At 51.7% G+C, this 68,758-nt stretch overlaps 3 protein-coding genes across 6 annotated transcripts; all 3 read left to right on the forward strand.

The window, feature by feature from the left end:
- The first annotated feature begins 3,396 nt into the window (after positions 1-3,396).
- On the forward strand, positions 3,397-9,471 carry LOC110285561 (coiled-coil and HOOK domain protein 88B). Its single transcript, XM_085833981.1, has 15 exons — positions 3,397-3,456; positions 3,755-3,909; positions 4,049-4,160; positions 4,238-4,307; positions 4,387-4,445; positions 4,534-4,617; positions 5,319-5,462; positions 5,579-5,727; positions 5,836-5,917; positions 6,055-6,213; positions 6,682-6,828; positions 6,990-7,101; positions 7,255-7,391; positions 7,474-8,616; positions 9,276-9,471. The coding sequence occupies exons 1-15, from the start codon at positions 3,397-3,399 to the stop codon at positions 9,321-9,323; spliced, it is 2,661 nt and encodes an 886-aa protein (XP_085690107.1). The 3' UTR covers positions 9,324-9,471.
- Positions 9,472-10,446: 975 nt separating this feature from the next.
- LOC147000197 (coiled-coil domain-containing protein 88B-like) lies at positions 10,447-17,131 on the forward strand. 2 transcript variants are annotated; one of them, XM_085833993.1, is made up of 14 exons: positions 10,447-10,627; positions 11,013-11,140; positions 11,211-11,328; positions 11,580-11,675; positions 11,753-11,893; positions 12,346-12,602; positions 12,893-13,036; positions 13,209-13,395; positions 13,498-13,643; positions 13,843-13,941; positions 14,134-14,158; positions 14,808-15,014; positions 15,154-15,222; positions 16,641-17,131. In XM_085833993.1, exons 1-14 carry the CDS (start codon positions 10,559-10,561, stop codon positions 17,073-17,075), a joined length of 2,121 nt encoding a protein of 706 aa, XP_085690119.1. In that variant the 5' UTR covers positions 10,447-10,558; the 3' UTR covers positions 17,076-17,131. The 2 variants fall into 2 exon arrangements, with proteins under 2 accessions (XP_085690119.1, XP_085690120.1); XM_085833994.1 differs by having other exon boundaries at positions 14,134-14,300; positions 16,641-16,819.
- Positions 17,132-21,047: 3,916 nt separating this feature from the next.
- On the forward strand, positions 21,048-45,847 carry Rps6ka4 (ribosomal protein S6 kinase A4). 3 transcript variants are annotated; one of them, XM_085833813.1, is made up of 17 exons: positions 21,048-21,200; positions 21,288-21,359; positions 22,015-22,233; positions 22,326-22,441; positions 23,512-23,619; positions 23,838-23,918; positions 23,991-24,094; positions 24,197-24,347; positions 26,419-26,583; positions 29,260-29,388; positions 29,559-29,692; positions 29,782-29,875; positions 30,194-30,367; positions 30,457-30,651; positions 30,896-31,055; positions 31,176-31,339; positions 44,648-45,847. In XM_085833813.1, the coding sequence occupies exons 1-17, from the start codon at positions 21,146-21,148 to the stop codon at positions 44,654-44,656; spliced, it is 2,130 nt and encodes a 709-aa protein (XP_085689939.1). In that variant the 5' UTR covers positions 21,048-21,145; the 3' UTR covers positions 44,657-45,847. The 3 variants fall into 3 exon arrangements, with proteins under 3 accessions (XP_085689939.1, XP_021007048.1, XP_029328656.1); XM_021151389.2 differs by lacking the exon at positions 44,648-45,847 and adding an exon at positions 31,515-32,472 and having other exon boundaries at positions 21,050-21,200; XM_029472796.2 differs by lacking the exon at positions 44,648-45,847 and adding an exon at positions 31,515-32,472 and having other exon boundaries at positions 21,137-21,200; positions 21,288-21,313.
- Positions 45,848-68,758: the final 22,911 nt, after the last annotated feature.

The following is a 68,758-nucleotide window of genomic DNA, read 5'->3' on the forward strand; positions in this document are numbered from 1 at the left end:
AATTATTGTCTCAGGGTTTATTGCTGTAATAAAATACCACTACCAAAAAAAGCAAACATGGGGAAGAAAGGACTTATTTCATCTTACAGTTTGTAGTTCATCATCCAGGGAAGTCAGGGCAGGAACTCAAGGCAGACACCTGAAGGCAGAAACTGAAGCAGAAGCCATGGAGAAACACTGCTGACTGGCTTATATGTTCAGCCTGCTTTCTTAGGCCACAGAAGCCCAGGGGTGGCAGTGATGTTTACCCACAGGCCAGTCTGGTGGGGACATTTTCTCAACTGAGGTTCTCTCTTTCAAAACGACTCTAGTTGGTGTCATATTGACATAAAAGCAGCCAGCATAATCATGCATATGTATATGAAAATGTTTAAAGGATGACTCAAGCCAAGGGAGGGACCCCTGACTGCCGCCCTGCAGGACTCCCACTCTATCTAATAGCTCCCTGGACTTGCAGGATGTCTGTGCCAAGCGAAGGATGCCCTTCCCTGACTCAGCGGTCTGTAGACAAGTGGAGGTGCAGCCAGGCTTGTCTAGGTAGAGGAAGTAAAAGCAATCAGGATATGGTCTCTGCTTCAGGGCTCAGGAAGGGTGTGGCACAGAATTGAGCAAGACAGGGGCCTCCTTCTGCCACGGTGGAGGTGAGCCCCAGTTACCATGTCAGGCCAGGATAGCAGTGCTTCCAGGAATCCCTGGACTGAAATTGTTGGAGGAGGCGAGTGGGCACAAGACTCAGGAGGCCTGGAGCCGACACCCCCTGGGTATTGCTAGGAAGGCCCAGGGCACAGCTGCGTCATTTGAACCCCACCTTGTGAGCTGCTCACCACTTCTTGACCTGATTTCCTTCTTTCCCAGATGTTGCTCTCCCGCTGCTGGCCAGCCCCAGCTCGCCTTAAGTAGATGTCCCTTGCTCCTTATCCTCTGGCCTTGCTGCCCTCTGCTACTAACTTCATAGCTCTTTGACCTTAGGCAAGTTTCTTAACATCCCTATGCCTCAAGTGTTTTTCTCTATAAGATGAGAAATACTCCATAGATTGTATTTTGCAGAAGAGACCAGCTCACATTACCTAGAACCATGCACGTATTAACCATGCCAAGGTCGTGTGAAGCCTGTGCGTGGTCTACTCTCTATTACTTCTATTACTTTCCTTTTTGGTTACATTTGTGCATGGGGCCCAATGCCACCGTGAGTGTGTGAACACCAGAGGGCAGCTTGCAGTTGCAGTTGTTTCTCCCCTTCTACCGTGTGGGTTCTGCTGAGTGAACTCAATTGTCAGCCTTTGAGGCCTTAGATGTAGCTGCGACAGGCCTTGAAGTTTTGATCCTCCTGCTTCAGCCTCCTGAGTGCTGGGATTACAGACATGTGCTGCCACAGCTCCATTGCTGTTATTACCTCAAACTACATCAGTTTTAAGATGTCATTTAAGTATGATAAAAAAAGGCCACTAAAGAAAGGTTAACTGTGTCTGAGGCACTTCATTGCTAGGACCTTTATATTAAATTTCCCAGAAGATCTGCTTCCTGCTTAGATTCAGGTTCACATCATATATAATTTACACACACACACATACACACACATACACAAACACACACACAAACACACACACATACACACATGCACACACATACACATACACACATACACAAATACACATACACCGACATACACACACAAACACACACACGTACACACACATGCACACACATACACACACATACACATATACACACATACACAAACACACACATACACAAATATACACACAAACACATACATACATGCACACACACACACACACACACACACACAGACGATGGTAGGATCAAAAGGAATTGCTGAGTTCCATGGCAGAATTCCCGCACAGAGGCGACTCCTGAGATAGCTTCTGTTGTGAGTCCTTGTGTCTGTTTTCGGCAGCCTCCCACTCTGGGACATCCCTCCTTCAAACAGCTTCCACCACCAGCTTGGGGACCTGAAAACCAGGGTCAGGTCCCTCCCTCTGGTGCTCCCACCATTTGGGCTATGGTTCAGAGTGCTCCCTGAAAGACCTCAGAGTCCTCCTCTAAGCTCCTCGAGTCTTTCTCAGATGTTGCTGCTGGGGCTTTGGAATTTGCTTATGCCAGCAATGACAGCTGTATCAGGGCTGGAGCCAGCTGAAGGGCAACAGCACCTTGTCACCTGACTTCAGAAGTGATGACCAAGACAGACAAGAAGATAAACATAAGTAGTTCCTGATCTATGCTTCTAGCTGCTGATTCCTTGGCTATCCTTCCCTCTCAGCAGGCTGCCTCCTGCCTCCTCTGGGAAGCCTTCCCTGACTGCCCTGTGAAAGCACTTAGTAGGACTACAGTGTCTTACTTCATGTGACTATTCTCTCTCTCTCTCTCTCTCTCTCTCTCTCTCTCTCTCTCTCTCTCTCTCTCTCTCTCTGGCTGGCTTTGAACTCAGAGATCCACCTATCTCTTTCTCCTGAGTGCTGGGATTAAAGATGTGTGCCACCATACCTGGCCAGCATCATCATTATTTTGGGAGACAGTCTCACTAAATTGGTTTAGCTGGTCTAGCATCCACTCTAGGTAATCCAGGATGGCCTTGAATTCCTGATTCTCCTGTCTCTACCCTTCAAGGGCTGGAATTACAGGCATGTATCTCTGCTCCTGGTTTATAAGGTACTAGGGATTGAACCCAGGGCCTTGTATATGTTAAGCAGGCCCTCTATGGACTGAGCCACATTCCCGGGTATTGTGTGCTTCCTTTTAAGGAGTTTACAGACGGGAAACTGAGTCTGGCAACTGCGGTTGTTACTGGCCTTCCTCCATTTTTCAGTGTAGTATTTACAAAGTCCAGAAGGGTCAGCGTCTACTCTCTCCTGGGCTTCAGAGGAGCTGGCTGGGCCATGTAGCACCTGCAGCAGGCTTCAATAGCTGACAGATTGGCATGAGACTGAAGAAGGAGATACCAACAAATGAAGAACAAATTCAAGGCCATCCTGGACTACCTATAGTGAATGCTAGACCAGCCTATTGACTCCAAGGCAAGGCCAGAGCTCTTTTAGTGACGACAGAGTGCCAGGCTGAGGTCACTCTCTCTTGCCCACGAGAGAAAAGGTCTTCCCATTATTCCCATGGAGTCAGGAACCCTGTAGGCCTCCCCTCAGCTACCTTACAGCTTTGTAGCTAGTCTTACCTTATCTGAGACCCAGGGAAGATGTGTGTGTGTGTGTGTTTGCGTGTATGTGCTGAGACACGATTCGCAGCCCTGCAGAACCCCGGAAGAAGGAAGCTGTACAGGGTCTGTGGCTGGGCCTCTGGGATCCCCCAGTCGGGGACTTCCTCTTCCTCTCAGAGCAGGTGTAGCTGCCACAGCGTGACAGGGACTACACCCTGACCCCCAACATGGAGGGGGCCAAGGGGCCCAGGCTCAGAGGCTTCCTGAGTGGGAGTCTGGCCACCTGGGTGAGGGTCAGGTGGGAAAGGAAGAGAGTGTGGGGCAGACTGAGGGCTGGCGGAGGAGGGGCTGGGTGTATAGCATCAGCAGGCAGAGGAGGGGGAGGGGGAGCGGGTCTGGGAACTGGGGCAGGAGGCATTCAGGGGCACTGGTGAAGTGTGTGTGTGTGTGTGTGGGTGGGTGGGTGGTGATAGTGGGAATCGTAGAGTGTTTTGGGACAGATCAGGGACTCAGGATGAGTTTACTAGTTGGAGGTGGTGGTGGGGAGTTTCTACCTGTTTAGCTGACTTCTATTTGTTTCCACAGGCACTGGGACTGGCTGGGCTGGTGGGGGAGGCAGAAGAATCATCGGGGGGAACAGAGGAGGAGGAGGAGGAAGAGGAAGAGGGGGCTCTTTGTACAGAGAAGAGATTCCTGCGGCTGATCGATGGAGCCTTACTCCTTCGGGTGCTGGGCATCATGTAAGTGACATGGGGAAGTTGAGTTGGGGGGGGGGGCTGTGAACAGTGGGAGGAGCCTGAGGGTGGAGGGCAAGGCCTGTCTGGGTTGTGGGGAGGTCCTCAAGCCAACCTCTCACCCATGTTCCCTGGGCGATCATAGTGCTCCCAGTTCTCGAGGAGGACTTCGGATGGCCAGGGGCCGTGATGGTCCTGCAGCCTGTCGGATGTGGAACCTCTGTCATCTATGGGGGCGACTGAGGGATTTCTACCAGGTAAAGCATTGGGAAGACCAGACAGGAGGCCCAGCAGCCCCTGTGAAGGTGTCTTTCTTAGTGTTGGCCTATTCTAGGAAGAGCTACAGCTGCTGATCCTGTCACCACCTCCAGACCTCCAGACAATGGGGTGTGACCCCTTCTCAGGTGCTGCTTCCTCCCCACCCTCTGTCCTCTGTCCCTGCCCCATGTCCCTCTTTAACCCTTTGTGGCTTGTGCCCAGCAGAAGAGTCAGTGGATGAGCTGGAAAGCATCCTTCGGCTGTTGCTGGGGGCCTCAGTGCAGGTGAAGAGGGGATGGGAGAAGAGAATGGAGTTCTGACAGGAGGCGGGGCCTCTGTGTGCCAGCTTTGGGCCTTCTCTGTCCACCACAGTGTGAACACCGGGAGCTCTTCATCCGTCACATCCGGGGCCTCAGCCTTGACGTCCAGAGCGAGCTGGCTGGTGCAATCCAGGAGGTACTGACGGCAGCGATACAGTCCAAGGGCTTGATTGGGTTCATTTTCTCTGCCAGCTGAAGAATTAAATGGCAGGGAAAAATCTGAAGCGCAGCAGGTGGCAGCAGAGAGAGCTCTTGCACAGCAGACAGAAACAGCAGTTAGGAGAGGCGGTTAAGGAGGGTGAGCAAGCACACATGCCGCAGACACACAGAGAACAAGGCTCTGCTTTGCATAAGCAGGGCTCGGGAAGCCAAAAACAAACAAACAAACAAAACAAAAAACAAAAACAAAAACAGCCCCTCCCTCCAAACCAAACAAACCCGGTCTCCTCTGGAGGCCTGTGTTTTTAAAGACTCTGAGAAGTTGAGTTGGGGGCGGGGGCTCTTCCTCACCCTATTTTCTCTGGTCAGAGACTGTTGTGTGACATGTCCTCATCAGGCCTTGAACTTGTTGAGCCAGTACGTCAGCAGGGGTCCACTAGTGGGTGGCAAAAGCTGCCAGGCTTTTGTCTTAAGTCAGCAGGTTGAGGAGGAAGCTGGCCATCTTGGAAGAGCTTTGCCACCTCTTCCATGTCATGGCCACTCTTCCTGTCTGTCTGTCTACCAGGAATTATGTCTAACTCTTGATCTCTAGGTACTGTGGTGGGTGGCACAGGGGATTGTTGCTACCCCTGAAGCCACCTTCACCTCCTTTTGATGTATTGCTCTCTGTGCCCTCAGGCGACCCAACCTGGTGCTGGTGTGGTACTGGCTCTGGCTGGACCAGAATCCGGAGAGCTCGTGGCTGAGGAGCTAGAGATGCAGTTACGGAGCCTGACAGGGATAATGTCCAGGCTGGCGCGGGAGCGCGATCTGGGGGCACAGGTAGGGGACAGGCAGGGGCGAGAGGGCTGTCATAACCCAGAACGATCTTGTTGGGATCGGAGGCCCGATGTGCAAGGTTTGGGAAGATGCTTCTTTGACCTTTGACTTCCTGCTAGCGGTTGGCTGAACTGCTGCTAGAGCGGGAGCCAGCCCACTTGCTGCTGCCAGAGGCTCCTGCTAATGCGTCTGCGGAGGGGGTCTCGCACCATCTGGCTCTGCAGCTGACCAATGCCAAGGCCCAGCTGAGACGCCTGAGGCAGGAGGTGTGAGTGTCTGAAGGCTGGGGAAGGGGTCAGTGGGATCTGGATGAGTCCCCAGCCCCCAGGTGTGACTCTGCAGCTGGCAGACACCCCCCATCATCCCATCCCTCCAGGGAGGAGAAGGCTGAGCAGCTGCTGGACTCCCAGGCCGAGGTGCAGGGCTTGGAGGCTGAAATTCGAAGGCTCCGGCAGGAGGTGCGGTCCAACGTCTTCCCCCACACACACCACCCTCCGCCATTGTCCCCTCTTCATTGTGGTCCTATTGCTTCTTGCGATTCCTCACCCCTCTGTCCCGTGGCTCGCTAATCCTAGTTCCACACCATATGGCCCAGACCCAGGCGCTGTCCGCACAAGCCAAGCGCGCAGAGCTCTACCGCGAGGAGGCAGAGGCACTGAGGGAGCGGGCCGGCCGCCTGCCACGCCTGCAGGAAGAACTGCGGCGCTGTCGCGAGAAGCTTCAAGCTGCAGAGGTCTTCAAGGGTCAGCTGGAGGTGAGGTGGGGGCGGGGCTGGAGGCGGAGTATTTGGTGGGTGTGGTCTGGAGGCGGGGCGTGTAGGAGGGGTCTGGCCAAGAGAAGAGTGGGTCTAGCCTTGCCTGGGAAATCGTGATAGCTGGGTGAAGCGGGTGAGGATACAGCAGGTGAAGTCTGGGACAAGCTCTTTAGGATGGGCGGATGTAAGGGAGAAGAGGAGAAGACTTGAAGAGACGGATGGGGCCATGGGTACAATAGGGAAGTCAGCAGTGAGACCCCACCAAGTAGCTGTACCGATGAGTGGGGTCTAGAGAGATATGGCCTTGGAAGGCTTCTCCTTGGGGTACCTGGGGAGACCTTGAAGAGAGTTGCAGTGGGAGGTAGAGAAAGAGGCAGGGTGTGAAGCTGTCCCAGGGGAAGGAATCTGGAACTGCCAGGCTCTGAGCATAAAGATTTTCATCAAGGATCCTCCTGGCTTTCCCACCAGGAGGAGCGGGTCCTTTCCGAGGCCTTGGAGGCCTCGAAGGTCTTGCTGGAGGAACAGCTGGAGGTTGCCCGAGAGCGCTCAGCCAGGCTGCATGAGACCCAGAGGGAGAACCTCCTGCTGCGCACGCGGTTGGGCGAGGCCCATGCGGTGAGCTAGGCTGACCTGTCCATCGTCGTCCCTGGTTCTCCATGACTCTAATGATGCCCAAGGTTTCTCTAAGTGATTCCTGTAGTATGTTGGGATATTCAGACTTGCACATTTGGCCTGGACCCGATGAACAAGGTACTGACCTATTTTTCCACACCCAGGACCTGGACTCTCTGCGGCATCAGCTGGAGCAGCTGGTAGACGAGAACGTGGAGCTGGAGCTGGAACTTCAGAGGAGTCTGGAGCCGCCGCCCCCAGGCTCCCCTGGGGAGGGTGAGTTAGGCCTAGGGTAAGGGCAAGGATGGGGGTGAAGGCAGGCTCTCTGAGTGGGGAGGACTTGTTTTCAAGTCCTTACTAAGTCTCTTGAGAGGTGTTGGGGTGGGAGTCAGAGAGGGCGGACAGAGTTTGACTTGGTCATGTCTCCAGCCTCCCTACCCGGAACAGCACCCTCACTGCAAGATGAGGTGAGGGAAGCAGAGGCCGGGAGGCTAAGGGCAGTGGAACGGGAGAACCGGGAGCTTCGAGGCCAACTACAGAAGCTTCGGGCACAGCTTGGCAGCCAGGTTGGTCCCTCCGGTATCCTGATCCTCACTGCTTCCCACCCACAGCCTTCTAATAACCCCGTTCTCTCTCATATGTCCTCAGCACCCTCTGCTGGAGGAGCAGAGGGAGGAGAACTCCAGGGATCCAGCAACTCCCCCGGCCCTCGATCCCGGCCCCCAAAGCCCCGCTTGCCAGATAGGAGGCGAAGGCTCTGAATCTTTGGACCTGCCTTCTCCAGCATCATACTCTGACATCACAAGGTCACCCGAGTGTTCTCAGGCACCTGATTTACACCCAGAGTTGGAGAGACCTTTCCAGATGGTATCTCAGGATCCCCAGACCTCAGACCAAGCTCCCCAAGAATCAGACCCTACTGTGGAGACACATCAGTCCCTGGAGAAGTCTGGTCATAGAGTCTCTCTCCAGAGTCCCATTGTCTGGGACCCACCACAGGGTCCAGAGATCAGAATTGAAGTGCAGGAGTTGCTAGGAGAGACTGGAAGCAGGGAGGCTCTCCAAGGGGAGTTGGTACACAAGGCCCAGGTCCTAAAACAAGAAAGCCCCAAATGCAGGCCCAGATCTGCTGAGCTCACCCCCCGGGAGCCTCTGAAGGACCAGAAGCCCCTGGATCGGGAACTAGAACTATCCAAGCAACAGACAGAGACAGGAGGGCATGAACAGAGGCCCAAGGGGTTGGAGAGTAAACTGGGCCCTCAGAAACCACAGCAGACATCAGAAGGGGCGCCTGATGCCTGGTCCAGGGAGGAGCCAGCCCCGGGGGAGACCCTGGTCAGTGCTATCCCAGAGGAGCAGGCCCTCAGAGATGAGGTAGCACAACTAAGGAGAGAGGTTGCAGGCCTTGAGGTTAAACTGCAAGCCCAAGCCCAAAGACTGGAGGCCCGAAGTGCAGAGGCTCTCTGCCTCTCTGAGGAGCTGGCCCAAGCTCGCAGAACAGAGGCGGAGGCCCATCAGGAGGCAGAGGCCCGGGCCCGGGAGCAGGCCCGTCTGCGTGAAGCAGTGGATACAGCTAGCCTGGAGCTGGAGGCTGCATCTCGTGAGAGGGAGGCCCTGGCAGAGGCACTAGCAGCAGTTGGCAGGGAGCGAAGGCAGTGGGAACGTGACGGGCCCAGGCTGCGGGCTCAAGTTGAGGCTGCCGAGCAGCAGGTGCAGGCTCTGGAGAGCCAGGTCCGCTGTCATCTGGAGGAAGCTGAGAGGGAACATGTGGAGAAGCAAGCCCTTCGGGAGGTATGTGGGGTACAGCAGTGGGTCGGAAAATGAGGGCCTGGGACAGCTGCTGGGTTGTAATGGTGTGGGTTTCTTCACTGCACTGAGATGGGACAGAAGATAGAAAATCCAGCCCACTCCTGCTGTTGCAGGACACCTGATAGCCAGTCCTTGGTGGGGTTGGCAACAGGAAGGATTCACACTGCCAATTCTCTCATCTATCCTGCACTCCTGTTGTAGACTCTGTCCCTTTGCCCTGGCCCCTTCTTCCTGTATAAAACAGATACTGAGTCTTGCAGCACTCAGAGTCTATTAGCAGACCAGGATAATTGTGGAAAGTGCCTGACTCATACATGGCCAAGGCCTGCTGTAAGTGACCAAACAATAGCTCTCCAGGAGCCGGGGCTGGAGTCCATTCTGCAGTGAGCTTGCCTGGCACACACAGAGCATGCGCCATACCCAACCCCTATAAACTAGACATATGCTTTTCATTCCGGCACTCAGGATGCGGAGGCAGGAGGATTAGAAGTTCAAGGGCATTGTTTAGTTTGCTTTTCTATTGGAACTCAGAGCAGGAACCTGGAGACAGGAACTCACTGAGTGAAACAGAGGCCATGAAAGGGCTCTGCTTACTGACTCCTCACCATAGCTTATTCTCCTTCTTTTTTATACCTGTGCAGGGATGGTACCACCCACAGTGGGCTGGGTTCTCCTGCATTAATCATTAACCAAGAAAATGCCCCACAGACTTGCCTATTGACAGTGTGATGGAGGCACTTTCCCAGTTTCCTGTTCCCAGATGACTGCTTCTGTCAAGTTTACAGCACAGAGATCCTTGGCTGTATAATGAATTGGAGGGTATCCTGGGCTACATGAAACTGCCTAGAGAGAAAATGAAAAGAAAACATTCAGTAAAGATGAAGTGTGCCAGGTAGTGGTGGCACACGCCTTTAATTCCAGCCCTTGGGAGGCAGAGGCAGGCTGACCTCTGTGAGTTCAAGGTTAGCCTGGTCTACAAAGTGAGTTCTAGGACATCCAGGGCTGAACATAGAAACCCTGGATGTGGCATTGAAGGAGCTGCCTAGCAGAGCAGAGAAGGGATCCCGAGGCTTTTAAGTGGGCACAGAGGGTTCCCAGGCTTCGTGGATGGGCGCTTAGTAGGGCTATGGCTAGAACAGGGAGCAGGGAGCAGGCAGGGCCGCAGGTCTCCTCTTGGAACTGGACTATGGTTCTCATAGCTCTAAAAGCCCTAGTGGCCAGCTGGGCAGCAGAGCCTTATGGGAATTGTAGTTCTTTTCTTCCTCTTCCTCCTTTTCTTTCCCTTCTTTCTCCTCCTCTTCTTGATTTTTTTGAGACAAGGTTTCACAGTGTAGCCCTGCCTATCCGAACTTGCTCTGTAGACCAGGCTGGCCTTGAACCTGGCTCTGTCTCCCAAGTTTTGGGATTAAAAGTATGTGCTACCACTGCTAGCTGAATTTTAGTTTTTTTGTTTGTTTGTTTGTTTGTTTTGTTGTTTTTTCTTTGTTTTGTTTTGTTTTTTGTTGTTGTTGTTTGAGAGAATTCTAGTTTTTTAACCAGAGACTGTACCCACATCTGTTGGGAACTGCAGTGCACAGGGCAAGCTGTGGAGGGCCGTTGCTTAGGATGATGGCTCAACAGTCTTAGTTTTCAGAGGCAGGGTGTGGCTGGTGATTGGGCAGTGTCATCTTTATGTAGCTTTATCTTTCCAGGGTCCCCAGGAGTCAGAATGGTTTGGCCTTCCTCCCCTTTGCAGCTCACAGGTCAGAATTGGCCTTCCACCCCTGCCCTGGAATGGTGTGGCCCAACTGCCAAATGCCATACACCAACCTTTGCAGCCCTGCACCATGGTTAGGCCTGAGACTTCTGAGTTCCCGTTCTGATAGCTCTTGGTAGCCATACCTCTGTGGTGCTCTGCAGACCTGCCTCCACTGAGCCCCCGCACATGGCTGGAAAAGCAGCTGGCAGGGCTCATCACCCTCATGGGTACATTCGAAACCATGGGCTCAAAGAGGTGAAGCTGTTTGCATAGTGTGCATCTCTGACTCAGGTTTAGGCCCCCACCTCCACTCCTTTCATATCCATCCTACAAAGCTGTTGGCACGCCGCCTCCAGGTCTCTTAGACAAGGTCTCATATTGAGCTTAGGCCTCCTTATGAAGCCCAGGCTGGCCTTCTTTGCAGCCATCTTCCAATCTTAGCTTCTTGAGTGCTGGTGTTACAGATGTGAACCACGTATGCATTAAAGATAGGAACACGGAGACATTTGCCAGGGTAACTGGACGAGGCAGAGAGCAGGATAATCCCTTCTTGGCCCTGTCTCTAGCCTTCCTCTGTGTCTGGGAAGAGGAGTGCTCCCATCTTCAACCCACCTGCTCAGCCTGCTCCGCTTACCCACAGGAGCTAGAGAAGGCTGTGGTACGGGGCCAGGAACTGGGGGACCGGCTGGAGCATCTGCAGGAGGAGCTACAACAGGCAGCTTTGGAGCGTCAGAAGTTCCTTCAAGAACAGGAGAACCAGCACCAGAGGTGAGCACGGTGGCTGGAGGCAGAGATGGACAGAGAAGGAAGGACTGGGTGTTAAGGCTTCTCCTGGTAGGTACCAGCATCTGGAGCAGCGTCTGGAAGCTGAGCTGCAGGCAGCGTCTACCAGTAAGGAGGAGGCACTGATGGAGCTCAAGGCTAGAGCCCTGCAGCTGGAGGAGGAGCTGATTCAGGTAAAGCTGCCCTGGGGACTGAGGTGCTGCCCCCTTGCCCCAGCCTGGGGGTAGGCTGTCAGGGCTTCGGTCTTTCCTCTGGGTTGATGGATGGCTGCTCACCTCCTACCCTGGTGGGGCTGCTGCTTCTATTCCTTAAGTGAATGGGACCTCTTCTTGGGGTGACTGCTCTGCCTTTTGGTTTGGGCTCCAACACTTCCCTGTGTGTGTGAGGCACCTACGATTTGTGTCCCGGAACCTTGTCCCTGCAGCTGCGCCAGTACCCGGTGGATCTGGCAACTGGGGCGCGAGCTGGGCCTCGGACTGTGGAGACCCAGAACGGACGGCTCATCGAGGTGGAGCGAAATGTGAGTGACAGGCCGCGGGTTGCCCAGGGGATGGCAGGACTAGCGGCTTAGACACTGGTGATCTCCATTTCTGACAGAACGCCACACTGGTGGCTGAGAAGGCGGCTCTGCAGGGGCAGCTGCAGCACCTGGAGGGGCAGCTGGGGAGCCTGCAGGGACGTGCACAGGAGCTCCTGCTACAGAGTCAGCGGGCACAGGAGCACAGCAGTCGCCTGCAGGTGGGTGGCAGCCACCTTGTCCCCTGACTGTTAGTGTCGTTTCATGCCCTTTCCCCGGACTCCAGCCAATGGTCTCATCTGCTTCCACAGTGCTTTCTTCCTGACCTCGGCCATCGCAGGCTGTACCTTCCCCCTTTCCTTGCCTTCAGAATCCACGGCTGCACCCACTCCCGTTCCTCATCACCTTAGCATCTCAGCCTCCTCCCCCACACTAGCTGTTAGTCCTCACCCCTTCCCTGTCCTTTACCCATGTGTCCCATCCCTGGTTTGGGTCTCTTGCATGGCCCCACCACCATGATGCCCCTCTACTGCTTTTAACCTTTGCCTGTTCTTCAGCTGTGCTCAGCTTCCTCCATAGCTGTCCTCTGCCCCCTACGGTCTCGGGCCATGCCCCGCATTCCTTGTGGGCTGGGTGCCCCACTGCACTGGTCCTCCCCACCTTCTCACCTTAGGCTGAAAAGTCAATGATGGAGATGCAGGGTCAGGAGCTGCATAGGAAGCTGGGGGTGCTAGAAGAGGAGGTGCGGGCAGCAAGACAGGCCCAGGAGGAGACCCGAGGGCAGCAGCAGGCTCTGCTTCGGGACCATGAGGCCTTGGTGCAGCTGCAGCGACGGCAGGAGACGGAGCTGGAGGGACTGTTGGTGAGGCACCGAGATCTCAAGGCCAATATGCGAGCATTGGAGCTGGCCCACCGTGAACTTCAGGGCCGGTGAGTCTCCCCAAATGCCCCACTTCTCTCCCCGGCATGCTTACTTGCCCGTCTTCCTCAGCAGGTCTGACCCAAGGGGATATTCCATACTCCGAGTATCTATCCTATTGCTCCTCTCTTGGGGGTCTGGGGTCCTCAACTTTGAGGCTGTAAATGGTGTTCTGCCTTGGGGCTTTGCTGGGATGTGGTGTTTATGCTTAGGAGGTGTCAGACTTTCAGTTCCCCACAATGCAGTGCCTACTTGTCAAGGCTGCAGCCCTTGCAGTCCTTTGATCCCCTTGTTCATACAGGCATGAGCAGTTGCAGGCCCAACGGGCCAATGTGGAAGCACAAGAGGTAGCCCTACTGGCAGAGCGTGAGCGCCTGATGCAGGATGGACATCGGCAGCGGGGCCTGGAGGAGGAGCTGCGGAGACTTCAGAATGAGCACGACAGGTACTGGCCCTGGTGCAGCCCTGACCCCCCACCCCCACCCCCAGGTCAGCATTCCCACAGGTGAAGCGGGTTAGGGTGGGTTCGTCACTGCCCCTGAATGTCCTGCATCTCCTCCTCTCTGTGGGTGTGGCCTTCCTGGCTTCTGGGTGAGCAGTTGTCTTTGCCTCCAAAGAGCTCAGATGCTACTGGCTGAGGTGTCCCGGGAGCGAGGGGAGCTCCAAGGTGAACGCGGGGAGCTGCGGAGCCGCCTGGCGAGGCTGGAGCTGGAGCGCGCACAACTTGAGATCCAGAGCCAGCAGCTGCGTGAGTCCAACCAGCAGTTGGACCTGAGTGCCTGTCGTCTGACCACACAGTGTGAGGTGTGGCACAGTGTTGTGGGCAGCCTGGGGCAGCCAAGGGAGGCAAGCCAAGCTGGACAGTCTCGAGTCGGGTATTCATCCGGCCCTTGCTGCTGCCCGCAGCTTCTAACCCAGCTTCGCAGCGCGCAGGAGGAGGAGAACAGGCAGCTGTTAGCCGAGGTCCAGGCCCTAAGCCGGGAGAACAGGGAGCTGCTGGAGCGCAGCCTGGAGAGCCGCGACCATCTGCATCGAGAGCAGCGAGAGTACCTGTGAGCATGCTCAGGGACAAGTTCCTCGGGGAGCCCCAGTTCTCCCCACCTCCCACCCCACCCCCACTACGCCCCCAGGTCCAAGAGAAAAGTCCCATAGAGTAGTCTTACCTGCAATGGGGTGGCCCCCGAGTTACACCTGCTTCTTCCAGGGCTTTGCCAGGATTTCTCTGAACTCATTCTCTCTTCTTCCTATCAGGGACCAGCTTAATGCCTTGCGCCGGGAGAAACAGAAGCTGGTGGAGAAAATCATGGACCAGTACCGTGTGCTAGAACCTGGGCCCCTACCCCGTACCAAGTGAGGCCCCACCTTCTGGAAATGGGATCCTGCTAACCTTTGCCCTGTTCCACCCTCTGACCCCTCAGCTCCCCAAAAGCCAGGCTGGGGTGCAGGTCTTAGTAAGGGTTTGCCTGACCCTTTTCATTCCCTGATATGATTCTTCTCTCCTTCCCTTCTTCCTTATCCCTTCTTATGCCCTCTTGCCCCCAGGAAGGGCAGCTGGCTGGCAGACAAGGTGAAGAGGCTCATTCGGCCCCGGCGGGAGGGGGCCCTCCACGGGGGGCCACGCCTGGGGGCCGATGGGGCTGGCAGCACGGAAAGCTTGGGGGGCCCCCTGGAGACGGAGCTCCCTGAGGGCAGGGAGGCAGATGGGACAGGTGGGTCTGAGGGTCTGGTGACCAGGATGTCCCTATTCCATGTCTCCCACCTTGGCATCTGCTGTACTGTCTGGCGTGCACTTGTGCTTCCCTGCCACCTGCCTCCACCTGTCTTGATGCTGATGGCTGCTCTCTGCTCCAGGACTGCAGAGTCCCTTGCCTGGGCTCCTCTTTTCTGCCTGTATTGCCATCTCCCCATTTCTACACAACCCACAGTAACACCTAAGACCTCAGAGCAGCAAGGCACCTTAGAGAAAGATTATTTATGCTTGATGGTGGTACAGAAGGAAACTGAGGGCCAGGGAGCATGGGGGTGCCTTGCCCAAGGCTCCATAGTAAATTTGTGTGCGCCAGCAGTACATTGGCCAGGCCCATGGGCCAGATCTCTTCCCGCTTACGCTCTGCTCTTCTTTCTACCCTGTGTAACCTCACCCACTGGCTCTTTGCTTGCCTGGCCCCTTCCTATACTTGGGTGACCCTTCTCCCCCACACATGTGCCTCTCACAGGGTCCTCGTCACCAGCACCCATGCGCCGCGCCCAGAGCTCTCTCTGCTTGGGAGATGAGACCCTGGCAGGTGGGCAGCGGCGAAGACTCAGCTCCCGGTTCCCTGGGGGGCGAAGCTCTGCGTCATTTAGTCCAGGGGACACCCCAAGGCAGCGGTTCAGACAGCGAAGACCTGGCCCCCTGGGGGCACCCAGTGCCCACAGCAAAGGTGAGATATAGAGTCCCTGAATCTAAGTTCCCATTATCGGGTGGACTCAGCATTTGGGAGAGTCATTCCTCTTAGTCTCTATATGCCTTGCCCATCACTGCCTGGCACTGTGGCCCAGTGGCTGCCTTTCGATCCCTAGGATCTGGTGTGGAATGGGATGGCTCCATTAAGACCCTCTCGGAGCATGAAGCAGATGACACTGGAGAGGGTAAGTGGGGGTTGTGTGCCCCATCTGGGGTCCCCAGCAAGTCTCACTTACCAGTTCTCTCTTCTGATGAGGAAGGGTTCTTTACCAAACACCAGCTGGTATGCTCCTGGGGAGATGGCAGGGAACATTCTGGTGTAGGGAGGCAGACAGCAAATACTGCCTGAAAATAATCACTGTCTGCAACAGCCAGGACTGACAGTAGTACAATTTGAACAGGGCATGGGTGGTACATGCTGGTCATCCCAGAAGCGGGGAGGCTGAGATAGAAGGATGACAAATTCAAGACCAGCCTAGACTTGGTGGCAAGACCCTGTCTTAAGGGGAAAAAAGGAAACGCAATGTGAGCTACGTGTGTATTCTTTTTTCTTTTTAGTAATCCTGTCAGAAACATAAAGAGAGATAGGTACAGCGATTTTAATGACATGACTCATTTAGCTCTGTCTTCCTAAATGATTACTGCTTTCAATGTGTAGTCAGTGCAAAAAACTACAAATGAGATTTTCTTTTTAAATTTATTTTTTTGAGGCAGAGAGTCTCACTGTGCAGTCTGGTTGACTTAGAACTTACTATGTAGACTAGGCCAGCCTCAAACTAACAAAGATCTGCCTGCCTCTGCCTCACGAATGCTGGGATTAAAGACACGACTCACATTCCCAGTTCTAGGATTGAAGCTACGCCTGACTTATTCCTTCTTTCCTTTCCTTTCCTTTCCTTTCCTTTCCTTTCCTTTCCTTTCCTTTCCTTTCCTTTCCTTTCCTTTCCTTTCCTTCCCTTCCCTTCCCTTCCCTTCCCTTCCCTTCCCTTCCCTTCCCTTCCCTTCCCTTCCCTTCCCTTCCCTTCCCTTCCCTTCCCTTCCCTTCCCTTCCCTTCCCTTCCCTTCCCTTCCCTTCCCTTTCCTTTCCTTTCCTTCCCTCTTTCTTTCTTTTTTGAGACAGGGTCTTGTTATATAGTCTATAATAGCCTAGCTCACAGTGTAGCCCAGGCTGGACTATTTGTGGCAATCCTCCTGCCTCAACCTTCTTAGTCCTGGGATAATAGTTTGTGTGCCATCACACTCATTATTTTTTCATACTAAGTTTTTAAAGTCTAGCAAGCACTTCACACACAAGCATATAGCAGTTTGGGCTAGCAGAGGCTCAGCCCCAGCCTGATAGGAGGCTATAATGCTGGGAAAGAAGTAAGTGTGTGCGTGTGCGTGTGCGTGTGTGTGTGTGGTTTTTTTGAAAGGCCACACTGGGATTTGAGTGGGGGCACTGTTTAAGGACAGGCTTCAAAGAGGAACCTCAAGCTGAGCCGAAGGACAGCTTGGAGGCAGGCTAGAACAGGGAGGTGGGGACAGAAGGTTTGTGGTCCCATGGGCTGCCTTGACTGCTGGCCATCTTTCTGGGAGGAAACTTGATCCCAATCTTTCTCTCCAGCCCTCCAGGAGCAGAAACCGGAGAAACAGTTCCTTACCCCTTCCCTCAGCCAGTGATTCTGTGGGGACAGACGGCTTAGACGTGCAGCCTTCTTCCCATTGTAGGGTCAGTGGGGCTCCCAGGCAGCCCAAGAGCCGGGGAACCAGGGGGCCCCAAGAAGACCCCTTGGACAAAGAGGCCTGGGCTCTCAGATCCCCCACAGCCTATATTGGGGCTCTGAGAAGGAGCTGGGATGAGGCTGTGGATAGGGGAGATGACTGGTCTGAACAGGGAGCTCCTGGCCAGGGCTCTTGCTCTGAAGTACAGCCATCACTGAGGAGACGATCCCTGGGAGACTCCCCAGCTGAAGACGGCTGGCAAGAGTGGGCAAGAAAACCCTCTGCCAGGTCTAGATGGGGAGCTAAGGCCCATTCCCTGGGAACAGGCCTGGGCTGATATCTGAGCATTGTCTGGGACACGAGGGAAAGAAGAATAAAGCTGAAACCCCTTGAAACTGGGTTCTGTGTCTGCTGGCTGCTTGTGGGAGACTGGAGGTGCTGGGGACGTCCATCGCTGTGGGCTTCTGTAGCCAGGGAGCCATGCCTGGACCAGGCAGCAAAAGGAATCATAGTGTGGCCATTTGGCCTTGTGAAAACCTGCATGAGCTGGCCAGGTAACCAGCCAATGGGGGCAGGGCCTGCGTAGGCATTTAACAGCGGATGAGATCTGGGGTCTGGGATATGAGAACAGTGAACTTAGTTGGCCTGACCCTGCCTCTCAGGGCACTTTTCTCTCTCCACATCTCCCAACCTCCTCATCTTCCCCCACCCAACCGTTTTGGAGTTGAGCCCTACCTCAGGGAGCTCACAGTCTGGTTTCTATAAGAGGTGGTATGGCACATCTCTGAGCTGAGTCTCCAGGATGATAAAGGGGAACTGATACAGCTTTAGTTGTCAATTTGACACCTGGGAAGAGGAAACCTAACAGAGAAATTGTCACCATCTGATTGGCATACGGGAGTGTCTACAGAGGTATTCTCTTGATTGATGTAGGATGGCTCAGGCCACTGTGATGCTACGTCCCTAGGCAGGTGATCCTGGGCTGTATAAAAAAAGCTAGCAGAGAGCCTGGAGATATGGCTCAATAGTTGAGAGCACTCACTGCTCTTCTGCAAGGCCCACATTGGGCAGCTCACAGCTTTCTGTAACTCCAGCTCTAGGGAATGCCTCTGGCTTCCATGATCACCAGTTAAAAATAATAAAAATCTTGAAAGAAAAAAAGAAAGAAAGAGAGAGAGAGAGAGAGAGAGAGAGAGAGAGAGAGAGAGAGAGAGAGAGAAAGAAAGAAAGAAAGAAAGAAAGAAAGAAAGAAAGAAAGAAAGAAAGAAAGAAAAAAGAAAGAAAGAAAAGGCAGCCAAGCAAGGCAGAGGAAGCAAGTGAACAAGCAGTGTCCCTCCACAGTCTCCACTCCAGTTCCTGCTGGGACAATTCTGTAATTTTGGTTTCTTTGAAAACCACAGAAATATTATGCGAATGTATTTGTGCGATATGGGGCAGAGAGTTCCTGAGACTGTGTGACTTTTGGAATTCTGGAGTTCTCAAAGGGTATATAAACAAACACTAGGAGAGGCTACGTGGGTTGAGAGGCTACGTGGGTTGTTAAGTCGTGTGCACAAAGAAGAAACAAGAAGAAATTAGATAACCTGATGGTGAAGATCAAACTTGCACCAAGGAACTGGACACCCCTAGTCAGCAGGAAGTCTAACAATAATGTCTCCCTCCTTTCTCTCCTTGGCTTTCTTCAGGGATCTCTTTCCTTTTCCCTCTATCCTTTTTTCTCTCTTACCCTGTGTTAGGAAATTGAAAGGGTGGGAGAAAAGGGGTGAAGAAGAGTGGAAGAAAAACCCCACAAAGTAGCAAAAGACAGCTACAAGTTCCTACCTCCATGTTCTTGCCTTGGCTTGGCTTGCCAGCTAAAACTCTTTTCCCCACAAGTTACTTTTTGCCAGAGTATTTTGTTTTAAATCATAGCCACAGAGAAGCAAACTACTATAGAAGGTGATGGACCATGTGGCTTTCATGCCATCGCGTGCTCAGAGCTTAAGGAACTGTTCTGGGAACTTGGAAGACCACAGTGAGAGCAGTGCAGACCATGGCTTGTGAAGTTTCAGAGTTTGTCAGGGTTATCCATATGATGTATTTGAAATAAGAATCAGTAGAAGTGATCTGGGCTGTGGTGGCGCACACCTTTGATTCCAGCACCCAGGAGGCAGAGGCAAAGTCTTGTGGGAAATGTTTCTCAGGGTCACCACACAGACGCTGTGGCCAAGTGGGGGCCAAGGCTGCATCTTAAGCTGTCAATCAAACTTGGCAAACAATGTGTAAGAGGCTCCCAAATGGTTCTGGTTTCAAAGGCCTGGAAGGGTCATGGAGAACAGCTGAGGCTTGGTACTATATAGCAAGGTCAGAGTCCCAGAAGGGGGCCAGGAGGTCTGTGGTGAAGGTCCAGTTTCAGTCGCAGTGGGGAACTCAGGATCTGGGAGATGCCAGGGATGTGGGACAAATGCTAAGGACAGCAGCAGTTGTGGAAAGGAGTTGACTCAAGCCTTCAAGACAAGCCATGTGTTCTGTGGATGGCAGGCTAGCAGAGCAGAGCAGCTTCAGTGATTTGAGGCCAGAAGAGCATTCGTGAGCCCCACATGCTGGGTACTGACTCTGCTATCACTACCACATGGTGGCTCAAAAACCATCTATAATGGAATCTGATGACCTCTTCTGGGGTGTCTGAAGATACCTACAGTGTACTCATATAAATAAAATAAAGAAATCTTAAAGTATGTCAGTATTTTAGACTTTACAGTAGCCCACATTTAAGAGACTAGATTTTTAAAAAAAGATAATATAGACTATCCAGTTATTGGTTTTTTTGTTTGTTTTTTGTTTGTTTTGTTTTTTGAGACAGGGTTTCTCTGTGTAGCCCTGGCTGTCCTGGAACTCACTCTGTAGACCAGGCTGGCCTCGAACTCAGAGATCCACCTGCTTCTGCCTCCCGAGTGCTGGGATTAAAGGTGTGTGCTACCTATTTAAAATATTGGGATGCTAGCATGAGACCTTAAGGACAAATAAGAAAGGAACGGCTATGCTTTAACAGAGACAAGCTGATGGGGTGAAATGTCATAGTTCTTTTGTCAAACTAGACACCTAGGAAGAGGGAACCTCACAGCTGAGAGACTGCTTCCAGCAGATGGGCCAATGGGCATATTTGTGGAGGCATTTTCTTGATTGCAAATTGATTATAGGAAGGCCTAAGTCACTGTGGGTGATACATCCCTAGCTAGATGGGCTTGGGTTATGTAATAAAGCTAGCTGAAAAAAAAAATCAAGGCATGAAAGTCAGTAAGCAGTGCTCCTCATAAGCAGTGCTCCTCATAAGCAGTGCTCCTCATAAGCAGTGCTCCTCCATGGTCTCTGCTTCAGTTCTGATCTCCAGGTTCCAGCCTTGAGTTCCTGCCTTGACTTCCCTCAGTTATGGATTGTAACCTGCAAACCAAATAACCGCCCCTTCCCCAAGCTGCTTTAAGTCAGAACGTTTTATCACAGCAACAAAGAAGCAAACGAATACAGGGACAATTAGGCTGGGTGGCAGGATGTGAGTCAGGGCACCCGAGGCTGCCCCAGGGAGGGTGGGGCTCCCTGGGAAAGGTGGAGTGGGGTCCTTGAGCAATCAGCCCTGCAGGCTCCCTCTTTAATTCTTTTTGAAATTACATTTATTTTATATTATGCCATATGTTTGCACTGTATGTAGGTGCAGGCACTTAGATCTTAGGGTAGCTTGTGGAAGTCGGTTCTTTCTTTTTACCATGTGGGAGGGAACTAGGCATCCAAGTCAGATGGTCTCCTTTGGGGCAAAAGCAACTTTACCCATGTAAAGTGACTTCCTGTTTCTGAAGTGTGCTCTCAGGATGCCCATTGCAGGCCCAGCATCAAGAGCCTAGGGCTCCTGTGTCCAGGGAATATAAAGATCTCCACTGTATTTGCTGAGCTTAACGAGTGTAACGAGTGGTCCTAAAGAAGGAAGTGGGCTGTGATTTGTGTCAGTTGGCTAAGAGGAGCAGAAGAGGCAAGGCTGCCACGTGGGAGGGAGGGCTCCATCAGCCCTGGTGGGCAGCCCTCCTCAAATCCTGGGACACAGACCTCTAGTGTCCTCCATATCCTGCTGGACAGACACCTGGCTAGGAGGCTTACTCCAGCTGCAGCCACAGGTCACCTAAAGGCCCTGCAGGGCTCTCACTGGTCCCGGGGCCGGGAGACCCTGCCACCGTCTGAGGCTTCCCACCCACAGCCCCGCTCCGTCACGTTCCAGCCGCCTGACTCAGGCCGCACGGGGCGGGCTGGGAGCCGGGAGGCGGTGCCGGCGCCCGCTCGGCCCCAGAGGCGGCACCAGGAAGCACCCGCCCCGGCCGGAGCCGCCATGTAACCGGCGCCGCCCGTAGCCCCAGCAGCGCGGGCCCCAGCGACCGGCCCGCCATGGGAGACGAGGATGAGGACGAGGGCTGCGCCGTGGAGCTGCAGATCACCGAAGGTGGGTGCCGGATCCCGAGGCGACTCTCCGGGACGGGTGGCAAGAGTCAGCGACCCTCTGGGCTCACTCGCCCCCCTGTGTCCGCAGCCAACCTCACCGGGCATGAGGAGAAGGTGAGCGTGGAGAACTTCGCGCTGCTCAAGGTGCTGGGCACGGGAGGTGAGAAACCTCTTTCACTGGCATGGTGCTTTGGGCCTTCTGCCCGCCCACTCGCCTGGACCTGGGCCTGGGCCTGGTTGCTGGGGAGGTCCCCCCACCCTTTCCCGGCATAGCTCCCCTTGCCCGCCCCGCCCTACCGTACCAGGGTTCCGTGCCTACTTGCAGGGCGTCCACGTTGACAGGACTCTTCTCTGCAAAGTCCTGTGCGAGCGTGCCCCCTGCCGCGATTTCCTAGCCTCTTTGGGGTTTTGACTCCCTCCCAAGAGCTTTGCACAGCTTCTCCCCCCATCTTCCCTTGCGAGCCCCACTCTTGTATTTTGCAAATTCCCCAGTCCGGGTTTGCACATCCCTCCGCTGACTGGGAGCGCGCCTTTGCCTCCGGTGCCAGCGTTTTCATCTTTTCTCAGCTCTCTTGATCATCCCAGGTTTGCACGTGCCCCGCCCCTTCCCCGCCCCGCAGGCCTTCTGGAGTTGCAAGCTCCCCAGGCTAGTTTGCACTGCACATTGCTTTTCAGGCTTAACCGAGCACCCTCCAGGGAGGGCTCACCTTCTCCTTAGAAGGCTCTGTCAGCCTTTTGCACCCCTCTTCCCACCAGTCTGCACCGCCCTCGCACTTACAGCCCACCTTCCAACCGCTTGCTTGCTGCTCCCACAGCCTATGGGAAGGTGTTCCTGGTGCGGAAGGCGGGTGGGCACGACGCGGGCAAGCTCTATGCCATGAAGGTGCTACGCAAGGCGGCGTTGGTGCAGCGCGCGAAGACACAGGAGCATACCCGCACCGAACGCTCGGTGCTGGAGCTGGTGCGCCAAGCACCCTTCCTGGTCACACTGCACTACGCCTTCCAGACGGATGCCAAGCTGCACCTCATCCTGGGTGAGGGCCTGTCATATCTCAGCTTTGGAGGGGGACGGGAGTTAGGTTAGGCTACCTTGTAGGGAAACATCTCAACTTCTCCTCACTCCCAGACTACGTGAGCGGTGGTGAGATGTTCACTCACCTCTACCAGCGCCAGTACTTCAAGGAGGCTGAGGTGCGAGTGTATGGGGGAGAGATTGTGCTGGCCCTGGAACACCTGCACAAGGTAAGAGACGCCCTGCCTTTTGGCTGCTCTCCGGGGACTGCCCTGAACCTAATGAGGGGCTTCCTGTTTCAGGGGTGACCTGGGTGGGGACCTTGAAAGAACTGCTTGAGATAGCACTACCTGGAAGGGTCTTCTGCTCCAGAACCTTCTGGAAGGGGCTTTCCTCCAACAGGAACCTAGGCTAACCTTCATCGGACTTCCTTAAGTGGTGACCTCAGACCTCAGTCCTCAAGGCCTCTGAAATGGGACTTTTTGTTCACACTCTTGGGCGCCTTGGGGCCTGTGCACAGGACTTCTCAATGCAGGGTGCCTTTGGTGGCCCTTCTTGAGTCCCTTCTTACTTGCTTTTATTTTGTGCATGTGTGGTGTGTGCATGTGCATATGTGCCAGAGCACATGTGTGGGTCAGATTCTGTGACATTAACGATATCCTTCCACCTTTGCATGGGTTCTGAGATCCATCTCATATTGTCCGCACTCTCTCTGCTGAGCCCTCTCCATGGTCCCCTGTTTAACTCTTCCTGTAGCCATCTCATGTGCCCAAGCTGGCCTTCAGATCCCTGTGTAGTCAAGATGACCTTGAACTTCGAATCCTGCAGCCCTTGTCTCTTTGAGAGTTCAGGCTTGTCGATCGATCACTCCTGGTTTCATGGGGTGCTGGGGACCCAGCCCAGGGCCCCATGCTACGTGCTCTTCTAACCAGTCCCACCCAGCCTTGGTCCTTATTTTTTCTCTTTGATCTCTTCCTTTTCTTCTTTGTTTGTTGTTTTGTTTTGAGGGTCTTGCTCAGTAACCCAGCTCTCCTGCTAATCGCTGACTAGCCTTGGCTGGCTGCCTTAGCCTCCTGGGCACTAGAAGGATGGGCATGAGTTTACATGCCTGGATCCAGTGGCTTTTCTTATCTAATAACTAGCTCTGCCCAGCTTCATCCTGCCCTGGAGATCTCCCTGCAGGTGAAAGATCTTCAGGGAATCTCTTTATCCTACGTGGGGACCAACAGGGACCCACAGGGCTGTGGCTGTGTAGTGTGTCTCTCAGGGTGGCACTCATCGTCCCATCTGCTCCTGACAGCTGGGTATCATCTACCGGGACCTGAAGCTGGAGAACGTCTTACTTGACTCGGAAGGTCACATCGTCCTTACAGACTTTGGGCTGAGCAAGGAGTTCCTGACGGAGGAGGTGAGTGAGTGGCACTCCCAGCCAGGCCTTGGACCTGCTCCCTCGGTGTCAGCCCCCTGGGAGGGGGCTGCAGAGTGGTCGGGTACCAAGGTTCCCATTGTTTTCCCAGAATCTTCTAATTTGAGCAAGTTCTGCTCTAAGCCTTTATGGCCCTTGGGGTAGGGGTGAAGCTAAGGTATACAAATAAGGTATACAAATGGGTCCTCTTGGCTTCTCAGAAAGAGCGGACCTTCTCCTTCTGTGGCACAATCGAGTACATGGCTCCCGAAATCATCCGAAGCAAGGCTGGACATGGCAAGGTGGGTTGTCAGGGTGAAGGTGGCAGGGGTGGGGCGAGTGCACAAGGCCTTCACTCTGGCCCTGCCCCATAGGCTGTGGACTGGTGGAGCCTGGGTATCCTGCTCTTCGAGCTGCTGACAGGGGCCTCACCCTTCACACTGGAGGGAGAGAGGAACACTCAGGCTGAGGTGTCCCGGTGAGTTGTACAGGTCATGGAGGGTAGCTGAGGGCTATACGGCCTTCCTGGGCTGGGCTGGGAGGGGGCTTGCTGCCCCTGACACCCCACCCATCCTCCCAGACGGATCTTGAAGTGCTCCCCTCCCTTCCCCCTCCGGATTGGGCCTGTGGCACAGGACCTGCTACAGCGGCTGCTGTGCAAGGACCCTAAGAAGAGGTTGGGCGCAGGTCCCCAGGGTGCGCAGGAAGTCAAGAGTCACCCCTTCTTCCAGGTGAGGCTTTAATGTATGACCTCATAGATCCTTCACCTCTGAAGGCCGGGCTGCAGCATGGGGAGCACAAGCGTATTCCATCTTTTCTGATGTTACACACAATAAGAGGTCAAAGGGTAGAATGTGCAGACCTTACTGTCCTCAGGGCACTCACTGGGCAGCTCCCTGGGAATGTGTGAACTAGCACGGAGCCTTCACATGTGACCTCACTGAGTGGGTTTTCCTAGCTGTTGTCTTCTTCTGTTTATATATAGTCATCAGATTTGGCATCTATCTGACATGCAGCAAGAGCATCCATCCATTTGTGGGTATCTATCCCCTGTGGGCAGACACAGGTCCCTCCTGCCTCCATGCTGGGACCCGAGCCTTGGAGGGTCTCCAGGGCTGCTCTCAGAGCAGTCTTCCTCTCCTGGGCCAGCACGGCTCCAGGTAGAGGCATGGGCAAGACTAGAACCCAGAATGGAGCTGACCAGGGTCCACTCCCTTCAGTGAATTTCTGGAACACCTCCCTCCCCCATCTCAGACTGCTGGGAGGGTGCTCACCTGTCTATCATCCTGCAGAAGTCCCAAGGTCTCTGAGGCTTGGCACTTGACATGGTGTCCTCTCCCTTCTGCCCTTTCTTTGGACAAAGATCTTTGGAGGCTACTGCACATACACACTTACCTGACATTACACACATACAAACACACATGCATATATATGTGCACATACAATGGGGTGGTGGTGAGGAGAAGAAATCCAGACTAGGTTGTGTTTAAGAATCCAAGCTCATTCATTCTGTCTGTCTCTCTCTCTGTTCTTCCATATTAAGATATGGCATCCATTTTCAGGGTTGCTTTGTGACTCCAAAGGGATGACTATGTAGCCTGCTTTCCAGGACGGAAGTGGGAGGAGGAAGGGCAGGGTTTGCAAGTTTCTCACCTTCCCTTCAAGGTGCTTTCCTAGGCTCCACCTGACAGTATTTCCTTGCAAGCTATTGGGCACAACCAGCTACAAAGAAGTGTCTGTAAGATGGTGCATCTTGGTTGTATTGGAATTGTGATGCTAAAAAGACAGGAAAGTGGATGCTGGCAGAAGCTTAGTTCTGCCACCTTAGCTTAAACATGTCAAAGAGCAGGTGCTCATTCCCAAAAGGGAGGACAACTTGTAGGGGTGGGTTTTCTCCTTCCACTCTGTGACTGTGAGGCTTGGGGGGGGGAGTGCCCCCATGCAGGGAGCTGTCTCACCTGCGTGTTTAGTCTCTTTGTTGTTATGAGTATTAATTCTCCAGTCCAAGTGCCACATGGTAATTATACATAGGTTGCAGAATGGCTAAGAAAGGGTTAGAGAGGCTTCCCTGCTGAGGTTGTCCTGAAGAGACTGAGCAGATGCAGGGCCAGGCAACAGCTGTTTCCGGGCCCAGGGCCCAGGCTGAAGCGGGCTGAATGTCATTGAAGAAGAAGCTAATGGGGCGCTTGGGTGAGAGTCCTCTGCTGTGGCAATTTGCCTGGATGAGGTTGTCACCTGTGACCCAGTGACTAGTTAGCAGGGCAGCCACAGTTTGATCCTAGGATCCTTCTTTTCACAGTCCCAGGGGTAGGACTTCCTTTAGATGTGATATGCTCAGTGTCTGATTTTTCTGACATCCACCAGGGTCTCAAACTCCCTATGTGTTTCTGACTCTCCTGCCTCCACCTCCCCAGTTTTAGGATTATAGGCATGCTCAGTTTATGCATTCTGAGGATCAGACCAGGATTCTGTGCACATCTAGGGAGGCACACTACCGCCTGAGCTTCGCCCTCACTCAGGGCTTGCTACATTTCCAGGTGTCCTTATTTATTAGATACAAATATTTATCAGCTTGTGCCTCTGGCTGTGCTGGCAGATGGCAGTTGTTTACTTGTATAAAGGAGATGTAACGTTCATTCTTTCTCAGCAGTTAGATTCAAAATGGAGTAACGCACACCAAGGCTGTGTGATTATCAAGTAGTCATTCAAGGTTAGGCACAGGCTGAAAGGTTCTGTTCTATCCACAGAGGAAGCAGAGTGGTCACCTTGTTCTCACCTCTCACCCTTACCCTCTGTTCCCAGGGTCTGGATTGGGTGGCTCTGGCTGCCAGAAAGATCCCAGCCCCATTCCGGCCCCAGATCCGCTCAGAGCTGGACGTGGGGAATTTTGCGGAGGAATTCACCCGGCTGGAGCCCGTCTACTCCCCTGCAGGCAGCCCTCCACCTGGGGACCCTCGGATCTTTCAGGTGAGTGGGACCCCACATGGCCCCAGATGGCATAGATGCAGGACACTGTTACTTGCTTCAGTCCTGCTGGCAAGGTCACTCACTGCACAGACCCTGGGTTACTCTGAGGACACATCTCCCCGGACTGTTCCACTTCCCAGGGGTGCCTGGTGTTGTCAGTTATAGAAGTCACCATAGCTGTTTTTGATGGCTTTGTATTTCATACTAATATCTGCTCACTCTTTTCAAACTTTTATTCATTTATGATTGACTTACTCACTCATAGGGATTTTGTCTGCTTGTATGTTTATGCACCACGAGTATGCCTGGTGTTCAAGGAGGTCAGAAGAGGGTGTCAGATCCCTTGGGACTGCATTGCAGACAGTTGTGAGCTACCAGGTTGGTACTGGGAATCAAACCCAGGTCATCTGGAAGAGCAGAGCTCTTAACTGCTGAGCCATCTTTCCAGCCCCCGTTTCCCTTTATATACTAGGGATGAAACATAGGGCCTTGCTCTGCCATTGAGCCATGCTACTATCTCCTTTTTCATTTTGAGATATGGCCTTGATGAGTTGCCTAGGCTGGCCTTGAACTTGCTACCTTACTGCTTAGTCTCCTAAGTAGCTGAAGTCCAGGTCAGTGCCTCCAGGCCTGGATTTTCATTTCCTTTCCATTCCACCATTTCTGTGTTATCTAAAAATATTACTTTAGGGTCTAGAGAGATTGCTCAACAGTTAAGAGCACTGGCTGCTCTTGCAGGTGACAGGAGTTCAATTCCCAGCACCCACAACCATCTGTGAGTGTAGTTCTAGGGGATCTGGCGCCCTCTTCTGGCCTCAGAGGGCCCTGCAATTCAAATGTGGTGAATGGGCATGCATGCAGGCAAAACACCCACACATATAGAATAAATAAACTGAAAAAATATTGCTTTAAATTATTAAAGGGCAGCCGGGCGTGGTGGTGCACGCCTTTAATCCCAGCACTCGGGAGGCAGAGGCAGGCGGATTTCTGAGTTCGAGGCCAGCCTGGTCTACAGAGTGAGCTCCAGGACAGCCAAGGCTACACAGAGAAACCCTGTCTCAAAAAAAAAAAAAAAAACCAAAAAAAAATTATTAAAGGGTTGATGATGTAGGTCAGTTGGCAGAGAGCTTGCTCTGCGTATGTGAAGCTTGGGTTTAGTCCCAGCACTGCATAAGCCGGGCTGTTGCTCAGGAAGCAGAGGCAAGAGGATCAGGAGTTCAGGGCCATCCTTAGCTACATACGGAGTTTTGAGGCCAGCCTGAGATATATGAGACTCAGTCTCAAAAATTATTAATAATTTTCAAAATTGCTAAGTGGACAAGATGCTATGGTTGTACCATAGCCCAGCACACTTGCATAGAAACCCAGGGCAGAGTGGCAAGGCTTGCCTTAGCTTGGCATCCAGGGCCTGGGGTGATGTGATCCTCTGTCAGCTGCTTACCATTCTCCTACCTGATGTTCCACACAGTACCACTGCACGTTCTAGAGGCTCCCAAGCACACCTCTATTTTGCCTGCTCCAGAGCAGTCAACCGGCAAGCTCCGCATAGGTTCAGACCACTTGGCTCTCTGGGATTTCCTTTCCTGTGCACTGCCCTTGAGCCTACGTACCTACTGCTGAGCAATTTGACAATGACTGGTCTGGAAGTCCCTAAGGAATGGGATTAATCCCTGTGTCTTTCAGGCTTAGGGCTCAGGTCCAGCCTGTAGAACATAGTTTAAACATATTAAATAAAACTAGAACACTATTGAATATGATGGATCCAGCCAGTTGTGATGGTATTACACTGGTCATCCTGAGGGCTAAGGTGCAGACTCTGGGTGAGACTCTGTTGAGCGCCCATAACTGGGTCTGGGCACTGGGAATGAACCAGAGACCTTAACAGGACAAAGCACTACCCACATGGAGTCTGGTTTAAAGAAACCAGTTGTGCGGCATGGTAATGGACACCTGTAATCCCAGCACTGTGAGACTGAGGCAGGAGGACAGATTCAGCCTGGGCTACATAGTGAGTACCAGGCCAACTGAGGCTACATAGAATGACCTGTCTCCAAACAAAGTGAGGACTGAGTAGTGCTGACACTGATCTTTAATCCCAGCACTCAGGAGGCACAACCAGTGGGATCACTGTGAATTCAGACCAGCCTGGTCTACACAGTAAGACCCTGCCACAATACAAATTAACAACCCCAGACAACAACAACTGGAACAAAACAGTAACAGCAGGACTCTGAAATTGCTAGGACACGGGTCTGTATGAAAAGCAAAGGCCGCCTTTCCATTCTCTTGTCTTTCCTTGGTACCTCTTCCTCTCACTGAGGAGTCCAGGGTCTGGCTTGAAAGGATAGAGAGTAGGCTCCCCCCACCCCCTTAGCCGATGAATTATCTTAAGCTAAGTGTGTATGACAACAGGAGCAGCCCTTGTGTACAGTCCTGGGCCACTAGTCTGTGCTAGGTACATTGTGGGTAGAAAAGCTGGTCACTGTGATAAGACAAGTGTGTGTGTGTGTCGATTGCACACTTGGAGGGTAGGCATGGCTCCAAGTAATCATGGGATAAGATGTGTCCACACAGGCTGTGTGCGCTCAGATGTAAGAGTGCCCTCACTGCCCCTCTGTGGATGAACTCAGCTGCCCCCAACCCCACACTCATCCAACCCCACACTCATCTTTGCAGGGATACTCCTTCGTGGCTCCGTCCATCCTCTTTGACCACAACAATGCAGTGATGGCTGATGTACTGCAGGCACCCGGTGCCGGATACAGGCCCGGCAGGGCAGCAGTTGCCAGGAGTGCCATGATGCAGGTGGGCTGGCCTGGGGTGGAGGTGGTATTGGCTTTGTCCTCTGGGGTGAGGGGACTCTGGCCCAGTTCCACCGGTTGCTGGTGGTATGATTTGGATGTAGGCAGGCCGTCGGCCATGACAGGGCCACTCATATCCAGCGTAAGACTCTAACGGGCACCCTTTATCTCCAGGACTCGCCTTTCTTCCAGCAGTACGAGCTGGACCTTCGGGAGCCAGCGCTGGGGCAGGGCAGCTTCTCTGTGTGTCGGAGATGTCGGCAGCGCCAGAGTGGCCAGGAGTTTGCTGTCAAGATCCTCAGCCGCAGGTGGGAGCCGGCTGTGGGCAGAGCCCTCCAGAGAGGGCTAGGGATAAGGGCCCAGTAGGCCACTGTAACCCCTCCGGCCTTGTCCCCAGGCTGGAGGAGAACACTCAGCGAGAGGTGGCTGCCCTTCGCCTGTGCCAGTCACACCCCAACGTGGTGACTCTGCATGAGGTGCTTCACGACCAGGTGACCAATGCTTGTTAGGGACAGCCTGTGTGGAGTGGGGGGTGGTAGAGAAGAGAGAGAGAGAGCCCAGAAGTGGGATCTGAGGGGTATAAGGCCTGAGGACTGAGGGACACTGCTAAGGATGGAGCCGGAAAGGAATGTGAGGAGGATGCTCAGGAAGGGGGCGGAGTTTATGGGATGGGTGTGGTTAAATTTGGATAAAGAATGGGGTCCTGAAAAGCTGTTTGTTTGAGGTGGGGGTGGGGAGTCCAGGAATATGGGGCTCCCGCGGTACCCGAGCAGGCAGGTGGTGGTAGTGACCTGCCTTGCATCCCGCAGCTACACACTTACCTGGTCCTGGAGTTGCTGCGAGGCGGGGAGCTACTGGAACACATCCGCAAGAAGCGGCTCTTTAGCGAGTCAGAGGCCAGCCAGATCCTTCGGAGCCTGGTTTCGGCCGTGAGCTTCATGCACGAGGAGGCAGGCGTGGTGCACCGCGACCTGAAACCCGAGGTGGGTGCGGGACCAGGGCCGTGGAGCAGGACTGCCTGGCACCTATGCTGGGCCCTGCCCCTGACTGTCGCCCGCTCCCCTCCCGGTAGAACATCTTGTACGCGGACGACACTCCCGGGGCCCCGGTGAAGATCATCGACTTCGGGTTCGCGCGACTGCGGCCCCAGAGCCCGGCGGAGCCCATGCAGACTCCTTGCTTCACACTGCAGTACGCTGCACCCGAGCTGCTGGCACAGCAGGGCTACGACGAGTCCTGCGATCTATGGAGCCTGGGTGTCATTCTGGTAAGGTTCTCGGAGGAGCTGGGGTTAATTTTCCTGATGGTTAGCCGGAGGCAGGGGACCAGGTCTGTTAGTGGGGGTAGCATGTCTTTGAGGCCAGAATGCAATGGGTTTCTGCGAACCTGGGATTGAGGGTCCATCACTTTTGAGTCCCTGTAGTGGAGAGGGTGGTGGAGCTGTGAGCGGGTGAGGATGCAGCCTGCCCCCTTGCAGCCTGGGCCGGTCTCACTCCTTTATCTCCTCCTAGTACATGATGCTGTCTGGCCAGGTTCCCTTCCAAGGGGCCTCCGGCCAGGGTGGACAGAGTCAGGCAGCTGAGATCATGTGCAAGATCCGTGAAGGGCGCTTCTCCCTGGATGGGGAAGCCTGGCAAGGTGTGTCGGAGGAAGCCAAGGAGCTGGTCCGAGGTGCGGAGCTGGAGGACTTGGGGCATGGTTAGGGAGGGAAGGTTATGAGATCCTCGGATCAGGGACAGGTGCGGGAGCAGAGTGAGTCTCCTTTCCAGCATGCCCCTGCCTTACCACCAGGGCTACTGACAGTCGACCCCGCCAAGCGGCTGAAGCTGGAGGGGCTGCGTAGCAGCTCGTGGCTTCAGGACGGCAGCGCGCGCTCCTCGCCCCCGCTCCGCACGCCGGATGTGCTGGAGTCCTCTGGGCCAGCAGTGCGTTCAGGGCTCAATGCCACTTTCATGGTAAGAGGCGGGCCGCTGGTAGGCGGAACCCGCCTTTGATGGGTTAGGGGGTCTTGACCTCTGGGGGCTGGAGGCCCGGGGCTTGTCGATCTGGGCACTGTAGGATGCGCGCCGAGGCGAGGACTAGCAAACCCAAATCAGGCGGGGTGGGGACATTCATTCTCTCCTTTCCCAGGCGTTCAACCGAGGCAAGCGCGAGGGCTTCTTTCTCAAGAGTGTAGAGAATGCGCCTCTGGCCAAGAGGCGCAAGCAGAAGCTCCGGAGCGCGGCCGCCTCCCGCCGCGGCTCCCCAGTGCCTGCCTCCTCCGGTCGCCTACCAGCCTCTGCCGCTAAGGGGACAACTCGCCGAGCCAACGGCCCCTTGTCCCCTTCCTAGCTCCCGCCACTGTGACCCCCTTACCTTTAGGAGCTCCGATCCGGGAGCCTGGTGCTGCCACCAGACTTTTGCCAGCGGCTCCCATTCTGATCCCTAGGAATTGCCCTCCCCTCCACACCCACTTCCAGACAGAGCAGAAGTATTTTTATAAGCAGAGATTTTTTTAAAGTGTCTTACTAGATAAGAGTTGGGGACACCGAGAAGCAACTGTTGTGAGCAAAGTGGATCTTGGGGCTCCCTCGCCTGATCCCAATGCTGCCCCATCAGGAAGAGAGAAGGTCCTTTCCAGGGGCAACTCTGCTAAGAAAGGGCATCCTATCCTGTTCCTAAGTACCCAGTTGCCATGGAGAAGAAATCAGGAGCCTGTATACTGTGCTTCCCTGGGACTTTGCCCCTAGGAGGGGACACCCATCAATGTCACTTTATGGACCGTGTGCAATGATGTCCACCAAAGACCTGTGTTGGGAATGAGAGAGAGAGAGAGAGAGAGAGAGAGAGAGAGAGAGACCCTGAGGGACCTCTAGAGCATTTCTGAGATACATCACTTTTGTCAACAGCTTCTCCCCTAGTGGGGCTAAGGAAGAAGGCAGGTGCTCCCCAAGGGGAGCCCCTTTCTCACTCACCCATTCCTCATGGGCACAGCTGCTTCTGGCTGCAGGTGTAGCCATAGGGTTCTGGGCTAGGCATCCACAGTCACTGCCTCAGCCCCTCTAGGCTGTGCCTTTGACTTTAAAATAAAACTCCACCCAGTGCTGCATGTGGATCTGTGGTTTGTGTTCATGGAGAGGGTGTCTGGAACCAGAGTTGGAGGGACAGGTAGACCTTTGAGAGGGTGTCAAGAAGACAGTCACTTAGCTGTATGTTGGTGTGAACCTGTGTATGCAGGTATGCATGCATGCGTGTTTGTGTGTGTGTGTGTGTGTAGCCCTGAGGTCCTCATGGCTCATCTTTCCTCCGTTGCTCTCCACCTTTAATTAATTAATTAATTAATTAATTAATTCCAAAACAGGGTTTTCTCTGTGTAGGCCTGGCTGTCCTAGAACTTACTCTGTAGAGCAGCCTGGCCTTGAACTCACAGATTTAGCGATCTACTCGTCTCTGCCTCCCAAGTGCTGGGACTAAAAGCAAGTGTACCCTCCCACCACCCCCAGCTAATTAATTTTTAAACAGGGTCTCTACACAGCATTCGTTGGCTGTCCTAGAACTCAGTATGTAGATCAGGTTGGCCTCAAACTCATAGAGCTAGATCTGCCTCCATTTCCCAAATGCTGACATTAAAGGTGTGTACCACCTTGGTGAGCTCCCATCTTTATTTTTTGAGACTGTGCTTCTCACTGAACCCGAGCTGACCTACTGCACAGGCTCCCATGCCATGCCTGGCTTTTTATGTGGGATTTGGGATTCCAACTCATGTCCTCCTACTGCAGGCACTGTGTAGACCCACTTAGCTCCCCAGCTCCATCATTTTGGGTCATTTGCATATGTATGCCTGTTGACATTAACGTGAGTGCACATATGTTCCAGTGTACTTGTGCATTTGTGCAGAAACCCAAGAGATGTTGGGAGTCTTCCTCAGTCTTACTCACTGAATCCAGGTATTGCAGAGGGGGCTGGTTTAGCCTTGCTCCAGAGACCCCTACTTAGCCTTCTGGGCCACCGTGGCCATCCCACATTTATGTGGGTTCTGGGGATTGTAATTTACCCAGCTAAGCTCCAACCCTTCCCCCTAGTTCCAGCCTCCACCCTGTCATTCTGCTTTTGCTTTTTGAGACCCACTAGCTCAGGCTGTTCCAGAGCTCACTGTGCAGCTGAGGATGATCTGGACCTGGAATGCCGTACTCTCCTGCTTCCACTTCTTGACCATGTTCACCACCGTGCTCCACCTGGTGCTCCGTGCATGTTGGGAAAGCGCTCAGCCATCTTCTGGGCTTTTAAAAAAAATCCTTTTTCCCCCTTATTTTTACTAATTGTAGGCTGTTTCAACGCGCATGTCTGCTCTGCCGTCTGAAATCAGCAGCGGGGGGCCAGAGCCCCCGGAACTGCAGTCATAAAACAGTTGTGAGCCACCATGTGGGTGCTGGGAATCAAACCCAGGTCCTTTGGAAGAGCAGTGGGTGCTCTTAACCTCAGAGCCATGCCTCCATCCCTGCTCTTGGGTTTTTGACACAAGTTAAACTCATCTCATGTATGGCTCTCAGAAGCTCTGGCCAGGTTTGTGACTAGTAGATAACTCAACTTTAACTCACTTAAGCAAAAATACAAGCCCATTTTAAAAGGCTCTTGAAACTATGAACTCGACTCAACTTCTGGCCAGGCCTGGTATGGGTAAAGCCAGCGATCCCCAGTGCTCCCTCTTTACTCAGCCTCCAGCAGTATTTGGGCCTGGAGAACTCCTTAAAGCAGTGGGTTTTTTTTTTGTTTTGTTTTGTTTTTTGTTTTTTGTTTTTTTTTTAAAGATTTATTTATTTATTTTGTGTATACGATGTGGGTGCTGGGACTTGAACTCAGGACCTCTGGAAGAGTAATCAGTGCCCTTAACCGCTGAGCCATCTCTCCAGCTCTAAAGCAGTGGTTCTTAGCCTTTCTAAGGCTGTGACCCTTTAATACAGTTCCTCATGTTGGGGTGACCTCCAACCATGAAGTTATTTTTGTTGCTACTTCCTAACTGTAATGTTGCTACTGTTAGAAATCATAATGTAAGTGTCTGCGCTTTCTGATGACCTTAGGTGACCCCTGTGAACGGGTCATTCAATACCCACAAAGGGGTCATGACCCACAGATTGGGAACTGCTCCCTTAAGGCAAGATGCGGGCCTAGCAAGCTATGGCTACGGACTGAAATCAGGTGATGGACTCTTAGAAAGTCTGGAGCTGTATTCTAGTGGGTGTTGTTAAGTCATGTGGCCATCCCGAGCTCATCATTTTAGTCAAGAGTGCCATTTGCTGACTGGCTTATGGCTGTGGCATAGATGGTTAGCTATGGACCTGGACTTGGTCTTTCAAGGCTCCTTGGATGGAGAGTAGGAGACTTAGAACAGTTTCTTCAGTGACTCATCAGTGGTGAGAGCAGCCTCCTCTCAGTGCAGTGGTACTCATTTCTGGGGCAGCTATGGTCTGAGCTCGCTTGCTGGTGCTTCCTGGGCTGTGCTGTGGGACTGTGAGGCAGACCCTCCTGCTAAGTTTATCTCTTGGAGGTGGTGGTACTTGGATGTCTGGAAATGGGAGTGGGGTTCCTGGAGTTTCCAGTGTCAGGGTAAAGCTCAGCAGGTCTTGAAGACAGGGCTGCTGGTATGGGCGGTTGGCATCCTCAGGGAACGCACCTCTGGGTGCTGTGGGCTGCTCGGCTATGTCTCCTCCCAGTGTTCTGGAAGGGTAGGGAGAGGCCCTGGCAAGGTTCCTCAGAGATGAACTCTCTATAATTCTGTCTCTTATGTTCTTGGTTGTTGATTCTGTGACATGAGCGAATCACCCAATAGTCCAGGCTTCCCTGTCCATCATAAACAGTAGCTGTGGAATCAGCAGGTATCAGTGGGTTCTTCCAGTGTGCAGGGCCCTTCTCATTTAAGATAGAGGAATGGGGCTGGGTGTGGTTGCCCATGCCTTTAATCCTGGGACCCAGGAGGGAGAAGAGGCAGATAGATCTCTGTGACGTTGAGGCCAGTAAGTTCCATGACAGCCAAGGCTATGTGGAAAGACATGGTCTCAAAAGAGGTGTGTGTGTGTGTTTGTAGGGCTGGTATATAGTTGTTAGAATGCTAGAACTGCATAAAACAGACGTGGTAGCACACTCATAATCCCTGCACTTAGGAGGTGAACCGGAGGCAAGGAGGATCAGGAGTTCAAGGTCATCCTTGGCTACACAGCAAGTTCAGGGTGATCCTGGGCTTTAAAAACAAAGTTAGGAACCTGACTCACATTGTTAGACACTGGCATCAAGTATTGCCATAAGAAAAAGCACTCTGCAGGGGTGGGAGAGGCAGCTCAGTGGTTGCAATTGTGGGTTGCTCTACCAGAAGACTTGGGTTTGATCCCCACATGATGGCTAACACTGCTCTGTAACTCCGGTAATTCCAGGGGGTCTGATGCCCTCTTCTGGCTTCCTGGGCCCTAGGGGTGCACATGGTGAACAGACATCCATGCAGGCAAAGCAGTCACCCACTTGAAAATAAAAATAAAGAAGTCTAAAAATGTCTGCAGGCAAGGGTGGCTGCTAGACCCAACAACGTGGGATCCATCCCTGGGACCCACATGCTGGAGGGAGAAAACCAACTCACTCAGGTTGTCCTCTGGTCTTCCTGAGTGTGTACCGTGATATTTTTGTGCATGCACACAAATTCTTGTGTAGTTCCAGGTTACTCAGCCAGACAGTAAAACTTCATAGCAAATTGAATATTGCTTGAAGGAAAACTCAGAAAATACAGGAAAGGAGAAAGTGAGGGGTTACTTAGTATGACTCTCCACAGATAATCTTCCTAAGTGTATGCACACACAGACAAATAGGCATGGACAGACAGACAGACAGACAGACACACACACACACAATGTTTTTGAGACAGGGTCTCTCCATGTAGTCCTGGCTGTCCTGGAATTCACTATGTAGACCAGGCTGGCCTCTGCCTCCCGAGTGCTGGGATTAAAGGTGTGCGCCACCACTGCCTGTCTTCTTTGTCATTTTAGATTTTTCTTAATATTTGAAGCACTGCTATATTTTCCTTTTGCTTTTGAGGAAAGGGTTCTGGGTAGCCCAGGTTGGCCTATAATACCATATGTACCCAACGATAACCTTCAATTCTTGCTTCTCCTGCTTCTATCTCTTAAGTACCGTGGATACAGGTATGTGTGATGCCAGGGACACTTCATGCGTGCTAGGCAAGCATCCTACTGAGTCACAACCACAGCCCCCACCCCTTTTTTTCTTTATGGATCTGAATTGAATTTTAATGGGAATGACATCAGTATGTAGCTAGGTCTCAGACTCGGAGGCTGGTAGTGACCATTTCCATCCCTGCATATATTTTGGAATTGCTTTGTGTTGCCACAGGCATTCCTTCCCACCATTTATTTAGATCATTTCTAATTTTGGCTGCCAGGACACTTTTCTGTTCCCTGTTGTTCTGAGCTGGGCTGCACAGGGTGCTTGTCCAGCATGCAAGGGGCCTGAGCTTGATTCCGAGTCCTGCATAAGATGGGCTTGGGGAACCTTGTGTGACTGCAGAGGTGAGCTGCCTGTAAGGGCCTGGAGTGGCTGCAGCAGGACACACCCAGGGCCCAACGGGAGCCCAGAGTGCTGAAAGAAGGCAGCTATGTGTGGTGGGGCGGGGAGCAGGGATGTAGGCAGTGTGGGGAGCCCCACGGCAGGTAGGCCACAGGTTCCTGGCTGGCACTATGATAAACATCCTCTCAGTTCTGTTACAACAGGGAAGGAGAAGGCCATGTAGGGCTTGACTCTTCATGATGGTTGTAGATGCCAGGCTGCAGTTCTAGACTTCTCTCCCTGCCTCCCAGGCAGACCACCCTCATCTACTGTGAAACTGGGGCAGTGGGGAAGGGGCTGGGATGAAGGGGGGCTCCACCTTGGGCCACAGGGTGCTGTTGACACTTCTTAGTCCCAGCCCCTCAAGCCCATCTGTTCCTTTCATGATACTTGATGCAGGGGACACTTGGGTGAGCTTCCAGAGGTCCTCCTGTTGCCAGCCCTTGGCACCCGTTCCTTCTGGAGTCTGGCCTGCTGTGATACAGGCCAGGAACTCTGTGCAGTTAGGACCTTCCAGGTGTCCACAATCTGTCTCTTTTATCTTGTATTCATGTCTTCTGTGAGCAAAAGTCAAGGCCCCTAGGCGTTTATGTCTGACATGTGGTCCTCCCAAGATTCCTTTCTCCCTCGGTGAAGGCGCTGAGTTGGTGTTTGGTGAGCGAGTAGCTTGGTGCATTGTGAGAGGAGCGCTGCTGAGGCGCCTTTCCTGGGCTAGACCCCAGCTGTCCCCAGCCTGGTCTCTCCAGTAGACAGCTCAGGTGCTTTTGAAGTGGGCCAGTAGGGCCTCATGCCTGAGCAGATGCTGCTGAGGCATTCTGAATGGCTTGGGGAATGACACATTTCCTCTTTCACATGGATCAGGAGGTGACTGTAGCTCTCAGACTGAGTTCTGTCTGAAGACCTTCCCGAGCAGGAGAGGGAGGTAGGATGTCAGAGTCCCTCTGCTGACAGCCAACAATCAGTATCTAGTTTTCAGAGCACAGCCCTGGGAGCCTTCAATGCTACTCAGCTGTGTTTCCTGTGGCTAACCTCTCTGAGCCTCCAGACCTTATTGGATAAATTCAAACAGTGGAGCTGGCCACCACAGGGTAAGACCTACAGCAGACAGGTCACAGATGTGGTAGCTGGGTTAGACAGCAGAGGCATTAGGACAGGGTGGGAGACAGCAGACGCTGTCTTCTCAGATAGTGGACATTTTACAGGGGAGGGTGGCCACTAGGTCTGAGCTCATACAGCCTACTGTGATAGTACTCCATCAGGGACAGTGTGAGAAACACTCAATCAAAAGTACTTGGGGGAGGACAGAAAATTTCATCCTACAACTTGCTGTCTATCACCGAGGAAGCCAGGGCAGGAACAGGGGCGAGGCTGAGGAGGGACTCTGTTTGCTGGCTTGCTGTGGCGTTGGCCAGGGCCCTGGGGTCCTCCTTCTCACTTGTGCCTTCCCTCCATGCCTTCTTACTCCTCCTGAGGCCCTACTGACTGTGAGGAGGCCCCAGAGCCACTGATCAAGACGTCACCAAGGAGTAGAGTCCACTGTGAAAGGCCTGTTGGATGCTGGGCCCCTGGGGTGTGAGCTGTGACTCTACCCTTAACCAGCATTCCTGGCATCTGTTGGGGCAGAGAATAGCCCCAGCAACCCCTAGACTTTTACTTTGTAACCCAGGATGACCTAGAACTCACTAGCAGCCCAGGCTAGCTTGGATCTCACAGCATTTCTCTCGCTTCAGTCTCTCCAGTGCTGGGATTCGATGCACGAGCTAAAACTCCCAGTCCCCAGAGTTTTACACACCACAGGATCCAGCTTTATGGCAGGATTTCAGACATCTACCCTCTTGCCCCAATCATTGGAGAGCCAGCCATTTACAGGGTGGAGAATGGACCAGGTCTCTCAGCTTCTGAGTCAGTAGTGGCCACAGGCATCCAGCTGGCTGCTCTGGACCGATGTCCCTGAAGGGCTGTCAGCAACAGTCCTGGACAGGCTTTGTCGATGCCGGGCTGCAGCTCCAAACTCCTCATCTCCTCAGGTCTTCATCCCACCTCACTCCAGAACAGAGGTTGAATGTTCTTTCTGCCTCTGTAGAGCCAAGTTAGGGGAAATGTCTGGAGTTGTATGAAAGAGAGGAATCACTCTCCAGGTACAGTGACTTTGGGGGAACCTGGCCATCGAGCCCAACTGTCAATGTGTCAGCTTGGGTGTCACACAGATCTGAATTCAAAGGTTGCCATTAGACACCCAAGGTGACTCCAGTTAAGGAATGGAGCAGCTACTATCTGAAAACAAGGCTCAGAAAGGCTGCACACAATGTCCAGAGTCACACAGCAGCAGCAGCAGTAGCAGTAGTAGCAGCAGCAGTTTAGGCTACAAGCCCCTTCACACCCCTGGCTTAATCCCGCCTCTCAGAGTCAGTTACCCCTGCCTTCCAGAGGTTTCTGCGGCCGTTTACTTTCCTTTATTACACAGTTCGGCTCGGCTGCACTGTGGGCCTGGTTATTGCTCTGACTCGGTGTAGCCTGAAGCAGTGGAGACTTGCTGGCTTGGCTGGCTGTCTAGTTGAAGAACATCCCATCAGTCAGCATGTGACATTGCCTCGTCGCTCATCTTAGCTCAGCCTTCCATTCTGATCAGCAACTCAGGATCTCAATGTGAAGATTGTGTCCCCGAGCAACTGGGAACTGGGTGGTGGGGAAAAAAATGCTTCAGAGAGAAAGAGCAAATGCTACAAAGAAGAGATGGACAAGGAACAAGGAGCGGAAGATTCTGAGGAGGATCAGAGCGTCCCGGTGGGTACCAGCTGAGCATGTGTGCCCAAGGAGGAAGGTGTAAGGAACTGGCTGAAGAGCATAATCAGCTTTTCCCTTTTAGCTTTTGAAGTGGTCTCATTATGTAACCCTGCCTAGCCTGAACTCACTATGTAGACTAGTTGTCCTTGAACTCACAAAGACGCTCACCTCTTCACCTTTGCCTCTACCACACTGGCTTGAGAGTCTGGCACCTCACCCCACAACAGATTAAGTAACCCAAGCTAAACAGAAAGTAAAAAGCTGCCAGGCAGTGGTGGCGCACGCCTTTAATCCCAGCACTCAGGAGGCAGAGGCAGGCAGATTTCTGAATTTGAGGCCAGCCTGGTCTACAAAGTGAGTTCCAGGACAGCCAGGGCTACACAGAGAAACCCTGTCTCAAAACAAACAAACAAACAAACAAACAAACAAACAAACAAAACCACAACAACAAAAAGAAAGTAAAGAGGAGAATGGGAAATCAAAGTGGTCCCTTCAAAAATCACTTCCTTATGCCGACAAGGTGGTCTGGTGGGTAAAGGCTGCTAAGCCTGACGACCTGAACCCTGGGATCAACATGGGAGGACAGGACCCTGGAAACTCCAGTGCAGGCAAGCACACAACAAAGGAAGGATGGAATTTCCGTCTTTCATTCTAAGGCAGGAGCACACAATGCAAACAAGAAGTGGAAACTGGACAGACAGCTAAGGCAGGATCCACAGAAGCAGCATCTAGAACCCTCCTTAGTGATCGGGCCAGGAATGCTCCCAGAGAGTTCCAGGTCCTCAACCCTCCTCAAAGTCGCCACTCCTGCATGGGCCGAGCTGCAGGGCGTGGCCTGGAACTCCAGCAGACAATAAAACAACTGCAGAATCAAATCCTGAGATTTCCATAGTGAAAATGGGCTAAAATGGGCTAGAGCTCCCCCTCCCCTGTTTCAGCTTACCTCCAAATGATTTTAGGGTTACCTCTTCAGAGATGGGCTGACACAGCAAAAGCCTAGGACATGTCTGGCTTGGGCGGAGACAGAGCATTCCAAGCTACCTAAAACATCGTTAGTCCAGTTGGGCCAGTCAATCACCCATCCCACTCAAAGGCAGGCAGGCTAAGAGATGGGTGGAATAATTATCCCATTAATGAGATCCGTGCTTTCCTTTCCTAGAATCCTTGCCTTCTGTTGTGGTCCCTACTAGGGCCAGGAAGTTCAGCTGGGTCTGTCCTCCTTTCTGAGTCCTGATTCAGAAAGGTGTAAGGTTCCCTTTTGCTGTCTCTTTCTTTAGATACCTCTAGAACATAAATGTGCAATCTCTGGTACTTGGGCTCTCTCTCTCTTTCTTTAAATTCCCTCCCTGCCCCACTGCTAGCTGCTTGTCTACCTCAAAACAGCGCTTAACTCAAGTAGCATGGATTTTTCCTCCTCCTCCTCTTCTTCTTCTTCCTCCTCCTCCCCCCCTCTTCCTCTTCCCCCTCCTCTTCCTCCTCTTCCTCTTCTTCTTCCTCTTCCTCCTCTTCCTCCTCTTCCTCCTCTTCCTCCTCTTCCTCCTCTTCCTCCTCTTCCTCCTCTTCCTCCTCTTCCTCCTCTTCCTCCTCTTCCTCCTCCAGGCAGCCACTGAGATTTCCACCACGCCTGCTCTGGGGTGTTTCTTTTTTTTTTTTTTAAAAGATTTATTTATTTATTATATATAAGTACACTGTAGCTGTCTTCAGACACTCCAGAAGATGGCGCCAGATCTCGTTACGGATGGTTGTGAGCCACCATGTGGTTGCTGGGATTTGAACTCTGGACCTTCGGAAGAGCAGACGGGTGCTCTTACCCACTGAGCCATCTCACCAGCCCTGGTGTTTCTTTTTAAATTGTTCCTTTTAAATAAACTTTGGCTTTGTTTGACTTTCAATTTTTTCCTGCCTTTTAATTCTCTAATTAGGAGAGAAAACACACCCATTCCTGCATACCTAGATGATATCACACTGGGAGAGAGAAGGGTGGAAATACTGATCTATCACCTCTGGTTCCATGAAGTTATTTTTTTTAATTGATTCATTGATTTATTGATCTGGGGGTCTCATTATGTAGTACAGGCAAGTCTTGAACTCCTGGACTCAAACCAGCCTTCGGTCTCGGCCTCCCAAGTAACCAGGGCTACACATGAGCCCAGCTTTACACAGAGCCCAGCTTTACAATTTTTGGCAAACTAAGGCAGAGAGAATTATTTCATTATTGTGTTGACAGCAGCCTGTGTTGCCAGGTGTGGTGGCACACACCTCGAATCCCAGCACTCAGGACACAGAGGCTGGCAGATCTCTGTGAGTCTGAGGCCAACCTGGTCTACAGAGTGAGTTTCAGGTCAGCCAGGACTACACAGAAAAACCTTATCTCAAAAGGAAGAAGAAGAAGAAAGAAAGAAAAAAGCAAGCAAGCAAGCAAGCAGCCTGTATGGTAACCTTGGCAGTTATCATTTTGTCCTGATTTCCCAGAATGCTTTGCTTGAGAAAGACAAGGAATAAATGAGGCCACTTTGATGTTAGCTTGCTTGGGCCCCAGCACAGGGCATAAGTGTGAAACAAGTCTGTACTTTTTTATACCCTCTCAGTGGTGCAAGATGGTGGCGAACTTGTTGCAGCAAGTCCCAAGAAGGAGGCAAGTCTTTTGAGCTTTCTGGACAGTATCCAGGCTGCATCCTTTTCTTGCAGAGGGCCCACATTATCGGTGAGAAGCTTCCTGTAGCTCTCAGGCCTGCCCTTCATTCAGCATTCAGAAGTAGGTGTGTGGAGGGGTGGGAGGGAGTGGAGGGGGTAGGGGGTAGGAGGGAGTTGCTCTTGCCAGGGCCAATAGCCACACCCTTGGTCTTAGCTACAGAAAGCCTAGAGAGCTGAACCGTAAACTCTTACAACGCCCCCCTCCCCCGCTCAGAAGAGGCCAATGTGACTTAAGCAGAGGGCTGGGATGTGATAGAGGTGGTGGGGGTAGCTGGCAAGATTCCTGCAGAAGCCGAGTCAGCAGGAAGGTGGGAGCGAGGGCTGTGTGTTGGGGGATTATCTCGTTTCTTTCCCTCCACTGCCTGGCATGGGAGCTTGGAATCAGGAGGTGACTTAAAAGATGGGAACCTCCCGTGAATGATGACAGGGAGAGAAGGGACCAGATACACTGATGGGAGCCATGCTCCTGCCTCAACCCTCCACCAGGACTTTTGGGACTTATTTTTTAAAAATTGTGTGTGTTCATTGTGTCTGTGGTGGTTGGAAGGTGGGTGCCATCCTCTGAGATGGTCAGAGGATCATGGGCCTCCCAGCATGGGTGCTGGGGTCAGAACTGAGGTCCTCAGCAAAAGCACTAGCCAGTGCGCAGGTGCGCGCGCGTTTAGGAGTTGCGCCATCTCTACAGCCCCTGCAGTTCCTTTTTTAAGGCAGAAAAGGTAACCCCCTTCCTGCTCCAGCCACTTTCCTTTTGGCTGTCTAATTTGTCCGTGGTGCAGGTTTTTATCAGACAGTCACTGTCTTGGGAGCTTGTCTCTAGTCACAAATGAAGAAGAGTCTGACACTGGGGTCTCTGAGGTGTAGCATCTCCTGTTTGCTGATTGAAAAAGTGATCATACCAAGTGGAGTTTAAAACACATTCATCTCTTTTCTACTCTCTCTTTCTTCTTTGTTTCTTTCTGAGAGACAGGGCCTCCTGCAGCCCAGACTGTGGCCTTCGGGCTCTGCTTCCCAAATGCTGGGATTACAGGCGTTTGCTACAATGTTGCCTCCTCCTTCCATCCCCCCTCCCTCCTTCCCTCTTCTCCTCCTCCTCCTCCTCTTCCTCTCTATTTTTAGGGGTCTGGGTGAAAGTAAGATCTTGCTGTGCATAGGCCAGGCTGGCCTCAAACTTTCTGCCCAGGTCCTGGGATCACAGGCTGGGCCACCTGTTAGGTGTACTTTTTTATAGCCTACTTTAATAAGGGTTCAACCTCCCCATCAGCCCAGCAGCCACCAGAGGTAGTGGAAAAGAAAGGTTGTTAGGATACAGGGGAAGTGGACCTGTTTAGAAATAGTTCTTTGGGGTGATTCCAATCTTCGTTGAATCAGCAGCTGCAGCCCAGTCGCCCAGCAGACACCACACATGAATCTGCAAAGTCAGTTCAATCCAGAAGAAACGTCGAGACTGGTCAATCTGCCCAAGTCCGTGGAAGCGGCAAGACCCTCTCGAGAAGTTCTCTGTCGGGTTTCTCTCTGTGAAGTCATCACAGGCGAAGCTCAGCAATGCAATCTAAGTTGATAGTCTTATAACCATACATGCATGCTGTCAGCGAAGACGATGGAGGTGGCGCAAAGCAAACCAACACTTGAGCTCCCACTGTCTGTGGGGTCAGACTTATGTCCTTTCTAAAGTCCTGTGTCCTTTCACCTGTGTCTGCTTCAGCGAAACATTCTTTCACCTGTCTGCTCCAACAAAATGTCGTTATAACCTGAGTCTCCAAAGAAACCTGAAATTTCCACTTTATCCCCTGAGTGGGGCTGAGGTTCAGACTCTCATTCTGGCATCCAGGGTTGGCTTGGCAGTGGTTACAGTGGTGGTGGTGGTGGAGTCCCAGGTCTTTTATGTCATCTGAAAGCAAGCTAAAGGGAGGTGTTAGCTGATGTTGGCTATCAGTGGCCATTCCTTGGCCTGTGATTTCCAATTTTCCTTCATGCCTACTGAGCCCCTATAGGACCTTCCAGCTCACCCCTTAGGGAGCCTGCTGGAAAGCATGGATGGCTGGTGCAGATTCAAACCTCTATTCCTGTAGAGGGCTAACCTGGGATCATAAGGGGACTGTATTTTAGGAACATTGGTAGAGGCTGGGGTGGCAGACAGGGAAGCCCCCAAGGCCTGCTCACGGGCGAACTGCTACATTTGTTTATTTGTGTTTGTTTTGTAGTTCAGGTGAAGGAACCCAGGGCCTCACACAGACTGAAGCCCCTGCTCTACCCTGGGCTGCTCTCCCAGCCCTAGGCAGCTGGATTTTACCAAGCCTGAAGTCCACCCTGTGGCTCTCCTCCTCAGCATCTCCTTTCCTTGCCTCATTTGGCATTTAACTGGCGCCCCCTGTCCAGTCCTGTGTCTCAGGCCTCACAGGGCAGGAAGCATTTCACTGCTCCGTGGCTGTGTTTGCCGCTTCCATTGTTCTTCAGCATATGAAGCTCAGGGGTGAAGGTTGGGGCTGAGAACCAAGGACCTGCCTGTCATCCATTCAATGATGCTGCTTCAACCGTCAAGGACTTCATATTAGAACTGTCTTCAGTAACTAGGCATTGGTGGCTCAGGTCTGCAGTCCCAGCACTGGGAAGGTAGAGGTAGGGAAATTGAGAATTCAATTACCCAGCATCCTTCTGGGCTTCTTCCTAGTGACACAGCACTGCCAATTATGTGCTTGGCTCCCCTGGGCCCCTCGTCTTTGCCCCGTGAATCAAATTTGAAGCCAACCTGGGCTACATGGGACCCTATCTCAAAAAACCTTAGAAGAAATCTCTTTATCTGTATCAGTAGCAGAGGGCATTGGCCAGGGAGGAGCCAGAGAAGTGGAGCCTGTCTGGGTCAGACATGGGTATTTGTAGCAACAATTCTGTAGTTCTGGTTTCTTTAAAAGAAATACAGAAATATTATATGTTTTCACTTTAATCCCTGGTGTGGGGATATGGGGCCATTTTGGATTGTCTGCAGCAGCTGACTATGATTTGCCTCGTGCTCTAGCAGAGGCGTGACTTTGCCAGCTGCAGATGGTTTCTGCGGTGTGGAATTCTGGGAACTTTTCAGCACAGTTCACCAACTGGTCATTTATGGGAGTTGGTTATGATTTGTTAGTTGTGAGGGAACTGGGTTGGCCAGAGCCAGGTTAACGCCATGACAGGCTGCAGACTGGCAGTTTGGGAGACTAGACCTAAGTTTCTGTTTCCAGAACTAGGAAAGTCCAAATCAAGTCAGTTCCAGGAAACAAAACAAAACAATAAAAACACTCTTAGCGGGCAGGTAGTCAGGAGCTGTCAGGAGTTGCCCCACTGCCAAGCCTGAACCACGTGTCACCAAAAGTCTCCAAAATCTCCTAGAGCCTTAACCAATCATGAAGGCACCTATACCCCTGGAGATAGAGACAACCAATCAAGGGAAAGAAAGGTAAAAGTCACCCACTCCTACCCTAACAGGCTTTAAGTTGCAAAGCCCACACCTCCATCTTCCATCCTGATGTATGGTGGGCCGATGCATGCAGGCTCTCTGCAGAATAAACATGCTTTGCTGTTGCATACTATTTGAGTCTGGGGTATCACTGGCGAATCACAAACCTTACACTTGTGCTCAAAGAAGAAACAAGAAGAAAGAAATTAGATTCATTCATTCTCTCCCTCTCCCTCCCTCCCTCCCTCTCCCTCTCCCTCTCCCCCTCTCCCCCTCCCTCTCCCCTTCCCCCTCCCTCTCCCTCTCTTCTCTTTCTTTCTCTTCTGTGAAACTTGGTGGATAAAGGATGGGAAAAAGAAGAAGAATTCACAAAGTAGCGAATACTGGCTACAGATATTATCCTGCCAAGGAGGTTGGGGCAGTGGAGTGTGGCTGTGCTCCTGTCTTCTCCTGAACTTCAGATGTGGTCATGAGCCCGGGGAAGATTTTGGGATGTCCTTAGAACTTGGTGGGCCTCCCTTGGCCTGCGGGGGGACATGGTGGGGTGGAAAGCACAGTTGGTTCTAAGGAGAGAGGTTAAAGCCTCTGGTGGCTCTGCCTCTGGGGACTTCAGGCCTCACTTACAGCTCAGGGGTACAAGAAGGGTGGTCCCCAGGAGGAGGAGGCAGCGGGATTGCTCTTGGCTCTGTGGGCTCTGACTTTGTACCCTATCCAGCTGAGTGTGGTTGAGGGTCCCAGGCTTCAGCTTCCCAGACAGGCTGGGAGCGCTCCTCTGTCAGTTGTGTTTACTTATTTAGTCAGCTTTATTTTTATCTCGTGGGTGTGAATCTGCCTGATCATCTGTGCCCCAAGTGTGTGCAGTGCTTACCGCAGCCAGAAGAGGGTGTCAGACTTCCTGGAGCTGGAGTTACAGATGCTTGTGCGCTGTGGCCATGAGGGTGCTGGGAACCGAACCCCTGCCATCTACAGAAGCAGAGAATGCTCTTAACTGCTGAGCCATCTGTTCAGCCCATTTGTTTTGAGACATGGTCTCACGTAGATCAGGCTGATCCTGAATCCCCAATCCTCCTGTCTCTACTGCCTGCTTGTGTGCCCCCAAGCCCAGCTCCCTGAACACTTGCAAACTGCTCATCAAGACTCTGACCAGCCAGCCCTCCATGGTGCTGCTGCAGGATGCCATGGTTCCTCAGGCATGGTCGAGCCTCTGACAAGTCCTGCATGGTGACAAGTCCTGCATGGTGACAAGTTCTGCATGGTGACAAGTCCTGCATGGTGACAAGTCCTGCATGGTGACAAGTCCTGCATGGTGATGTCCTGTTGACTCATGCTTGCCCTGCACACCTGCCAGGGAGGGGCAGGTTCCCAGGAATGTAGTTTGGGGACACTGTTCTTCTATCCTGTTCTGAGCCTGGACATTCTCCTGGGACCGGGCCAGGCTTGTGGCAGGAGGTGATTTATGAGCCGATGAGTGGGCTCATTAATTTGCAGGGCAGACATGCTGGCAATCTAATTGACAGCAGTAATTTGCCCAGGGCGGGCTTCCCTGGCTGGGAATTGGATCCAGAGGCCAAGAGGGCTCTGGAGGTGACTGGCAGGGGTACCGAAGGAGGCGAGAAGAGGGACCTTGACAAGCAAAACACAGAAAGATTACTGTGTAGGCAGCCTGGCTGGTGTTTCTGCTTTAAGCCTTAATAAAGCCACTGGTGACTTTCACAGCACTGAGCACTGAGGAGGGACTGGCTTGTGGGGAGATATTCATTTGTCTTACCACTCAGGTGGCTCAAACCCAAGTCAGGAGATCCCAGGGCCCTTGTACACTGCCTCTCAAGCCCTGCCTGACCCCCTTCCCTCCTCTCAAGCCAGGGAACTCAGCCCAGCCTTTTGTTGTTGTTGTTTAATTGCTTCATGGTAACTGTAGGGATTATAGACGGGTGCACCGCTTTATCCGCTGAAGCTTTCATGGCGATCAATCCAGGCCGTTAGATGTCCTCACCTCCTCCTCCTCCTTCTGTTTTGCTTTTTTTGAGGCAGCATTTCTTTGTGTAGCTCTGGCTGTCCTGGAACTAGCTCTGTAGGCCAGGCTGGCCTCGAAGTCACAGAGATTTATTTACCTGCCTCTGCCTCCTGAATGCTGGCATTAAAGATGTATGTCACCATTGTCTGGCTCTCACCTCCTTAGTGAAGTCTCTTCAGCTTGGGCAGTAAGTGGTGTGCACTCTCCTGGCCACCCTCGGGAGGCTGTCACTGGAGGATGGTTCGCTCAGGGATTCCAATCTAGCCTGAGCAACATGGGGAGCCCAGGGCTCTAAACACCACCCTTCCCGCAAATCTAAGCCAAATTCTTCTCTTCCAGGTACAGGTTGAACTCCAGTTGCTTTGCAGTGTAGCTGAGCTCATAACTGTGACTTTGGTCCACTGGCCAAGTTCCTCTCCCCTTTAGTGTCTGGGACCCATGATCCTCTGTACTCCTAAGAGAGCAGGCTGGTTTGTGTTTGTGACAGGGCCCGAGCTGGCCTAGGGTGGTCTTAAACTCTTGATATCCTCCCTTCAGCTTCCCTTTTGATCGAGGCCATGCTGTGATTCTTTCTGGACCTGGCTTATTTTACTTAATGCCCTGGCTCCTGGGCTTATCCTCCCCCCGCCCCCCCCCCATGTGACAGGAGTTCACACTTGTATCAGCCTCCCTCCCTAAAGCAGCTGCCCTGGTTCTGCTTGCTGAGGCTTCTTAATGTGAGGGACAGGATTGTGCCATGACAGAGTGTCCTGAATCCCAGGCAGATCTCAGAAATTCTATCTCACCCCTGATTTTCTTTGGGGATTGTTCTCTGAGCCTGGCCTCCATAGTATTAGGCTGGGGACTAATACTAGGCACTTCACTGCACAGTGTAGCTATTGTGGTCAATGCCATATATTAGAACTGGACCCTCAAATCTAGATTAAATGATACCCAGTCAATGGGAGCTGAAGGAGTCTCCAAAGGCCAGGCATGGAGGCACACATGGGATCTCATCCCTGGCCAGGCATGGAGGCCCACACGTGATCCCATCACTGGCCAAGAATGGAGGCACACACGGGATCCCATCACTGGTGGGGCTGAGGTTGATGCTCTTTAGTTTGAGGCCAGTCTAGGCTACATGATACCTTTTCTTAAAAAACAAACTGGGTTGGGATATAGTTCAGTTGGTAGATTGCTTACCTAGAATTCGTGGAGTCCTTGATTCAATGGCTAGGACTGCATAAATGGGTGTAGTCTACATAGCAGATTCTAGGCCAGCCCAGGCTGCATAGTGAGACCCTGTTTAAAAAAACAAAGCTAGTTGGGGGCTGGAGAGGTGGATCAGAGGTATAGTGTACTGGGTGCTCTTGCAGAAGACCTGGGTTCGGTTCCCAGCATCGGCACGGTGGCTCACAAACACCTGTAACTCCAGTCCTAAGGGATCTGTTGACCTCCATGCACATCCATGGAACACAGACAACCACACAGAAATACACATAAATAAAAATAAAATCTAAAACCTTGCTTTAATTACCTTTATGGAAGTGTGAGCATGACTGTGCATGGAGATGTGTATACATGTGGAAGTCAGAGGCCAACTTGCAGGAGTTGGCTCTCGCCTTCTGCTGTGTGGGCCCCAGGGATAGAGCTCAGTTGTCAGGCTCTGCAGAAAAGCCTTGACCTACTGAGCAGTCTCTTCAGCCATGTTTCTGTTCCTTCCCCACTGGGCTCCAGCAGTGGGGGGACTTCGGAGTAGCTGTGTGCCTGTGGTAGGAAGGAGGGAGTGGGTCCTTCCTGTCTGCCTTCTGCGGGCATCACCACATGGCTTCATGTGGTGTCAGCCACACAGCGCTTCCTTCCTGCTGTGGTGGCTAGAGCTGCAGCTTTGCTGCAGGCAGATGGATTCTCACATGGAGAGTCACACATGTCCGATTCTTAGAGGTCCACGTCCCAAGCTTCCTGATCTCAGTAATCCCAAGCCCTAGAGGTGGGTGCTGCATTTAGAGAAGCCATCCTGCGTGGCTTTGGAATCTCTTCTGTGTCTTTTCAGTTCCCTGATGTTTCGGTCCACTCTTGATGACCATAACAGAATATTTGAGGTGGGATAGTTGTAAGGAAAGTGTATTTAGACTGGGGATGTAGCTCAGGTGTGAGAGGGTTTGCCTGGCGTGCCTAAGGTCCTGGCTTTGATCCCCAGTACCACACAGACAGGTTGTGGGGTACGCACCTGTCTTAGTCAGGGTTTCTATTCCTGCACAAACATCATGACCAAGAAGCAAGTTGGGGAGGAAAGGGTTTATTCGGCTTACACTTCCATGCTGCTGTTCATCACCAAAGGAAGTCAGGACTGGAACTCAGACAGGTCAGGGAGCAGGAGCTGATACAGAGGCCATGGAGGGATGTTCTTTACTGGCTTTTCTCCTCTGGCTTGCTCAGCCTACTCTCTTATAGAACCCAAGACTGCCAGCCCAGGGATGATCCCACCCACAAGGGGCCTTTCCCCCTTGATCATTAATTGAGAAAATGCCTTACAGTTGGATCTCATGGAGGCATTTCCTCAACTGAAGCTCCTTTCTCTGTGATAACTCCAGCTGTGTCAAGTTGACACAAAAATAGCCAGTACAACACCTGTAACCCCTGTAGCTGTCCAGCAGCTTTGGTCAAACAGCATCTGGAGGGTAGAACAGAGGGCTGGGAGGTAAAGATCATCTTCAGCTACACAGAGTTAGAGGCTAGCCTGAGCCACATGCAGAGGTGTGTACTGGAGTGTCAAATTACCTCTAGAGTGTCTACTCTGGTTTTCTCCTTTTTTCTTTTTCAATTTAAGTGTAGGGGTGTTTTGTCTATCTGTCTGTTCATGTGTGACTGGTACCCGTAGAGACCAGAGGAAGATGCTGGATCCTGGGGAACTGGGGTTACAGATGGTTGTGAGCTGCCATGGGGATGCTGGGAATCAAACCCAGCCAGCATTCTTACCACTGAGAGTCTTGTGGTAGCTTGAATGGAAATGGTCCCCATACGCTCATAGGGACTGGCACTATTAGGAGGTATGGCCTTATTGGAGGAAGTGTGTCACTAGGTTTTGAGGCTCTGAGGTTTCAGAACCGATGTTTCTCTTTCTGCTACCCGCTGATCTGGATGTAGAATTCTCAGCTACCTGCCCAACACCATGTCTGCCTGCATGCCGCCATGCTTCCTGCCATGACGGTAACAGACTAAACCTCTGAACTATTAAGTTAGCCCCAATTATAAGAGTAGCCGTGGTCATGGTGTCTCTTCACAGCACTAGAAACCCTAACTAAGACAGCTCTTATGTCTTAGGCTGGCCTTGAACTCATGATCCTATTGCCTCGGTCACCCAAGAGTTTGTATTACAGGGTATGCTGCCATGCCCAGCCCTTTTCTATTAAGTCCCCCAAAATCTAGTCAGGGGCTGTATTAGAAGGGATTATCTAGTCCTAACACCCCTACACACACTCACACACCACACATATACACCAAGGGGCACACACACTCACCACATGTACCACCAAGCACACTCCCAAACCACATCTATGGGTGCCATCATCAGATTAGGTTACATCCTCTCTTCAACTGCCAACTCCTTTCCTTACCCACGTTCTTTTGCAACGCTGGGGATAGTGCCCAGAGCCTCTCATACACTAGGCAAGCACTTCACCACTGAGCTACACCCCGGACTTCATTCTCTGGGGAATGACTCTTAGTCTGTAGCCAAGGCTAGCCTCCAATTTACCTTCCTCCTTGTCACTGTGGCCTGCTAATAATCCTTCATGTTAAATTTCCTCTTTGAGGACTTACACAATTACTGTATCCATGGGACCATGGCAGGTTCAGACTGGGATCCCCACAGCGTCTGACTGTAGGGTTCCAGGCAGCTGATGGCTGATGAACCATTAGGCTGAGACCCTTTCTTTTGACAGGCCCCGCCCCCACCCACCTTCCTCTCCACCAGGTGTCAGTGGTAGCTGCCACCCACCCGCAGTGCCTAGCTTGCCTCCAGCTCTGTGGGTTTGCTCCTTCATCCTCACTTGAACTCACAGTGTCTGTCTGGAACTCGGGGCCCAGCCATGTTCTGGGCTCCTTTAAGTGTGCTCTATTCTCCAAAATCCCTCAGGAGGAATCAAACTCTATAACTGCTGTCCCTGACAGTAGCTTCAGGGGACAGTGGTTCCTGGTGCACCTGTACTGGACTCTCCTGCCTGAGTTGTTTTGCTTAATTCTCAAAGAGCCCAGGTTGGACCTCTTACCTCTGAGTCTCCTCTTTTGACCACTGAGAAGCCTGTCTTGTTTCAGTGACATCTGTTCGGGACTCCTCATGCCTCATCCTTGCCTCCCCAGCCTGGGAGACACAACCCTCTCTTTAGGGAACCCTGGACTGCTTCAGCCTGGTGTTCACCTTAATTTTCCTGTCACCTTTTCCTGGCTCCATGCTGGTTGTAAGATCGGTTTTGAGCCATTTCCGTTGCTCCTTAAGTCTGCTGCTCGGCTGGAACCCGATGACAGGGTGACAGGAACATATGCATGTCTTTTTTTGTAGCTTTTGGGCTGGGGGTAACTCCATACTGCCTGCTCAGTGTCAGTAGAAACAGGCGACTGGCCCCTCAGAGCCATAGGGTCTTGGTTTAAGCCGCTGCTTCCTCCATGGGCTCGCTGTGTGACTTTGAGCACATTTTTAACCTCTCTGTGCCGTCATCTCCTGTGGAATGTACACTATCTCAGAGGACAATGCATTTATTCAGAGGAAGCAACCACTATTTATTAATGCTCCTCCTCCTCTAGAGTAGTGTGGCGTGTGTGTGTGTGTGTGTGTGTGTGTGTGTGTGTTCTCCTATGTGGAAGCTCAACTCTCATGTAAGTCTTTGATTCCTGTGTGCTTTATATATCGAGGCAGGTCTCCTGTCTTCATCTCCCACATCTCCCACATGCTGGCATTAGAGGTGGCTGCCATGCCCACCTGGCTTTCCTGTGGGTGTTGGGAACCTGTGACCTGGACCCAACACTCCACAGCGTGAGCCTTACCCACTGAGCGATCTCCCGGTCCCTCCCTGGACCTTCAGTAGGTTTTTCTTTTCCTTTCCTTTCACCCCAAGGAGACGATTCTTTCCCTTGAGGGGAGTTGAAAGAAATGCATATTTAGCATATGCAGATTGTATTAGATGCACTTGTCAAACTGCGGAGGCTCATTTGCATATTGCCGAGATCCCCTGTAGCTGGGCAGCAGTCCTGGATTAGGTGGCTGAGGCCCCTCCTGGATGCAGCTCTAGAGATGACCCTAAAGGCTGGAGTCCTGGCCATTAAGACCAGACTAGGACTTAGGACTCCAGACAGACACACATACCGCCCAGTGGGAGCCAAATGCAGCCCGGGGACTGGTCTAGCTGTGGTGACTCCAGGAGCTGAGAGTTTGGGAAGTGCATCTTTCAGAGCTTGTTTTCAAGGGCAATTGACAGTGGGTGTGACTTTGCCCTCCCCCCTCAGCTTGGCGGAATCTTGAAGGGGAAAGCCAGTTTGGGAGGTGGCTCAGTGCCTCTCAAGTGTGAGAACTCAAAGCAGGGGAGGGTGCCTGTGAGCCCAGCACTCCTGTCGCGGGAGGGGAAGCGGATCTCTGGAAGTCTGCAGGCCAGCCAGCCTGGTATGCGCAGAACAAGGAGGAAGGAAGGCAAGGGCAAGACAGCTGAGTTTGTCTTTTGACCTCTACATACATGCCTGGTGCACACACACCAGGAGTACCTACACATGTATCATATGCATACATATACAAATAATTTATGTAATGTATGAAGTGAGAAGACAGTATCAGCAGAGGGTGTTGGATCCCTTGGAACTGGAGTTACAGATGGTTGTGAGCAGCCCTGTGCATGCTGGGAATCAAACCCTGGTCCTCTGTGCTGAGCTGCAGCATCCGTTGCTGTCTGCTTCCTGACTGTGAACCAATGTAACCAGCTGTCTTCAGTTCTAGCTGCCACACCCTCTCCATGGTAACATGATGCACTGTGAGCCAACATAGCGCCCACCAGGTATTTTGTTACAGCAATGAGAGAAACAACAGATAGGACCCCATACTTTAGACCCCAACTGTAACTGCATGCTCACAGAAGGACCTTCTGCAGTAACAGAGAGGCACAGCAGGCCTGGGGTGCTCAAACCCGGCACATCCCACAGGCAGCCTGGGCCATTCTGAGCCTCAGGTAGTCCTGCCCGATGAGCATGTTTTTGTTCAAGGGAGTCCTGGACCACACAGGATATTTTATACTAACAATGAGAACTTCTAATATTATTATTTAGATTTGCTGATTTTAGTGTGTTTGCAGGTCTTTTGCTTGCATGTGTCTATGCATCACATGTATGCAATGCCAGTGGAGGCCAGAAGTGGGGGCTGGATCCCCTGGAACTGCAGTTAGACTGTTGTGAGCTGCTCTGTGGGCACTGGGTCCTGAACATGAGTTCTGTGAGAGCATCCAGTCCTCTGAACCACCAAGTCATCTTCTGGCTTCACAGTGTGATCTTTACAAAACAGTTATTGAGTTGATTGTATTTCCTCGTGCTTTTTAAAAAAAATATTTATTTGTGTGTGTGTATGTGTGTGTATAACACATGTGTGTGAATGTATGTATATGAAGGCCAAAGAGAGGGTCAGATGGATCCCCTGGAACTGGAGCTGTGGGCAGCTTGTCTTAGTTAGGGTTTTACTGCTGTGAACAGACACCATCACCAAGGCAAGTCTTATAAAACAACATTTACTTGGGGCTGGCTTACAGGTTCAGAGGTTCAGCCCATTATCATCAAGGTGGAAGCATGGCAGTATCCAGGCTGTCATGGCGCAGGCAGAGCTGAGAGTTCTATGTCTTCATCCAAAGGTGGCTAGTGGAAGACTGACTTCCAGACAACTAGGGTGAGGATCTTTAGCCCACACCCACAGTGACACATCTACTCCAACCAGGTCACACCTATTCCAACAAGGCCACACCTTCAGATGGTACCACTCCCTGGCCCAAGAATACACAAACCATCACACAGCTCATGGGTGCAAATATTCTTAACTGCAAAGTCATCTCTCCAGCTGTCTGTCTGTCTGTCTGTCTGTCTGTCTGTCTATCTCTGTGTGCATGTGTGCATATGTGCGTGCATGTGTGTGTGTGTGTGTGTGTGTGTATGAAGTTTTATGGAGGGTTCAGTGATGTAGGCAGGTGGTTCTACTTTAAGCCATCTTGTCTCCAGCTCTCACAGAGATCAAATGGATGCAGAGGGTCCCAGGGCTCCAGGGAAACAGTCACTGACACAGATCACATGGCTGGAATGGAGGAGTGTTGCTCAGTGGTAGGGTACAGGAGGTACTAACTCAACCTGGCAAGCATCTAAAGTAAAAAAAGTTCACATTGCTGCCATGGGGAGAGGCTCAGTATGTACAAGCCTGGTGACTTGAGTGCCACCCCCAGAGTGCATGTTACAAAGCTAGATTCAGAAGCACAGGTGTGTATAGCCCCACTCTGCTCCTTCAAGGTGGAAGGAGGGAGCAAGGGGATTGTGGGGAAGCTGGTAAACTCCTGGACAGTTTGGCTGGAATGAACAGAATAGTAGAAATTACCAGAGAGCTTGCCTCTGAGCAAGGTGGAAAAAATCGTTCTCTGACCTTCACGTGTGCACCACGCTGCACACAAGCCCGCCCTCCCACGTCCGCACACACTAAAAACAAACCAGTCAACCACCACCAAAAAAAGGGCCACATTTCCAACCCAAAATTTAAAATCCAAGTTTGCTGAACTGAATGAGAAACTGAGTAAGGAGAGAAAAACAAATCCAAAAATCAGCTCCAGTCAGGCAGTGGTGGTGCAGACCTTTAATCCCAGAGGCAGTTGGATCTCTGAGTTCAAAGCCAGTCTGGACCAGATCGAGTTTCAGGACAGTCAGGGCTACACAGAGAAACCCTGTCTCAAATAAAACAAAAAAACAAAACAATCAAACCAAACCAAAACCAAAAATCCCTAGAACAACAACAACATCCACTCCTCTTGGCCTACCTGGCATTGAGGCCACATTGGCTCTGGGGAGTAGACCAAGCCTCAGCCCATGCTATGCACTGTGAGTTCTGGGTGATTATTCTAAGTCACACTCTTCCTTCTGGACTGGCTGCTTTCTCTTCCCTCAGACCCTTCCTTGCTCACCCCGCACTCCCTGCACGGCCCTCCTCTACAGCAGCAGGAGGCAGGGCCAGTTGCTCCAGCAGACCCAGAGCTTGTGGGTACCTAGAAACATTGGCCCTTCTACATGATAGGAGGGGTCCCAAATGTTAGTCCTTTGGGGGTTTCTCTGGTCTTCTCTGTGCAGAAGGCTGGCAATAAAGGGTGGTGGTCACTCAGTGTCCCTACCTCCCTGGGGAGGTCTCAGGTCTCCCGGCCTGCACAGCGTCTTATGGCCTTCCACCTTATTCCCTGAGACAGTGTCTCTCCATGAGCCTGGATCTTGCATCTAGCTGCCTGCAAGCCTCAGGGAGTCTCCGGTTTCTATCACAGCAGTGTTGGGGGTACCAGCAGTATCACTTTGTGCCTGGGCTTTACGTGGGCAATGAGGAGCTGAACTCAGTACACACACACACACTTTACACGCTGAGTCATCTCCACAGCCCAGAGAAAGGTGAATTTTGGTGAATTCCCTGGGGAATGCAGGCTTTGACTATGTGGAGGTTTCAAAGAGCATCATGGCTCCGAGGACATCCCAGAAAGGGCACACGACTTCGTCCCAGAAGAACATGGTCAAGTGCTTGTTCCATTTTTGAACCCATGTGCCTTTGTAAAGCTCCTTCTCGAGTGCTTAGACAAGACAGAGCTCCGACGATGTCTCCCTCGGGAGATGCCAGCCTGGTCTGCATTCTCCTTGGAAGGGCACCATTTGTAAATTTCAGCCTGCTCAGGACAAATCAGACTTATCTGCAGCCGGGGAGCACTGCTTCACGTTAAATAGATCAGCCTGCGGTCCACAAGCAGCGAGGATTAACACACACTCGGGATTTCCTCCCCACGCCTTTGCGGTGAGCAGAATCCCAGAAGCAGGGGCCTAACCTTCTGATCTGGTCCCTAACCGGGTGTGGTGGCATAAGGCTGGCTCTGCCATTCAAAATCACTCTGTAATTTAATGAGTTTAAGGCTAGCCTAGGTTACATAAGTCTCTAACTCCAAAATAAATAATAAACCCATAATACATGCATACATACATACACACATACATACACACATAGACACACACATACATACATACACACACATACATACATACACACATACATATATACACACATACATACATACACACATACATACACACATAGACACACACATACATACATACACACACATACATACATACATACACACATACATACATACATACACACATACATACACACACATACATACATACACACATACACACATACATACATACACACATACATACATACACACATACATCATATATACATACATACACACACATACACACATACATATATACACATACACACATACATACACACATGCATACATACACACAAACATACACACATACATACACACATCTGGGTCTCAGGGACATCATCCAGTTGGTAAAATACTTACTGCCAAACAGGAGGACCCGAGTTCAATTCCCCATTACCTTCCTAAAACCCAGGCATATGGTGCATGTCTATAAGCCCAATGCTAGAGACGTAGAGACTAGGAGCCCTGGGCGTGCTGGCCAGTAATCTAGACCAAATGTGACTTCTAGGTTCTTTGATCAACCCTGCCTCAAAAAATCAGGTGAAGAGTTTACTGAACACTGATCTCTGTCCTAACGTGTGTGTGTGTGTGTGTGTGTGTGTGAGTGTGTGTGTGTGTATAAAATACTTACCCATGTGTTATGTGTGAATGTGCAAACACACACACACACACTCACATATACACACACAAAATACCTTGTTCATAAATGGGTCCAAAAGACGAGGTGAGTCTTTTAGTGCTGGGGTGTGGGGTATCAATATTACCTACCCTTGTCACCCTTTCCTTTCAACATCCTGACTCAGCCCATGTGAGATCCCTGAATACTGCAGACTCCCAAGCTGATCTGAGATGGTGACCTTGGTGCATCAACTTCAAGCAGGCAGGTTCCAAACTCCAACAGAGACATCACTCCAGGTGAAGTATGGGAAGCACTGACTTAGCTCTGTCTTCACAGAGAGAGGCAGGATTCATCCAGCCTGAAGGAGGACTGGCCACGGCCATTGTGTGTCTTCCCCTCCCCCATTTGGAAAGGGTTGTCTTGCTTGTGCGGCTGTGACGTGCCATGCATCCAGCCTGCCTTTTGTCTGCTTCAAGAACTTCCTGCTGCAGCTTGTGGTCCACAGGGCACATTTGACACTGATGTCACCCTACAAATGGGAGAGGACCCTGGTGATGAGACATCCTGTGTCTGTGGGGAAAGGGGTTCAATCTTCTTCAGGTGCTGAGACCTGTCAATTGGACAGAAGCCCAGCGCACAGTAGCAGCTGGGGATGGCCGTTTCCAAGCCGGGCCTCTGGCTGTATGAAAGGTGACTTTGAATGGCTGCATTTGTTCCTGAAGCAGCCTGGGCAACTCAAAGTTACTGTGACAAAGGACTCTGCACGAGGCCTTGCTGTCAGGAACAGCAGGAGAAATAAAAAGCTCTCTTTAAAACTTCCCTTTTCACGACCAACATGTCAGATATACACACAGTGGAGGGGGCCGTAGATGAAGCTAGGTGGTCCCACCACCCTGCAGCCCGCAGGGACCACAGCAGGGATTTTGTCCCTCTGTCTCTGTCTCTCCTCCTCACCACTGGAATGCTTAGACTAAATCGCAATCATAAAGTAACTTCATGTGTGTAATTCCCTCTTTTAAAAGGATGCTGTTTTCTCAGGGAACCATGAAGCCTCCTTTATCACACTCAGAAAAAAGATAAAAGAAAGAAAGAAAAAAAAAAACCCAACTGAGCCACTTAGCCAGGATCAGCACTCAGACACGCTGTGATCAGACTGCCTCCTTTGTCTTAAGTGTCCCTTGTCTCTGTGGTTGTTTTAGGGATCTAAAAAGGCCGGGGTGGCATTTGGTTGCTAGTTCTGGAAAGCCTTTCTAGTTCTCAGCTGCCTCTCTTCTTTTAAGAATTTAAATTTAATTTAATTACCATTATCTTTTTGAGGCAGGGTCCCACTGTGCAGTCTGGACTGGACTGGAAGTCTAATGTAGACCAAGTTGGCCTTGAACTCACGGAGATCTGTTTTCATCTGCTTTCCAAGAGCAGGGATTAATGGTATGTGCCACCATGTCCTGCATACATTTCCTCTTTTCCTTTGTTTTTATTATTTAACTATTTTCTTTTATGCATATAGATGTTTTGCCTACATATCTGTGTATCACTTGCATGCCTGGTGCCCACGGAGGTCAGAAGAGGGTGTTGGATCCCCTGGAACTGGAGTTACAAATGGTTGTGAGCAGTCATGTGGACGCAGTGAATCAAACCCAGGTCTTCTAGAACAGCTGATGTTCTCAACAGCAGAGCTGTCTCTCCAGCCAGTTTGTTTGTTTGTTTGTTTGTTTGTTTGCTTGTTTTCTTCTGTTTTGTTTTGCTTTGTTTTGAAACAAAGTCTCTCTGTCTAGCTTTGGCTGTCCTGGAACTTTTTCTCTAGGCCAGGCAGGACTTGAACTCAGAAAGATCCTCCTGCCTTTGTCTCCACTGCCTTCTTTTTAAAAACGTGTCACACCACTGACTTTCTTGAAATTCAGTCATTCCTGCCCCAAGGATTAACCTATCTCCTAGGCAACGAAATGTCTCACACTTCCTCCTCCCCCTTAAATATTCATCTGTTTAAAAAATTTCAAGTGTGAGTGTATCTGTCTGTCTGTCTGCCTGCCTGTGTGTGTGGTCTAGAGGAGGGCATTTATTCTCCTGGAGCTGGAGTTAAGACAGCAGTAAGTTGCTCAGTGTGGGTGCTGGGGACTGAACTTTGACCTCTGCAAGAGCATCAAGTCCTCTTAACTGCCAAGCCATCTCTCCAGGCTCCCCCATACTCCCTGAAAATGGATGTCAGCTTGTTCTGTGCTTGGGATCTTCTTTGTGTTTTGCTGTGAGACAGGGTCTCACATAGCTGAGGTTGACCCTGAACTCCAGGCCTGTGCCACCACACCCGCCTGTGGTTAATATCTTGACTGTTCCCCAGAGTTAAGGGCTTGCTCCCCAGAACAGCTCTACTGGAAGTAGTAGTGGAAGTTCTAAAGGGCGGAGAGTTGTTAAGTCGCCAGGATGTACCCTTAAATGAGACAATGTGACTAGACCGCCTTGTTCTTTCTTTTGCTGCACCATGTGCTCCTGTCCTGGTGTGCTGTCTTACAAAGCAATGTCTCCTCTAATTCTGCCCAAATAGACCCTTTCTCTCTTTAAGTTGATTACCTTGGCATGTTCGTTACAGAAAGGAAATCTGATTACTATACCATGTCAGGCGATGCCTGTGGTCCATTTTTCCCTCTTCCAATGATGCTACAGTAGCCTGTGGTTCCAAGGGTGTCAGCCTGACTCCTCCATGGTGACAGCCCTTGCTTGGTGTTCGATCTCCAGTATTGACCTCTCAGTATTGATTCTCGCCATCAAGGGTTTCAGAATTACATGGGAAACACACCTCTGCGCATGTCTGTGAAGGATTATCTAATTAGGCTGATCGAGGCTACACATGGGTGGCACTGTTCTACGGGCAGGGGGCTTGGACTGAAAAGGAAGGATGCGGAGCGCCAGCATTCATTGCTCTCCATAGATGCACTGTGACCAGCTGCATCCTGCTTTTGTTGCCATGGCTTTCCACCTCGAAGGACCACGAGCCAAGTCAAGGACCTGCCCTGCCTTCAGTTGCCTCTGTCAGATGTTTAGCTTCAGCAGTGATGCAGATGCCCTGACTGTTGTTTGGAGGACTGGAATGTGGTGGAAGGACCCTGTGACCTTGGTTGTTAGAAGCTTGTGGCTTTCAGAACTCCTCTAGTGACTGACTGACACTGGCCGCACTGTGACTATTCTGAGACTGCCATGGTGTGAGGAAGCCCAGACCAGCCATTCAGAGCTGTCACATGAAGAGAGAGAGAGAGGTCTGGGAAACAGATGGATTCAATGGGAAAAGTGTTTGCCACACAAACAGGAGAACCTGAGTTTAAAGTCCCAGAACCTGTGTGAAAACTCAGACACAGCACTGTGTCTGTAATCCCAGGGCGCCTACTGCGAGACAGGAGGCAGGGATGGGAGAATCCCTGGAAGCTTGCGGGCCGCTAGTCTCCTATGCACAGCACTGAACACGAGAGCCAGTCTCTAAGAAGGTGAAACTGAGGACTGATGCCTGAGGGTCTGTCACCATTCCCTGTAATCACACACACACACACACACACACACACACACAGTTTTTAAAAATGTCCAAAGTGGAGAGGTGGGGGTGGGGCGCTCCAGTCTCTACTGACATCGTGGGGGAGGTTAAGGCCTGAGGAGGATGCCACCGTCACTGCCCGACTCTACCTGCATGAGGCTCCTGATGGGATCTACCTGGCTGAGGTCAGGGGCCTCTAATCTGGCCAATAATACAAGTGTTTCATCCACACACGGAGGGGTAGCTTCATATTAATGGACACTCATTGGAGTGTCCTCTGTTTCAACCATCGCCAGCACAATTGTTTCTCAGAGGCTGAAAAAGGCGCCTCTCTCTCTCTCTCTCTCTCTCTCTCTCTCTCTCTCTCTCTCTCTCTGTGTGTGTGTGTGTGTGTGTGTTTTATCAAGGTCTCATGTAGCAGTGATTGTCTGGAAGTCAATATGTAGCCGAGGATGACCTTGAATTTCTGATAATTTCTGATTCTTGTGTCTCCATGGTGCTGGGGTTGCTGGTGCACACTCCCTGCCCCCCCCTCGCTTATTTGGTGCTGGGATGGGACCCAAGCCTTTAGGCACCTAGCACAAGCACCCTGACAACTGACTTACACCCCTACCCTGGTTTTGTTTTGTTTTTCTTAATTATGTTTTAGATTTATTTTATCTTATGTGTATGCGTGCTTTGTTTGTATGTGTGTAGGTGTGCGACAGACATGTTGGTGCTTGGGGAGTCAGCAGAATGTGTCAGATCTCCTGGAACCGGAATTCCGATTGATTGTAAGCCACCATGTGGGTATTGAGAACCGATCCTAGGTCTAACTGCTGAGCCATGTCTCTAGCCTTCTGTTTTCTGGTTTTTGTTTCTTTTAAATTTAAGGTTATTATTATTATGACAGTGACAATGACGACGACGACGACGACGATGATGATGATGATGATGGTGATGATGGTGATGGTGATGATGATGGTGATGATGATGGTGATGGTGACAACGGTGTGCATGTGTGCTTTGTTTGTGTGTGTGAAAGTGTACCACACACATGCTTGGTGCCTGGGTCACTCCAATGTCTCAAGGGTTGTGGAAAAGTTGCAGGAGTCTGATCTCAATTTGCAGTGTGGGACCCAGGAATTGAACTCAGATTGTCAGGCACGGGCAGCAAATGCTTTTCGCTGCTGAGCCATCCCACTAGCCCTGCCTTTACATTTTATATTCTCTCTTACATTGATCAGCAGAAATTCTTTCCCTCACCCTCAAAGACATGGCAATTGTGGGATTCTTTTCTTTCCAGGGGTGCTCCACCCCATCCTCTGCCTTGCAGGGGTGTGACCTGCCCTTCTCCGATTCTTGGCTTGGATCAAGGCTGGAGAAAAAGGCAGGTGGGTAGAAAGATGCCTAGGGAGGCTGAACAGGGAATTTGGTTTCCAAGGCAACCAAGAGCTAGTCTTCAAACCCTCTGAGGATCATTCTTTGTCCTGTTAATAGCCAGGTGCAGTTACCTCTGTCACCTCAGCCACTGGGGCGGTGCCAGAATGGGTTCCTTAGAGAAGGTGCAGCCCTTCCTCTTTCATCTGCAGACCCTCAGTCTTCCTCAAAAACACACCCCTGCCCCAGATTTCTCCCACCCCCATGTTTTGGTGTGAAGGCTACACCCAAGGCTGTGTCCTCATGTGGTCTGTGCCCCCCAACCCATGCTCCATGTGATGAGTCTTCTGCTGCAGTTTGGATGTTCCCGCCAAAATTCAGGTTCAGTGTGAACTGCAATTATAACAGCGAGAGGAGGTGCAGCTGCCAAGGGCCTGCAATCCCAGCACTTGGGAGGGTGAGGCAAGAGGGAAGTTCTTGAATTTGAGGCCAGCCTGGGCTACATAGTGAGACTTCCATCTCAAAAATCAGATAAGGGGCTGGGGTGATGCTTCAGCTGTTCAGGACACCCGGATGGCCTCATAGAACCCTCTGTAACTCCAGTTCTAGGGATCCAATGCCCTCTTTTGGCTTCTGTGGCTCTGGCCACAACTGTGGCACTAACATACATGTAGGCAAAACACCCATACATGTAAAATGATTAATAAACTAATAAAATAAAGGCGTGGGGTTTTTACAGGTGATTGGGCTGGAGGGCTCTGCCTTCCCGGTGGGATTAAGGATGCAATTGATGATTGGCAGGGTGGTTTGTTGTCACAGGAGTGCGCTTCCCAAGAAAATGAGTTCTGTCTAATTTCCTTTCTTCTGCCTAGTGTTTGCCTCTCAGCCATGATGATTTGGCCAAACTGCTTTAGAAGATAAGGCCCCTTGATCTTGGACTTCCAGTGTCCAGAACTATGAAGCAAACATCTTCTATAGTTTAAAACTTACCCACTTTGTGGTTTTGTGTTATACCTACAAGAAGACAATATATTTGCTTTTTTGGGAGGGGGGTTTCAAGACAGGGTTTCTCTGTGTAGCCCTGGCTGTCCTGGAACTCACTTTGTAGACCAGGCTGGCCTCAAACTCAGAAATCCGCCTGCCTCTGCCTCCGGAGTGCTGGGATTAAAGGCGTGTGCCACCACACCCGGCTAATTGCTTTTTAAGAATTATTTTTACTTACACATATATATGTGGGTGTTTGTGACCAGAACAGGGTACTGGATCTCTTGGAGCTGAAGTCATAGTAATGTGTGTGCTGGGTGGGAACCAAACTCAGATGGTCTGCAAGAGCAGCAGGCACTCTTACCCTCTCAGTCATTGCTCCAGTCTCAGCAGCACCGTTCGTTCCTCAGAGCACCACCGTCCAGGCTGCCTTTGCCATCATGGAGCCTGGGGATTCTGATGAGCCTGTGCTACAGGGACAACAGCCTGAGTCGGACCGCCAGAGAGAAAGTGGACATTCACGGTATGGTTTGGAGTCAGAGGCAACTCCTGTGTCCCTGGATGGTCTGTTGGAGGCAAAGGAGCGCCAGCAGGCACTGGACACGTACTTTAGGCACCTGATCTCACAGAGGAGGGAATGAGGCCTGGAAAGGTAGGGTTTCATTCCACGGTACCCCAAAATGCCTCCTCATGCTGACTTGTGGATAGGATTTAGACCTGAGTCTTTCTCTCTGTGCCAGAGGAGGCCAGAGGAGGCCAGAGGAGGCCAGAGGAGGCCAGAGGAGGCCAGAGGAGGCCAGAGGAGGCCAGAGGAGGCCAGAGGAGGCCAGAGGAGGTGTCAGGTGTCTCGCTCCTCCCCTTTATTTAACTCATTGATTATCTTTTACATGATATATGTGTAAGGTGTATGTGTCCATATGAGTGTGTATGTGTATAGGGTGTGTGTGTTCATGTGAGTGAGTTTGTGTGTGTTCATATGAGTGTGTATGTGTATAGGGTGTGTGTGTTCATATGAGTGAGTTTGTGTGTGTTCATATGAGTGTGTATGTGTATAGGGTGTGTGTGTTCATATGAGTGAGTTTGTGTGTGTTCATATGAGTGTGTGTTTGAAGTTGTGATAAAGGTCTCCCTTGATCACTTTCGACCTTGTTCATTGGAGCAAGGCCTCTGATGTGAACTCAGAGCTTGCTGACTGGGCTAGTCTGACTAGCCAGCTTGCTCTGGGCATCTGCAGCCTCTCTCTGCCTTCTGAGTTCTGGAGTTACAGATGGAATCCCTTGGTCACCTGGTATGTTCATGAAGGCTGGGGATTTGAACTTGGAACCTTGAGTCAGCAGAGAACCATGGTCCTTTAACCCAGCTACTGTGACTTTCCAATTGGTTCTGAGACTTCTTCATGCTTCCCTCCCCACATCATAACTGACCCAGGGTAAATGCCCCAAACTGTACAAGCCCCCTCCTCAGTCCTAAGGGGAGGCATTTTGGAGTCATTTGCACTGACTTGGGGTCTCTTCTGGTCCAGGCTTGGCACAAGAGAGCTGGGTTATGAAGCATTGCCCCAGATGCAGCTGCCTTCGGCCTGGAGGTTACCTAGCCTCAAGTGTAAGCTTGAGCTAGCTACCTGTCAGGCTAGTCATCAGGGTTCAGAGATGCTTGCTCCCATGTCCCTTATACTGGGGGCCGCAATGAGAATTCAGAGTATAACTCAAGTATACCCTTTAATAGGATGGACCAACTGAAAAAGCCACACACAATTAAAAGTAAAGAATGAAATAAAGCCTCCTAGTCAGAGGAAACATCGGCCGAGACTAAGGCATGAGTCCTGTCTCACTAACTGACAGTGAGTTCACACCGTCACTTATAAAAAGGTGACAGTAATTCCTGTCTCAGAGGGTGTGATCTGTGTGCCAACAGGGACTGCTTCATTTCCTAAATTTAAATTGCTCTTAGCTCTGCCAGCCTTTTCTATCCAACTCAGTCTGACTCCAGGCCGGAGGCAATCAGTCTTCGCCATCAGTGGACGAGCTTGCCCAAAGCCTGCCTCCCCAAAGCCTTGCACAGCTCACAGCTTTGGGGACTGGATTACTCTTGTGTTGCTGTGACCAAGACACCTGATAGAAACAGCAGAAGTCCATCATGGTAGGGAAAGCATGACAGTGGGAGGGGAAAGAGCGGGCTGGGGGCTCAGTCAGGTAAAAGGAAAAGAACTCACAAAGTAGCAAAGACCAGCTACAATGTTACATTACGAATTGAGCATTTTTGTATTTTTTCCCATTTTAATGTGTGTGTGTGTGTGTGTGTGTGTGTGTGTGTGTGTGTGTGCTTGGTGCTCACAGGGGCCAGAAGGGGATATCAGATCTCCTAGGACTAAAGTTGCAGAAGGCTGTGAGTTACAGTGTGAGTGCTGGGACTTGAACCCCGGTCCTTTGAAAGAGCAGTGCTCTTAATCACTGAGGCATCTCTCCAGCCCTTTCTTTTTATTTTTTGAGACAGGACGTCAGGTACTCGAGGCTGGCCTTGAACTCCTATCCCTCTTGCCTCCACCTCCTTTGAACTGGGATTCCAGGCGTATGGTACCACACCCAGCTATAAATACATCTTCATAGCTGCTCTTTTTCACCTGATGCCACACTGCTAGTCACTGAAGCAATGAGCTCTGTTGGCAGCAGGGAGAAGCAGGTTTTCTGCACAGACTGCGTGGGAAGCGATGCTTGGAGACACCATGTGGCTCCAGTCCAGGCACAGTCCTCTGCACAGTCCTCTGCACGGTCCTGTGCACAGTCCTGTGCACAGTCCTCTGCATGGTCCTCTGGAGTTGCTGACTCCAGGACAGGGGAGGCAAGGGCTACAGCACCCTGAGTCTTGCTTCCCAACATCCCTGCTCAGCTTGTAGGGAGATGAGCCCACTGCCCATCATGGAGAGGTGATGAGAATGCAAACTGCTCCCCAGACCCTGCACTTTCTTTCTTCTTGCCAATGGCTCCAGGGTTCAATGAGGAGACCCAGAGCTTGTACAGGGTGAAGAGGGAGTGGCCAGGAGGAGCTACCCCAAGCTCCCCAGGACGTTTACCTCCTGCTCTTTGTCAACCAGCTCCCTCCCTTCAGCCATGGTGAGGCTGCTTCCCTTGTGCTTGGGAGACATTGGCTTCTGCTGTCCCCATTCTTCCTGGGGTCCTCCTGTCTTCCTCATGGCTTGTCACCTGAGCCAGCAATCAGCCACTGTTCCCGACATCTCTGAGTGGGATCGGCTCTTGGGCCTGCTGAAGTTGAGGTTGCCTCTGGAAGTTGTAAGGATTGCCAGGAAGGCCTCCACAGCAGTCCCCACTCAGGAAGGCCTCCACAGCATCCACCGCTCTCTCCTCCCTTCTTGGCTGCTCTGACACCAAAGGGTTTGGATAGGACTCACTGGCTCTGTAGAGGCCTGGGTTGGCCTAGACCGGTGGTTCTCTACCTGTGAGTTGCCACCCTTGAGGGGGCAGGTTAAAGGAGCCTTTTACAGGGGTTGCCTAAGACCATAGGAAAACACAGATATTTATGTCACAATTCATAACAGTAACAAAGTTACAGTTATGGAGTAGCAACAAGAATAATTATATGGTTTGGGGGTCACCACAACCCGAGGAACTACTGTGTTAAAGGGTCATAGGCTTAGGAAGGTTGAGAACCACTGGCCTGGACTAAGTGTGTTTTCTGTCTTCTATCTTGCAGGATGCTGTTTAGCACATACAAGTGTCTTTACTGCCATGTGCGGTAGCAGGTAGAGTCACCCCTGGGACTGTGCTCCCCAGCTCTCTCCAGTGGCGTCCTGCTGGGAGCCACCTGAAACCAGCCATTTGGGAGCATTCAAACCATGCGTGCCTGCACACCATGAGTACTGCACATCAGAGCTTACTTCCCTCCTATAACAGCACACCAGCCCAGCCCTGGCCCCTCCCACTGACTGAGAGGCCACCCTATTAGGACCAGAGTGGACAGAGGAGTAAATGAAGCTGATGCCTTGGGAGACAGAGTGAACGATGGCAGGAGTGCGTGTGGCACAGGTGTGGCGACTCACACCTGCAATCCCAGAACTCTGGAGCTGGAGGCAGGAGGGGCGGAGTTTTAAGGTCATCCTCATTTACATAGAAAATCGGACCAGTTTGCTTATGTGAAACCGTGTTGTGTGTGTGTGTTGTTTATTTGCAGGCTTGCTTTTGAGGCTAGCTTAGGCTTGTGGTAATTCTCCTGCTCCAGCCTCATGAGGTTGGAGTTAGTGGCTAAGAGCTAAGGATGTAGCTTGGTCAGCATCTGCTTATGCCAAATCTCCCTGCTTTTTAGTTCTATCTTCCCATTTTCTGGGGAGCATCCTAAACGGTACAGCTTGGCAGAAGGGGTGGAATATCAGACACGTTCACAGTTGGTCAGGGCCTTCCATCCCCTGCCCTTGTAGACTGTGAGGGCTTTCGTTTGTCACAGAGCAAAGCTCTCTAGTTTGTGTTACTGGTAAGTCCTTCCTCCTTGCCCCTTCCTTCCATGGAACCAGCTTGCAAGAGAGCTGCTATTTCTGTCTCAGTCAGGAAGCTGAGGGCTCAGCCACCACCACTCCAGATGCTGGCCCAGGCACTAACCCTGCTGCATGCAGGTGTCATGACAGCCATTTTCTCATGTGCTTGCTCTCCGGCTACACCCCACCCACCGTGATGCACTCCTAAGGATGCTCAATGCTGCACCTTAACCTTGTTTAAACTTCCAATTCTTTCCTGGTAGGATGAATATATGAAAATATATAAGTATATTTAGATGAATATACTAAAACAGACTCATATTTATTTTGTGTATGTGCACCATGGGGTCAGAAGACCACTTTGGGTGTCAGTTCTCTCCTTTCACCATGGAGGTCTGAGGTTCGAGCTCAGGCCATCAAGCTTGGTTGCAGGTCCCTTTACCCACTAAGCCATATTGCTGCTCCCAGGATAACATCAAACCCCTGATGTATTTCTCAGCACCTCTGTCTACACCACCCCAAGAGATAAACTGTGGGGACACATTCATCCCCCTCTCTCATCCTCTTGCCCCCGACATCGTTGTGTATCTACTGTGCCATCCGTTCCCAGGACCCTGAAGGACCCCCTGCGTTTTGAGCATCTCCTGTA

The sequence above is a fragment of the Mus caroli genome, unplaced genomic scaffold (genome assembly GCF_978045245.1).
Source record: "Mus caroli unplaced genomic scaffold, Mus_caroli_1 scaffold_20, whole genome shotgun sequence".
In the NCBI taxonomy this organism is placed as follows: domain Eukaryota; kingdom Metazoa; phylum Chordata; class Mammalia; order Rodentia; family Muridae; genus Mus; species Mus caroli.

Excerpts from the sequence above, each read along its gene's own strand:
- LOC110285561 (XM_085833981.1), top strand. The coding sequence starts at position 3,397 with ATGGAGGGGGCCAAGGGGCCCAGGCTCAGAGGCTTCCTGAGTGGGAGT. Across the intron at positions 5,463-5,578 it reads AGCGCGATCTGGGGGCACAG|CGGTTGGCTGAACTGCTGCT; the intron begins GTAGGGGACAGG and ends ACTTCCTGCTAG. Across the intron at positions 5,918-6,054 it reads TTCGAAGGCTCCGGCAGGAG|ACCCAGGCGCTGTCCGCACA; the intron begins GTGCGGTCCAAC and ends CATATGGCCCAG.
- LOC147000197 (XM_085833993.1), top strand. The coding sequence starts at position 10,559 with ATGGCTGGAAAAGCAGCTGGCAGGGCTCATCACCCTCATGGGTACATT. Across the intron at positions 11,894-12,345 it reads AGCACAGCAGTCGCCTGCAG|GCTGAAAAGTCAATGATGGA; the intron begins GTGGGTGGCAGC and ends TTCTCACCTTAG. Across the intron at positions 14,159-14,807 it reads GCAGCTGGCTGGCAGACAAG|GGTCCTCGTCACCAGCACCC; the intron begins GTGAAGAGGCTC and ends TGCCTCTCACAG.
- Rps6ka4 (XM_021151389.2), top strand. The coding sequence starts at position 21,146 with ATGGGAGACGAGGATGAGGACGAGGGCTGCGCCGTGGAGCTGCAGATC. Across the intron at positions 29,876-30,193 it reads ATGAGGTGCTTCACGACCAG|CTACACACTTACCTGGTCCT; the intron begins GTGACCAATGCT and ends TGCATCCCGCAG. Across the intron at positions 31,056-31,175 it reads AGCCAAGGAGCTGGTCCGAG|GGCTACTGACAGTCGACCCC; the intron begins GTGCGGAGCTGG and ends CCTTACCACCAG.